Raw genomic sequence first — 72,089 nt, forward strand, 5'->3', positions numbered from 1 at the left:
GTGTGGCATGTGCATGTAAAGGAAAGAAGAAAAAAAATAAAGGAGAAGAAGAAAATAAACAATTAAAAAAGGCAGCAGCATGCTAGGGGAAGTGAGACTATGGAATGGTATAAAAAAATAAATAAATAAAATAAAGACTATGGAATGGTGGTATATCAATCGTGACTGCCCATCTAGTTTCCCCTACCATGGATGGAAAACAGTTCAAAATAAACATGCATCCGAGGATCCCATCCATACGATCAGTAGTCTTCAAAGATGCGGTTGTAAATAAAATTTAAAAATACTCAATGGTCAAGTGAACCAAAGTGATAGATAGGATTCCATGATATCTGTGATCTTCTAAATATAGGCCATCAATGATAACTCTCACTAGATGGACGGTTTGGATCGATGCATTGTTGCGCCCACATGGAGAGAGAACTCTACCATGTCATTGGTTGTTCGAGCTCTACCATGTAGTCTCCCTAGATACAAATCACATTTAGTCCAATTGCAATTGGGTTGGCTTGAAAATGAAGGATGACCAAACATCTCTTTTTCTAGAAAATTCAGTGTCTCTATCAAAATCCTGTTAATATGCATGCTGCAGCGTGTGTTCCAATGTGCCACACGTGTGGGAGATCGTAGTCACTCATGGAGAGCCGAACGTGAACATGCACCCTCTATAAAAATTACGCCACCATACATCAGGTGGGCCACACACGTGTACCTTTAAACTGGATGCAGATTAGGTGCGGCCCCAACCTCACCCAAGACGGTACGGCCCTTACCGTGGGGCCCACCTCGATGTATTTATTCTATATCCACGCCGTCAATCGGTAATGGAAGTAGATTAGCTAGGTGCATCCCGGCCTCACCCAAGACGGTGCTGCCCTGACTGTGGGGCCCACCTTGATGTATTTATTCTATATTCACGCCATCCAGATGAACCGCAAAAATATAGAATGCATACATCAAAGTGGGTCCATGGTAAGGACCGCACCTAATCCGCTCTCCTTTAAAATAGAAAACAGTCCGTTGGTTTTTTCTTTTCTTTAATAGCCGAATTCTCTCGTACACGTGCGGCCTACTTTTATGAATGGGATGCATCTATGACGCAGGGATGAATGTGAGGAGGTCGATCACCGTCTTCCTCGAGGATAACTACTTCGAATTCACGGAGCTTATCCACAGTGAAAAAATAAAAAATATATAAATAATATTCTAGAAAATTCATAAATTGATTGATGAATGAAATAAAAGAGTTTACAACCCTTTAAATATGAATACCAAGCCTTGCAATAAGTTTCGGAATTAAACTACAACTAAAACTCTTTAAAATTTGTAACTTACTATAAACAGTAAATTTATTATTTATGGTATTCTATATGGCTTAACCACGTTATTCTCCTAACTTTTCTAAACACTTTTCATGTTGGATGCAACTCCTAAAACCCAACAAATGAAGAGTTACATTCAAACCAAAACTTACTAAAATGGTAAAAATAAAAATACACATAGAATTCAACTGTCGATATAATGGAATCTCTCAAATTCGGCATTGGTAACCCAGCATGGCTGGGTTGGTTGGCTAAAGTAGCTCATCCTACCCCAAAATTATATGTGGTACGTCGAGTAACTCATTTCGATTTGTGAGATATGTCCGTTTTAAGGTTCTAATAGTCTTGATAACTTCCGCCTCTATGTGGCTTTCTCTGGTCTATCTTGGACATAAAAGTGTCTGTAACCTGCTTTATATCAGTCATGTCCACTTCAAAAGAACTCGTCCTCGAGTTCTTGTCTTGCTTCAATTCTTAATACTCGATTAGGTGCGTCGTAACGATACCTGGATCAAAAGTTATGATCAATTTACAATCTACCTTCTTTTAGTCCAACAATGCTAAGAATGTATTTGTGATACATTTTACATCAGATCCCTCCACTTGAAAACAACTCGCCCTCGAGTTAATCAATAGACTTACTTCATGATTCTCAGATAACTTTTTATGCCGGTATTTATTAGTCAATTTCTTGTACTTGGCAGTAGGCCCTTGAGCAAACACAATACATGATCTCCTTGACTTAGCTAGCATGGATCAATTCATTTACTTGGGCTTGCGAAATTTCACATTCTTCCTAATAATGTGGGCAATTATATAAACAAACTTGCCCCTGAGACAAGATCAAAGTGGTTTTCTATATCTTGTATGGGAGGCAATTTATTATAAAGTTCATTGAGCACAGTCGTCCTGAACTCTTACAACACTGTTTTCAAATCATCTAAGATGTTCACAAGCTCCATATATTTTTAATTTTCAACTAATGCATCTATATCTCCTATTTCCTCATATTTATTAATGAAATCATGTTTGGGTACGAGAGATTGTTCCTTAACTTTAAAAGTCTTGGGTTAGTTCTCTTTCCCATAGGGACGAGGTCAATCTTTCTACCATCTTTAATAAATATAAGTAATTATCTTGACCTCTATATGTAACATCAATATTATTTTGTCATGGTCAACTAACATATAACAAGTTTACATGTCGACTACTTGACAAAGTACTTAATCCTTATAATTTTTATTACTTGAAAATGAGACAGTGCATTATTCGATTACTTCTATTTTGTTGACCTCCTTGATCCATCCAATCGCGTATGGAGATGGGTGCCTTTCTGTTTTCAGTTGCAACTTTTTTACTATTTTTTGGACATGAGATTCTCACTGCTCCTGACATCGATAATCATATTACAAACTTTTTGGTTTATAGTGCACCTTATTCAAAAGATGTTGTGCCGCTATAAATCTAACTCTACCTTTAGCATGTATAACGGATTCTTCACAATCAAAGTGGTGTCCTGCAATTCACCATCATTGGGTGGTGATCTATGGAAATAGATGTTATGTCGTACAGCGACCATGGGCAGTTGAGCATCACCATGGGCTTAGGGCAGAATTAGCGCATTCGCAATACGATTAAGGATTGTCTGCAACCCTTGCATGGTTAATTGACTTTTCCCATGGAAAGCTTCCATTATTTTTGAAAGATAACGAATCTCTATATCACCGTCCATAAGATTTTAGTCCATATCTTCATTGTTTACCATCAACCTGAGGGGAGTCATCTCTCTGATACCAATTGAAGTAGAGATGAACATGATGAGGTCGATCACCATCTTCCTCAAGGATAAATACTTTGAATCCACAAAGCTTCTCTAGACTACTCACAATGACTTCTCGAATCCACGAGGAAAAATCAAGAAAATAGAAATAATATTATAGAAAATTCGTAAATTTATTGATAAAGGAAATGAACTAGTTTATAACCCTTTAAATAGGGATGCCAAGTCTTGGAATAAGTTTCAAAATTAAACTACAACTAAACTCCCTAAAATTCGTAACTTACTACTATTTATAGTAAGTGTCCTATGTTGCTTAACCACATTATTCTTATAATTTTTCTAAACGTTTTTCATGTTAGACATAACTCTTAAAGCCCAACGGATGAAGAGTTACAATTAAACTAAAACTTATTAAAAATAGTAAAAATGAAAATAAATATGGAATTCGACCATCGATTTGATGGAATCTCACAAATTCTACGTGCGTCCTACCCCAAAATCACATATAGAACGTCGAGTAACTTATTCCGGTTTGTGAGATATACTTGGTTCAAAGTTCCGATGGTCTTGATGACTTCCACCTCCGATTGAGCCTTCTCTGGTCCATCTTGAGCATGAAAGCGTCCGCGACCCGCTCTACGTCAATCTAACACATGTGGGTTATGTAGTCACGTGCCATAGACCACAGCTTCTTTCTAATCTGTTCACTAGCGTGTCCTTTACTAGTTGGGAGATTTCAAGATTCCAACCAATCATGACACCTAACCAAAGTTATAAAGTAAAAAGTTGTTGGAAAAGTACTTTTAAAAAAATTAATCTTTGGTCAGGAAAGTAAAGAAAATTTTCAAAGATGAAATGGAAAATAAAAAGAACCCTACGTCACAGCTTCCGTCATTCCTTCTAGATTATTCTAGTTAGTCTTCAAAGACCATTTCGGCATTCAAAGGTCAAGCATGACGAAAATGGTACTGGAAAAGTTTGAATTTAATTTGGTTTTGATAATTTAAAAATGGTCTAAATTGTGATAAAGGAAAAGAAAAATTCAAAGGCAAAATGAAGAATGACAAGAACTCTGGCAGCTTCCTTCATTTCTTCTATTTTGATCACTAGTGAGTCTTCAAAGACCATTCGGCGTTCAAAAGTCAAGCAAGACTCTTACCCATAATTATAAAGTTCTGAGAATGGTAACAGAAAAGTTTGGATTTAATTCGATTTTGATACTTTAAAAATGGTTTAAAGAAAAAAGGAAAAGAAAATTTTTAAAGATGAAATGGAGAATAATAAGGATCATCATAGCCTTTTTCATTCCTTCTAGTTTATTCAATTGCAGGCCCAATGACTTGTCAGTCAAGCAAGACTCCTGACCATAATTGGGCCCCTGGGCAGGGCTCAATGGTTGCCATGTCAACATGGGTTAGAGTGTTAAGGTCCCTCAATATACATTGATAAGTCATTCTCTTAACCGCCTGAGCTTTTAGAGAAACTCAAAACTTTCTTTAAAAGCTCGAGCAGTGTATATTGAACTCAAAACTTTCTTTAAAAGCACGAGCAGTGTATTTTGAGGAACCTTAACACTCTAACAGTATGTTTCTACAATGAAGTCATGTGTTTGAGTGCCTACGTGGTGGTGTGTGTGGGTGTGTTAAAAAAAGATTAGTAGTCATAATTATAGAATTAATAAAATGGTTGGGGAAGTTTAGGTTTAATTTAGTTTTGATTCTTTAAAAATGGTTTAAAATGTGATAAAAGGAAGAGACAATTATCAAAGACAAAATAGAAAATAATAAGAATAGCAGCCACTTCCATCTTTCTTTCTATGTGTTTATTGTGTTAGGGGCCATTGCATAAAATCTTAAGATCTAGCCTCCCAAATATGACAGAATTATGGAATAATAAAGCAATGAAATAAATCAAAGCATAAATCACATGACACAAGATATTTTTATGTAGAAAACTCTCAAAGAGGGAAAAACCACGGAACCTCGTCCAAAGCAACAATTCACTATAAAGTAGAATATTACAACCAATCACAAGCACACACCACTTAGATCAAACCTTCTTCGCTCACACAGGAGTCGATAAACAATAAGAGAATAAAGAAAACAGAGAGATCTCACCGATCACAAGGACGTAAAAGCATTGAGATGTCGACTGTGAAGTAGATCACCTCTACGAGCAAAACCCTCTATTCCACAAGCTTCCTCTCTCTTTTTTTTTTTCTTTCTCTCTCACCTTTGATAACCCTAAAACCCTTTAGATAGCTTTAGGAAACCCTCTTGTCTTACCCTAAAATAACCCTAGGATCCCTATTTATAGTTTAGGCAACTCCCTTTTGTACTTCTTGCGAAACCGTCTCAAATTTACGCAATCCACACCAAATTCGAACACCACGGAATTTCAAAACCAATTGCTCACTGGACTTTGAGTCGAGCGCCACTCAACTGGTCGAGCACCGCGGAAAAACATCCGTTTTTTCAACGAGTTGCACTCGCTCTCCTCTAAACTGAGGAAGAAAACCCCATCACATTGGTGGATCTAGGTTAGCCCAGGTACCCAGTTACTATTGGACCCGACTGAATTTGTCTGTTGATGGGCCTACCGAATGTACTAGCTTTTCAGTCTGCAATTGCAGCCCACAGTTTAGTGACCTAGTCCATTGGTCTGATAGGCATCATAAATAATGAACCATCTAGCCCCAAAAACCCTTTGGACCATAGGATATTTGACCTTTTAACGGTTGAATGGGAATGTTGCTGTACTTTCTTTCTTAACCATTTGTTTTTTAGCCACATATTGAAAGGCTTAGGATTTTATTTATTTTTATCTTACTTAAGATAAGCTACTTATTTCACTAGTAGCTTAATATGTATATTTGGCAAACAACCTATGTATCACCTTCTCCTCTCTTTCATCTCTACTAATGCCTCTCAGCAACTTATAAAAATAGAAAAACTAAATGAATTAACTGAAGTGATTATGTACTTATAAGTATAAAAAAACTTACTTATAACTAATCAAAAATTAAACTCACTTATCTACTGCTGGTAAGTAGAAAAAGTAACTTGTTTGGTGGTATCCAAACGGGCCCTAAGAGATTTTTGTTACACGCACAGGCACAGTATGGCCCATAATGTCGACGTTTGGGATCTCCCTCTCAAAAAAGAGAACAATCAGTGCCATACAATCTCTCAGCATGGGTAAACTACAATACCCAAGGTCAAGAAATTTCAGTATCATCATTTTCAGTTTGCTTGGGGAATCTTCGATTACTATATCAGCCCAATTAAAACCGGCCAAAATAGCACATGGGCTGTAATTCCCTATGCCTATCTGGATTTTGGACCGCCAATCTAGTTTCCCCTACCATGGATAGATAACAGTTCAACAATAAACATGCATCAGACAATCCCATCCATTCATCAGCGGCCTTTGAAGAGGCAATCCTAAATAAAATTCAAAAATACACAATGATCAATTAAAGCATATTTTTATCTAAAATGACAGAAATACCCACCAAAGAGCCTTTAATCATATGGGATTGCATATAGGGTGCACCATGTGCCCTACTTTGATGTATGTGTTTAATCCACACCATCCATCTAATTTGCCAGATCATTTCAGGGCATGAGCCCAAAACTAATACAGAACTAAATCTCAGGTGGACCATACCGCAGCAAACAGTGATGATGAACGCCCACCATTAAAAACTTCCAATGGGCTACAAAAGTTTTGGGTCAAGCTGATATTTGCCTTTTCCATTCATCTAGGTATGTGTCCTTGTCTATAAGTTGGATGGTTAATAAACATTATGGTGGGCCCAGGAAATTTTTAATGGTGGGTGTTATATCAGCACCGTTTCCTAAGGTATGGTCCAGATGAGATTTAGATCTGCTTAATTTTTGAGTTCATGCCCTAAAATAAGCTGGAAAAGCAAATGGACGGCATCGATATACAATAAATACATCAAGGTGGGCCCAAGTTAGGGCTGCACCGTGTTGGGAAAAGCATACCGTTTATCTGAGTGCTAATAACCTTATGGACGGTTTGGATAGCCTATAAACATCATGGTCGGCTCCAGGAAGGTTACAATGGTGGATATTTCCGTTTCCAATGTTTAATATGGTGTGGCCCACATGGGTTTTGGATTTACCTGATCTTTAGATTCCTGTCTTATCGTGGCCTTTCAAAACTGATGGACGTAGCGGATCTGTGACTGGAATGATTGTGGACCCCACACCGTTTCCGATTACAATTAACTTTGTTTGTGCATTCCACGTCCGGCAAAGACACCAAGTGCCTTTAACCTGGATTGCATGCAGGGGTTTAAAACTGTATTGAGCCTCACTTGTAGAAAGAGAACAGCTGGTGCAATACAATCTCTCAGACTGGGCAATCTACGATACGTGGGGTCGAGAAATTTCCATACCTTCATTTTCAGTTCACTTGGGGAATCTTCTATTAGTCACTCAGCCCAATTAAAACCAGCCAAAATAGCACATAGGCCTCAATCCGGTAGGTCTATCTGTGGCAATGGGCCAGACTGGCCCATTGGATTTTGGACCCAGCCCAATAGGTTGGGTTTGGGCCTGCAATAGAGGCCAGGCTTGATTTGATTAATAAATGAGTCAGGCCCAGTCACAGTTTTTTTTTTTTTTTTTCCTTTCTTTTTGGGTTCAATCGGTTAGCCGTTTTCGAGCAATCCCCTATCCAACGGCTAGTCCCGATATATTCGAGCGAACCTCTTCTAATATACACGGAATTATAAACATTGAAGCAATTACGCCAGAGTTCAAAACTGAGTTTTTCTGTGGATTCAACATAGGCCACCTGATTCTGGTCTGACACACCCCTTCCCTATATCCTGTAGACAGTGGGGCCCACCAAACAAACAATCCCATCGGCCACCTACTTGCCCTCTTAATTCCCCGCTCTGTCCAGAAAGATAACCAGTTTTCAGGAATTCTCAACCTTACTGGCAACGACATCCCCATGCAGAACGGATCAAAAAAAAAAGTATTATACGCTGCAAGAGCGAGAGATCGAATGTACTGTTTGGGATTTCAGTTTTTATGTAGGACCCACTTTTCACTACAAAACCGTCGATATTTCGGGGCACTTCTGTAAGTAGGTCATGCACCAAAGAATTTCTCATCCAATCATGGTGATTTTAAGTATATGTGCCATCCCCTAAAATTCCCATGGAATCAACATATTTGAATTATTGAGCAAGTGCCCAATTAGTATAACCGAAAGCCCAGATATACTGTGTAGGAGCATTTTATGATGTCTCCACAGAAGGGGCCCAAGAGCATAGCAGACCACCTGCTAGTAATCCTCAAAAGTCCCCGAGAAGAGCAGTCAGGGTGTGGACCCTTCGGGTATAACCATATAATCCGGCCACAGCTGGCTACCTTATCGTCAGACGGTTAGGATCTGATACATGTTATGCATATGGGATAGAATGACAGATATCCGGTGAAGGAAATGTAACAAACATGCACTCCTCCATCCTTCTCCAGTTATTGTAAATCATATGCTATCATTAGTGCTAACCCTTAACTATTTCCCCCCTGCAGCAGAACCTTCCCCAAGTGCTGCAAGACGGCATTCAAACTCACAATATATGATCGAGAAACAGACAGCCAAGAAAACACATATTGATTGGCATAGAAAGCCCACTTTCCATCAAGTGCCGATACTTAAAAGGCAGTCAGTTTTTTTTTTTTTTTTTTTTAATCTTAACCTCTCATGGTGTGCAAAAACATTGAATTGCCCTTCCAAAAATTTCTTCTTTTTCACCAATTTCTGAAAAGGGAAAAAGGAGGAAACAGGAAAATGGTTTACCGTCGTTTTGTTGAAGGAAGCAAGCAGTCATAGACTCGTTCCATGCGTGACGTTATGGCCAGTTTGTATTGAGTGTTCAGTCCAGGCTTCCCGAGATCCATAATGTCCTGTCTCAAACTGCAGATAAATGTTGATTAGCTTCTTTTGTTCTCTGTTTGGACATCATGTTGCATACACGTTGGGATGTATGAGATCAGGACCACTCTTTTAGTGGGCCCCCATGGATGGGTCATAGCACAATGTTCACACTGAGAGTTAGTACAGTAGGCTCAGGTCTTCAGTCTGTACAAGAGGGGCCAATGTTCTAGACTTCTAGTGATCCGAGTCTCTAAAATTGGAACATATGGTCTAATGATACAAGCTGATATAAGATGGGCCTCACCACCGATGACCATGCACGAAAAAACACCAGATTGGGAGATCCTGGCCATCAAATATTTGGCCCTTTTTTTGGCTGTGTGTGGACTGTTGCTGTATATTCTTTCTTAACTGTCTATATGCTGGTCAACTATTGAAGGATTAGGATTTTCTGGGACATTTTTTGGTGCATGTGCAATTCATGGTGAGGCCCATAGTATGAACGGTGTCAATCACTGAACCATGGGCCCCACTGGTAAAAAATGAAAACCTAAGCATGCTCTACAAACTCTTAACCTGAGCATAGTATAATACCTCAAGCCCAAGTATCAGACCAAGCATACAATCCTAACCACTTGATCAGAACATTGCCCAAAAGTGGCAGCACTCAGTTTCTTTTTTTACTCGATTCATACGGTTAAGATTCATCCTATTGACTAAATTTTGGGCTATGGCCTGTTCACAGTGGCACCCTCCAAAGAAGTTTGCATAAATACAATGCGGCCCAACAAGCAATCCATGCAAAGTGTATGTAAGCCATGTCAATCTGTATTCCTTGAGTTCAAAGAGACCCATGATTTCCTACTAACCTTAGCCATTCGCCAGTTTGCTTGGCATGCCTTTCAACAGCTTTGTACAGGCGATCGAGACTGTAAAGCACCAACCCAAACATGCACTGAGCATCTCCATCCTGTAACAGCACAGGATTAGATGGGACCCAATAATGATGTATCCACAAGTTTTCTTTTAGGAGCAATAAAATGTATTCGCCACTGTATATTGTTGCCTAGTTGCTCTTGCAATATCCATAATTTCAATAAGAAACTGGTACATAAAGATGCAATATTTGGGAAGTATTTAGTTCAAGAAAGAAATTTCCCATTCTATGTATCCCGTTGAGTATCGAATCATGGAGTGAAGGGCTAGACTAACATGTCTGTTAACCACCATTTTTGGTGACTCACACTAAATGCGCCATCAGCCATCCAAATAATGGGCTCTATTATTGATCTGTTTGGACAAACCTTGAAAATCTGAGATCAACCATAGGCTTCGGACCATTTACCATTTTTCATTTTAGCCAATTCATTCAATAACCACTTTGAATGGTTAGGACTCTCCAATGGACCCCACAATATGGAGCAGTTTGGATTGATATATGCATGTCTGTCAGATCACATGTATAGTGATGTCACCACCATTAAATCACATGGTAGAGTAGCCCATATGGGAAATAATGGAAAGAATGTTTTGACTGAATGAAACCATTATGGTGGAAAGATAAACAAAGCTATCACAAAGAAGCTGCACTAATGGTTTGGAAATTTTACCAGGCCTTGGTCCACGCAAATCTGATAGTGCATGATCCTTTTCTCAACCTCCACTATGAGAAGCCTCCTTTGCAGCCGAGCAATCCTTCCTTTACCTTCTGCGCCTTTATCCTGGCTAGGTATAATAGTACATGAGATGATGCTAAAATGATTCAAACCATTGAAAAATCTTTCAACATTTTATTCATCCAACCACCCAGTCCTTGATGTGTGTGTGTGTGTGTGTGTGTGTGTGTGTGTGTGTGTGTGTGTGAGAGAGAGAGAGAGAGAGAGATCATTAGTGTAGCACTCCAAGAACCTGCTATTTACTATGGTTGGACCTGATCATTAGGCCAAACTTGTCTCATGAACGGACAAATAGACGAACTTTGTTGTCAATAGATGAGATAAACCGGTAGCCAGCTATGATACTTGGATCCTTAAGAAGTACTCAGATCCTTTGAAAAACTGGAATATCCTGGTTGAATATTTGGGAGGGGAAAGGGATAAGAGATCTCCCTTTCCAAGGCTTGAAATCCAGAGTTATTGGGATTTTGAACTCAAGTCATCAGTAATTTAGAATTTGTAGTGAATCGTGTCAACTGGGCAAAATTCAACTCGTAATTTTGTGAGGGAAGTATTTTATTTTATTTTTTTGAAAGGTAATGGGAACTTTCATTAAAAGCGCTGAGGTAGCGCAATAGGCAAAAGCAAAAAAGCAAAAAGAGAGAAGAAAACAGAGAAACAGCTAATCCAGCCACCCCTTACACCCAGCCCACTCCACAACACTATACCAAGCATGAGAGGCTACCCCCTCGACATCTCGACACATATTGCGAAAGCACCGCCCATTCCTCTCAACTCATATACCCCAAAGACCTGCAAGGAGATAGACGCCACACCACCCCATGCTTGTTGCAAAGAGAAACCCCGTGCCACTCAACTACCTAGTCACCAATATCCCATGGCATGACCCACGCAACATTGAATTTGACAAAGGAGGCCCAAATGCAACTAGAGTAGGAGCAATGAATAAAAAGTTGGTTGACCGATTCAGCATTGAACATGTAGAGGAGGCAAACATTTGGGATGATCATAGAACGCTTTTGAAGGTTATCAATCGTCAACACTCTATTCCTTCCCACTAACCACCCTTTGCTCCGATCTTTGGGGGAGCATCGTAGTGCCACACATGAATCGTCTTTCCAAGTTTCCTCCCCTTAGACCGAAGCATGATATAAAAAGGTGTAATCGAGAAATGTCCCCACTTTTCCATGGGCCAAACCAAGCTATCCTTTTCATCCATCTAGGGCCAACAAAGATGGAGACACTCTAGAAGCACAATATATTCCTCTATCTCATCATCATGAAGAGCCCGGCGACATGGCAGAGACCACACAGCTATACCACCACAGATCTCAACGATTGATCATGACATGCCAATCCGGAGAAAGGTGGGCAATAGCCAGGAAAGAGGCACATCACCCCTCCAAACATCTTCCCAAAATCGAATGCTCTCCATTCCCCAAAGAGAAGGCCACACCTTTCATGAAGTTTAATCTTGTACTCCAAATACATTTCCAAACTATCGACGCTATGTAGATGGTACACTCTTTTGTCCACCACCCACCAACAGAGCAACCATATTTGCTAGCAATGATCTGTCTCCAAAGAGCATCTCTTTCAGAATTAAGTTTACACCACCTTCCTCATATGGCTTACGGACTTCATCCCATTCGAACAAGTGGAAATTCTTGTTCTCCGCCAAATCACCCCACATAAAATCACGCCTAAGCTTCTAAAGGTGATCAAGGACCAATCTCAGGCATCTAAAGAACGACAGAAAGTAAATCGGCAAATTAGATAACCCGCTTTAATGAGAGTGATCTACCCACCAATCAACATGAATCGCCCTCTCCAACCTGCAAGTTTCCACTCGAACCTTTCAATCACCTTGTCCCACAAGTGCCTAGCTAGCTTACCAATACAAGGGGAAGCCCCAAATACAATGTAGGGAAAGATCCCGCCATGCACCCATAGCGCTCGTTAAGGCGATCTAATTAGCAACTTTCTAAGTGGATACCAAGCAACTTGCACATAGCACTCGTTAAGGCGATCTAGTTTGCCACTTTTAAATTTAACTTTGTCTGCCTTGCAAAACAGGAGTATATCATCCACATGCTGAATGTGAGAGATTAGGGAGGGCAACAGACCCACTTGCAAGCAGTTGAAAAAGCCGACCTCTTGACCTTTAGATAGCATCCTACCCAAAGCTTCTGGTATGACAACGAAAAGGAGCAAAGACAGCATATCACCTTGCCTTAAGCCCCTAGAACTTTTGAAGAAGCCTTTAGGGGAGCCGTTCACCAATACGAAGAATCTGGCAGAGCTAATAAATTATTTAGTCTATCGTCTCTATGTACACCCACACACAATCCTATCAAGCATGTAGTCCTGAAACGCTCAATCGACATGATCATAGGCTTTTTCTATATCCAACTTCTAAACCACCTCTTTCAACCCTCCCTTATAGCAAGAATCAATACATTCATGCGTAGTGAGAGCATTGTTCGAGGTTTGTCTTCCCTCAATAGAAGCACCTTAATGATGAGAAATGACTTTACCGAGGACCCAGCAAAATCTAGAGGCAAGGATTTTAGCAAGAATTTTATAAGGCCCGCCAATAAGATTGATTGGCCTGAAGTCCTTAAGCCTATCCGCACCTGGGATCTTTGGAATAATCGCAATAAAAGACACCCATTTCCAAGGAGAGACATCCTCTAGCAAAGAATTCACGCAAGTAGTTCAATAAATATTTTTTGATCATGGCCTTAAAAACCTGGGAAAAAAAAAAAGGGCAATCGGAAAACCATCGGTGCCTGGGGCTTTATCCCTACCCAATGAGAACACTGCTTCTTTAACCTCTTCCTCCGAGAAAGGGTGCTTAAGAGAAGAGGAATCATCAGTGGAGAGACTATCAAAAGGAAGGATATCCAAAGTGGGCCTTTCCATTCTTCCTTGCACAGTAGACTTCGGCAAAACTTGACCACCTCCACACAAATTCTATCTTTATCCACTACCCTTTCACCCTCAACCACAATGTCAATAACCTTATTGTTTCTAGCCCAAGCATTAGCAATGTTATGGAAAAACCTTGTTTTTTGTCCCCTTCTTTGAGTCAAGTGACACAAGATCTCTACTTCCATTTAATCTCCTCCAACATAGGCAGTAGCTACATCAGCCCGCAAAGCTCTCTGCTCCTCTGACAACACCTCCCTTCAGCTTTAAGATCAAGCACTTGAATGTTGCTTTAGAATAGCATCCATTTCCATCTAACGTTGCCCCAACACCTCCTTTTTCCAAAGGAGGATCTCCTCCTTAAGGAGGCTCAATTTACGTCATAAGATAAAAACTAGCATAGCCATGCACTTGAAACGAGTCCCATCATTCTATGATCAACGAGGAGAAGCCTTCAATCTCAGGCAAAAATAATTCAAACCTAAATGGTTTTGGGCCCCAATTCTCCTCTTCAACATCAAGCAAAATGGGACAATGACCTAACACGGGCCTCAATAAGGGACATTGAGATACCAAAGGCATGTTTTCAACCCATTCCGGGGAGAGGAGAAATCTGTCCAACCTACAAAAGATAGCAATTTGCTAACCATTCGACCATGTGAACCTTCCACCCCGCATCGGCAAGTCCACCAACTGATGCAAAGCCACCCAAGAAGAGAATGCCTTCATACTAGTAGTAATTCTTCCTCCCGAAGATTTTTCGTCAAAAATCCTAGTTACATTGAAATCACACTCGACACACCACGGCCCCTAAACTTCAAGCGCACCTCCAACAAATCCTTTTTAAAAATCAGCTCTCCTGGCTAGCGAGTTAAGCCCATAAACCGCCGAAAATATCCAGCGAAAACCATTCATAGCACTAACCAACACCATAGACACACTGAATTCCCCGATAAATTCCACTTCACCCACAAATATGAGTTCCACGCCACCAGAATCCCTCCATCTATACGTACAACATTCAGACAACACCACAGTCTTGCCTTGGTGCCTGATACAGAATCGAAGATCGTCCTATCAACCAAACTCAGCTTCGTCACCTACAAGGAAATGATCTAAGCACGAGATCTATTGCAAATATCTTTAACCTGAGATCTCTTGCAACTATACCACAAACCTCTGATATTCTATGATAAGATCTTCATTTTGGCATCGAACTGCCTTGGTGACCCTTTCGCTAGCACGCCACAAACCTCGGACCATTAAGGACATTGAAATCCAGACTTGCACACTCTTGTCTCCTTTTCAGAGTTTGTTGCACCTTCCTCAGCAAATCAGACTGTTGTAATTATCTACCATGCTCTTTAATGAAATGGAGAAGCGCGTAATAATCTTCATCCTTGCCTCCAAAAGTCATCCCAATTCGTCTGCCACGTGACGCAGCATCCCCGATCCGTCGTTTGCCTTTGAGAATCTCCACCTTTTTATATATATTGCAGCTGACTAGGCTTTAAGACAGTTCAGGATGAGCTTTAGTGACATCAAGATCCAAATTTGAAGATGCTTTTGATCGAAGGGGAGAGCAACCTCCAAGATCTCTTTAAAACCTTTTGATGCAGTTTTAGGAGTCTACAAAGTAAGTTCGTGAGAGGGGCCCTCCCTCCAGAACCCATCGTCCGTGGGCAACAACACCGGTGACCGCTCCTCCCCGAAATCATCAGAGAAGGACACTGAAGAGGAGCACTCGAAAGCATAACCGTTTCTGAAGTAAGAACTCTAACAAAATGATTAGCGATTGGGCGACGAGAGTTCCTGCCAACTTAACGAACAATAACACATTATCATATGAGAGCGGAAAGAGATTTGGTCACATGCAAGTTGGATAAGTGTTAACCACATGTGCATCTAGGAGGTTAAATACCATATGGGCCGCATGAACCAAAGAGAAATCCCTGAAAAGAGCCTTCATGGAACCATCCTCAATTGGCACCAAATCAAAGCAATGTGGCCTAATATCGTCCACTTCGGAAATGGCCTCGAAGTCCCAAGCCTGAAAAGAAGATCCGGACCGAAACTGAAGCATCCGACGTTCCAAACCTCAAGCTCACATCATCCAAGCCTACTACAAAAGCCTTCTTCTAGCACGGGGAAAGAGCACCCTCAGCACGCATCTCATCAAGACACAAGAGCCTACCACGTGGAGGTAGAATAGCACTTTCCTCGCACCATGTTTCCCTACTGTCAACCGGAGTGTCGCAAGAGCATTGAAATTGTTCTGTCTTCCTTCGAAACCTTTGCACCTTCTGGCACCCTCGGGTTGCCCTCATCAATCTTGGAGCCAAGATCCACTTTCCACCTTCCATTCAAATCAACCTTCATCTTCACCAGGGAGACAGAGACTCTCACATCGCCCACCGCCATGGATATAACCTTCAGAGCTACAACTCCTTTCTTCCTTTCGATGCAAATCATCGTCGAGCATCACACTGCATCCCTAGTCTCTGGTGGGTCAAGATCTATCGCAACGACCTCCCCCACACATGAGCCCACCATAGCAAAAGCTTCCATGAACTAAGTCTCCATTAACGTAACATGAATAGAAAACCATTCCTCCATCCTGTCAAACGAAGTCCAATCAACCCACCTGCATATGTTTATCAAAATCAAAAACGTATTTGAATCTTGATGATTTGGATTTGGAGGATCTACCAAACCCAATCCTTGTCGTACTCATGTAACATAGGTAGCCAATTTTGCTTTCTTCTTCTTTTCATCATTCCCCACCAAAAAAATAAAATAAAGGATTCGTTTTTCCAAATTGGCCAACGCATGTCAGGCTCGAGCTCTACAAATGGATTCCATCAACTCAAGCTTACCATCACCTCCACTGGCCTTGAACTAGAGATTTCATTGGATACTACCCACACTTGATTTGATGCAGTGCGAATGTAGCCTATTTCCACCCTAACAGAGTCTTAATCACTATGGTTATCGTAATTAGTCTAAAAGGTTGGAGAACTTTACCACCACAATCATGGAATTTTTGAAGAGTACAAGAGAACAAAAATGGGACTATTAAAATTGTTGATGGTTCCAGCCAATAGCTTAATGGTAGATGGCAAAATTCAGGTCTTGAGTTCGAACCTAGTGTACCTATAAAAAATGTTAAGGAGACTACTTTCCAAAAATCTCACTTCATAGCATGCACCTCATCATCATCATCTTCTAAACCTTATCCCAATTAATTGGGGTCAGCTACATGAATCTTGTTCCACCATTCCACTCTATCAAGGGCTAGACCCTAAGACCATAAGTCATCAAGTCTTTTCCTCTTGCATCCACATCCTTTTGGGTATTTACCTTGCCCTTAAAGCCTGTTTGATAGCCTGTAAATCCCAGCAGATGGTGGTAAAAGTGTAATAATTACACTTTTACAGGTATTTTGACCGGCACCATTTGTAACAAGAGTTGAAATATGATTGTTTTATATGCATTTCTTCCCTACAAAGTAATGTCATCCTCAACATTTTATAAATGTAATCATCTCTCATGATTTCATCATCTAGATAGTTGGTAATATGGACCCCCAGGGAATATATCATGCCCTAAATTTATTCCATTTTACAAGGCTTTCTTCAAGTTGAATTAACGGACCATCCTCGTATTAGTTCATTAACCATTTTTTTTTTGTTTCATCAAGAAAATATTGAGGTCGGTGGTTCATCTGTGGTGTGACTCTGAGATGAACGATACGGATCAATAAATCAAGATTCCGATCGTGTAAAATAAAGACCTAAGGATAGTATACATATCCTCTAGTTGAGGATTATTAAATTCACCAATTACCCCGATGGAGGTGTCGGGAAATTGCCATCGAAAATACATCTCTTTTCAAACACTAAGAGAAAGTAATAATTGTGAGTATACTACCATTTATGGGGAATTCCATCCTACCAGTGTCGCCAAAATCCTACTATTTACGATTTAAGTCGAATCTTAAGCAAAACGATTTGAATCCCTTTTTATATGAATCCAACGATTTAATATTTAAATCCCGATTTACAATTCAAATTATATTTGTTTTCTTCTATTTTAAGCTTCACTTGGCTTTCATTTTATCTTTTTAAATTGGTGGGGGCTTTAAGAATCATTTAGAAAAAACCTTTCAAAAAAAAAGTATCGAGATTGAGTGATATATCTTCTCTTCAACGTTAAATCATAAAGCTTATTATTATTATTTCTTACTTCTTAATTGATCGAAAAACCAAATTGATTTATAACTTATCTAGAATGTTTTTTTATGGATGGTTACAATCATGTTGACTTCTATATCTTGTGGAATGATGGTAAGAAACCAGAATATCCTTTTTTTGTCAGTCTACATAATCAAATGCCGCTTTTCCAATGTGATTTTAGATTCAAGAAAGGTAACAAGAACATAAATTATAAAAGGATACTTGTATGTTTTTTAAGGAAAATTACTTGAAAGAAAGGGGGAAAAAAAGGGAAAGATAAGAATCCTTGAACAATATCATGACATTGTATTACTTGCATGTTGATGGCAAAAGGATGATTGCTAAGTTTTCAATTTTTTCTGATTATTTATATTTTTCTTATTTTTAAGAAAATCACAACAAAAACAACAACAACAACAACAACAAAAAAAAAAAAAAAATCTTACGATTTGCGATTCGATACGATTCAGCCCCTATTACAATTGATACACAATAATGATTTTGACAACGTTGCATCCTACCAAACAGGCCCTTAGAGCCTTCAACTTGTACCAACTCACTAGAGCGTGTACCTCCAGTCTGTCTATTTAAACATTTGCTTAATGGTAATGAAAAAAATACAAAAACTACCATAACATTTCCTGCTGAAAGCCATGGAGAAAAGAAATTGAAGCATTCTGGTTTCAATCTGGAGAGGGAAAGAAAGGGACCAGCATGTGTATCTCACCTCTTTAACCCAGGCACGTACTAACATGAGCAAAAGAAGCGAAAGAAAGAAGGCTGGCAAAGCGGCAAGAATCGCAAAGTTGATTTCATTGGCCCGAAGAATCTGGTTCAGTTCTAGCATTGCCCTGTACAGCAGCAAAGCTTTCAGCAAAGTTCCAAAACTAAAAGAAACTTTGTGCAAGATGATACTTGCAGAGTGCACCTGCACACCAATCACATGCACCCCACACATGCCAATATGGCTGACATGTGTGAGACTACAGTAAATGGGTCTGCTAATCAGGTTGTATGTGGTTTTTTTTTTTTTTGTAAAGGATAAATGGCCTACTACATTCAGCATACTTGTGTGGCCCACCCGATGAGTGGACCAGCCTGATTTTTCGTTAGGGCATATTCACCAAGTTGCCCACCTAATGAATGGGAACAGATCTCACAAACGTGTGCCACATGGATGCGTGTGGGGCGCTTGTGTTTAGAATATGCTGATGCACGTCTGTGAATAGAATTCCTCTTCTAGTAAGGATTCTTGACATTAACATAACTAGGATAGCAAATGAATCAACTTACGTCTCAAGATCCAGTTTTAGCTTCTGAATCTGCAATTGCACAAACCCAAAGTTGAATAAAATGAAATTCACGTTACTGATAACATCAAAATAGTTCGGAATACCTGAATGAGCAAAGCACGAGCCAGCTCTCCCCCAAGAAGATTTTGAAGAGGATGCATGACTTCCTTCTCATACCTGCATCAGACAAATGGACAAAAACTGGTTTCTTCATATTACCAAAAAGGCTTCTGAATGCACTAAAGAAGTCATACAGCCCACAACAGGTTAGAGATGAAGGCATTTGAAATAAAACATCTTTGTAGATGCAATGACAGAGATGTTCAATAAAAGTTTCAAATGATATTAATATAACAGTAAATCAAGTAGATGCAAAGATCTTGTTCGAAAACAAGAGTTTTTGGACCAATTTAAACAAGAGCTTCTTTTCATTACTCTTCTTGATAGGCATGGTGGGCACAAACCTGACACCTCAATGCTGAAACACAGTATGTCTCCCATCAAGCTATGGGCTTGAACCCATAAACAGGAGTTATATTACAGAAGCAACTTATAGCAACCAAAAGGCAGTGCTAATAAAGAGGTCAACCTCAGATCAGAAAATAAATGAATCATGCACAGAATTGAATCCAGAAATTTATTAGACAGTAAAAATCCTGATATGAAAATAAGTAGAAACTTTAAAAAAAAAAAAAAAAAAAAAAAAAAAGAAGAAGAAGAAGAAGAAGAAGAAAGTTGAAGCTTATCAACATGAGAGAAAACCTTCAACAAAAGGACGAAAAATAAAGTGTGCCATAAGTGGTATGGAATTCGAATAAGATCACAATCATGGTGTGCCGTAAAGGCCGTTAAGTAAAGGTAACATTGGCAACCGTTACATGTTACAGGGTCGTAAAGGCATGAAAAAAAATAAAAATAAAAATTTGAAAGGCAACATAAAGGCTTTCTTTGAAAAAGGCGCTCAGATAGCGCCAGAGAAACAACAAAAAGGGAAAAACTAATCAAGAGTTGGCAAAGTAATGGCCATTACAGGAAAAAATTAAAAAATAAATTAAAAAGACACCGTACAGGCCATTACAAGGAGCACTGCATGACTGGAGCAAGAAGATTTCACCTGGCCATAACTATTTCCAGCAGTTCCTGATCCGATGCATTCTCTGGAAGCTTTTCACCTTTTGTTTGCTCACTGAAAGCCAACAACATTCTGCAAATCCAAATACGGCACGTAAGACAGACTTTTAGTATTCAACTTCCAGTTACAACATGCATTACAAAAAAGTCCCCATCAAATTTACAGAATAAGAAACCATTTATCCTTTAGTCCCCAACACTGTATAAAAAGCAGCTTTTCAAATGAGACAAGCTATAAAACAGCAGATGGCACATGCATCAAACTCACAGTTGTTTATGTCCAGAAATATAAGCAATATGAAAAGGAAGAAATCACTGCCAATTTACAACTGTCAAGACAGAAGTGCTGAAACTAAATAGCCTACTCCAAATTAAACATCAAAAAGGAAATTTCAGAAAATCAATGCATAACATGAAACTGCGGGGTGGTAACAAACCTAGCCAAGTGCGATGCCAAGATCATCCATCTTAGCAGGATGAAACACCCATCATCCAATGCATGTATTATTAAACAGAATTTGTTCCATGCAAAAGGCCGTTGGGAAGTCTCGCAGTACCTTGACCCACTTTGAATAGTCAGTTGTAAGAGATGTGTAGTTGAGATGTCTTCTACTTCATCTTTTCAGTGTAAACATTATGAAACCTAACATAAATAATGCTTTGTGAAGATCAGCCTTTGTTTCTATGGTCAACTTGCAGTAATTTCTAACACTGCTTGCAAAAGCACGATTTCAGATCCTATTCTCACCCACACACCAACATGTTTGCAGTTCCTGGTTGCTCAACAAGTATACCATGCACTAACTGTCTATTTTACGTTGACCAAAAAACAGGCCAGTCCAATCATCAGAGGGGTAACATTTTCATAGAGAATGAGGATCATTGATCATCCCTTCCAACTGTCCATTTCTTCCACACTCATGTCACTCACCTGGTTACAGGACTAGCCTGATTTTTAGGCCACAGGCACAACCTGATGAATAAATCAGACTTGAACACACAAGCCATATCAGCATATGTAGGGAGAGAAGGATCCAAAATCCTACCTCGCAAGTAGCATGTGTTACACTTATGTCAAACGTCATACAGTTTGTTTTCATTTCCACAATCTTCATCACATCCTCCATATATGAACTTCCATCTAGTCACCGGCACCAGCAGCACGATCAGCATCCTGTGTATACTGAAAAGTGCCTCTAGCCAACTTTGTTTCAGATCCCGTATATCCTGAAAAAGTTATGGTGTATATGCATCCTCGAGAGGAAAACGCGTGCCTTTTTTACGCTTGGAGCAATAATGAGAAAAAAATGGACTGATTATTAAAAATCAAGTGTGATCCATCATTGACTGCATATGAAGCCAACTGTATGCCAACTGCCAACTACAAGCTGCAGTCCAAGAACAATTTTTTATGCAGTGGCTGGGATTGGGACTGCAATTTCAAGGTTGTAACATACAGCACCACCCAACTGACATGCAGCTTCAACCGCCATATCCGCAATACTCAAACTCAGCAGAAAAATATGTGAAGAATAGCTTTGAATATTAGGAAATACTGATAAAATAAAAGCTGCATCCTTCGATATTTTTGAATTAAAGACAACATTTGGTAATAGGAAAAGAAAACCATAAACAACATGAGAAATACACAAAAATAAAAACACAGTAAAGAGATTTGATACAGCTACTAACCGGAACACGTGGAATTATTACGAGGCAAAGAGTAATATAATCTTGCAAAATCAAGGTCAAGTACCGGTTTCCCATACCGCGTATTGATGATATGTTAGACATGATGGCAGTTGCCACAATCTTTTCGAAGATTAACCTCTAAAGAGGGTATCGCCAAATATGTATACGCCTAGAAAATGAGTGGAAGACAGCCTTCAAGATGAAGGATGGATTATACGAGTGGCTAGTCATGCCCATTGGCTTGACTAATACCCCAAGCACATTTATGAGAGTGATAGCCCAGGTGTTAAGACCCTTTATGGGTAAGTTCCTTGTGGTGTATTTTGATGACATTCTTATATATAGCACCTCAAAGGAACAACATCACCATTTGAGGCAAGTTTGCGGGGTACTCAAAATAGAAAAGTTGTATGCCAACCTTAAGAAGTGCACGTTTATGTCAAAAAGCGTTATTTTCTTAGGGTTCATCGTATCATCTGAAGGCATGAGGGTGGACCCCGAGAAAGTCCGGGCCATAGTTGAATGGCTTCAATTCCGCAATATTCACGAAGTGTGAAGCTTTCATGGCTCAGCAACTTTTTATAGATGGTTCATCAGAGGATTTAGCTCCATCATGACTCCGATCATGTATTGCATTAAGAAAGGAGAGTTTGTATAGACTAAAGCAGCCTCTAAAGCATTTCAGGAAATTAAGGGCAAGATGAAAGAAGCCCCCGTCATGCACCTTTCAGACTTTTCTAAAGTCTTTGAAGTCGTCGCGTGTGATGCATTTGGGGTAGGTATAAGTGGCGTGCTTAGTCAAGAAAAGCACCACGTTGCTTATTTTAATGAGAAGTTGAATGAGTCAAAGCAACTGTATTCCACCTATGACAAAGAATTCTATGCGATTGTCCAATCCTTGAGCCATTGGCGGCATTATTTGTTACCATAAGAATTTGTCTTGTTCTCTAACCACGAGGCCTTACGTTACCTCAGTTCCCAGAAGAAACTAAACCCTAGGCATGCCAAATGGGTCCAATTTCTTCAGGAATATTCTTTCGTTCTGAAACATAAGGATGGGGTCGAGAACAAACCTGTTGACACCCTTAGTAGTCGTGTAGCGCTACTCCAAAGTATGAGAGTGGAAATGACTAAGTTTGATCGGCTAAGAGAAGAGTATCCTATATGCCTAAACTTTGGTGATTTGTATGCGTCACTACGAGATGGTCAGTGGACCAACAGTCGTGAGTTTTTCATCATCGATGAGTTCCTATTAAAAGGTAATAAATTATGTGTTCCCCATACCTCCCTCCATGATTTCCTAGTTTGGGAACTTCATGCAGGAGGGGTAGCCAGTCATTTGGGGAGGGGCAAGACCATTGCCCTTGTGGAGGATAAATTTTATTGGCCAAGTCTCAAGCAAGATGTAGCCAAGATTGTTGGGTAGTGCGGGACTTGTCAATTGGCGAAGCAGAGGAAGCAAAGTACAGGATTGTGCACGCCTTTGTCAGTACCTCATGCGTCGTGGCAAGACATAAGTATGGATTTCGTGTTGGGTTTACCAAAAACTATCAAGAAACACGATTTTGTATGTGATTGTGGACTATTTTTCCAAAATGGCCCATTTCATTCCTTGCTAAAAAACCTCAGATACCTCCAATGTCGCCAAGCTTTTCTTTTAGGAGGTAGTGCGTTTACATGGTCTACCTAAGACCATAGTGTCTGATCGTGACTATTTTTGGAAGACACTATAGCACATGATGGGGACAAGGTGTTAATTTTCATCTGTCTATCACCCTCAAACAGACGGTCAGACTACGGTTATCAATAGGAGTCTGGGAAATATGCTTAGATGCCATGTGAGTGATCACATCCGAACTTGGGATACTGTTTTGCCTATAGCTGAGTTAGTATACAACAGTTCCATTAGTAGGTCCATAGGCATGAGTCCATTTGAGGTTATGCATGGGTACAAACCTAAGAAACCTATAGATCTCATACCTATGTCCGTGTCCCATATGCTATCTAAGTCAGCATATAAGTTTGCACGTCACATACATGAGTTGCATAGTGAGATCAGGAAGTGAATTAACGTAAGTAATGAAAAATATAAAGCGTTTGCTGATTCTCATCGCAAGTTTCATGAATTCTAAGTAAGAGATTATGTCATGGTTCGTATGAGGCCTAAACGGTTCCCACATGGGGCCGTTAAAAAGTTACAAGTGCGTAGCACAGGAACATACAAAATACTGCAGAAACTGGGTCTTAATGCATATGTAGTAGACCTTCCACCTACCATGGGAATTAAATCTACTTTTAATATGGAAGATCTAGTACAATATGAGGGTCTTACTACTTCACCTGTTGATCTATCCAAAGACCGTGACCTAATCCCAAACCCATGGCCCCTACCTGACCAATCATCCGAGCCTTTACCACCTTTACCCTCCTTGCCTACTCGAAACGAATAAATTGAAGACATACTGGATGCACAAGCAGTTTCCACTCGCCATGGGGGATTTCAGAAATTCATTGTCAAGTGGAAGCACATGCCGATTTCAAAGAGTACTTGGATTATAGAGGACGAGCTACAACATTTGGATCAAAACATTTTAGAGCGCTACAGGAGTTTTAATCCACCAGAGGCGAACTCTTCTCAATCGAGAAGAGTTGATGACGACATCACTTCACGTACACATTTGCATATGTATCAGAGGAAGAGGCGGGCCGCACCGATTTCCATGTGACTAGGCGAGTACCCATGATCGTGTTGAAGACCCCATGTGCATGTGCGAGCATCTGGAAGACCCGACACTGGGAAGATGCACATGGGCTGCTATATGGAATGATCTAAATTGTTTGATTGGAGGGACGTGACGATCGGGTCGTTAGATCTCATGGATCACATGATCGGGCCATTGATCATGGATCGTCCACATCAATTTTTTAGACTTTATCATATTTTAGGATTTAGTTTGATTATTTTATGTTTGGACATACCTTTATGAGTGATTTTAGTAGATTCTCTTTAGACTAGGGTCATTTTTATTAAAATTTCATAAGATATGATGTTTTTGGAATTTTGAAACTTCTTGAAGTTATAAAAGAATGGGGGCGTGTAACATCTCCCCATCGGATTTTGTGGAAAAAAAAAGGCTTTCGCTTTTTTCTTTTCTTCTTCCATCTTCATGAGATTTGAAGATACTTCCATGTGATTTGGAATGAAGATTGGTGTGATCCTAATCTTCATCAACGGAGGTGCGGGCTCCATCTATCCCCACATCATCACCCTTTTAATATCCATTAATGTATTTTCTTCAAAGTTCTTCGATTTTCCAATCCCAGATCTTCATCTTCTTTTAAACCTAACTTTCTCATACCCATAAACCATCCAAACCTTAAAGGACCTAAACCCCATCCAACCTAGCCACACGTGTGACCGCACAGCCACACATGTGAACCCTATGGGTTGGCCGTATGGCCACACCCTATCCTTTTTGGTTTCCCATCGCCCTAGAATTAATACCCTCTTCTCTATTGTCCCAAACCCTACCCTAAACCTAGAAATCCCCAACTTTCCTATTTTTCCAAACTACCAAACCCTAACTTCTCCCATTCTTCAATTCACCCAAAATCCTTACACCCTTTCTACCCAAAACCCTAATTCTCATATCCTAACCTCTAAACCCTTTAGCCCCTTCATCCAATTTGATCCCATAAACCCTAAATCCTAGATTTCTCCAATTTCCCTACCCTTAATTTTACCCTAGGTAGTATTAGGTCTTTTACTTTGAAATATGCCTTACCCTATGCTAATTGGATGTCCTTACATCCATTAGATCCTAGTTTCCTTTATTTAATGATCTTGTGCTACAATTTTGGTAACCTAGGCTACGATTGTGCATGATATTCATATGGTTTACTCGGTATCAGTGATCATAATGACAGGTTTTATGTTCTTTTGTTGATTACCTTAATTTTGCTACTTGATCTCACATAATACTTGGTTCATGCATCGGTCCTGCATCATGTGTATTGAGGGCTTTGTAATGAATGGTTCACTTTAGTGCTTGGGTGTTCCAATTGGCGGATGCGAGCGCGATGTGGGGTTGGATGACGAGTTATGAGGAAATTAATTAGACGGTCAAAAGCCTAATCATACCTACAAGCTAATGTATGGTCATGTTCATGGATAGGTAAAAATAAAGTGGGTTTTGAGATGGGTCAGTCCAATGGTTCATCGAATGAACATTTGGCCTAGGATCAATGATGAAATTGGAGGATTTGTACACATCAGTTTAGTGTAAGAATTGAGGGATTGGTCTATCTACCCAATTGGGAGGTTTTGGACGGTTTTAGATACGTGGTGGTTTTGACATATCACATATGGATCGAAGGGTCATGATCGAGTAGGTTTAGGATATGTTCTATATGGTTAGATTTGCGTGGATGTGTGGATGTATACTTAAATGAAGGCAAGTGAACGCGCATGCATGTGTATGCACGCACACCAAAATCCTGGGTCATTACATGTGCAATGGAGACCAAGAACTGCACCACTAAGAAGGAAAAGTACAAGTTGAAGACTCTAAAAGGGCAAGGGGAAGGCCCAAAGGACATGGGTGGAGGTGGTAAGAAAAGACTTGATCTGTCATATAACTGAAGCTATGGCCCTTGATAGAGTGGAATGGCGGAATAGGATTCATGTAGCCAACCCCAATTGTTGGGATATGACTTAGATCATGATGATGATGATAATTGAGGAATATTCCGCTTGATATCTGTTAGTTCCTGCCTGAAGGATTGAAGTACCTTATGGAAATCTATGATTTTACATCTCCAGAAAGAATTGAACTTCCAAATGGTTTTGCACAAGAAACAAAGAAAATAACAGTTTGACATTACTAATACTATGGAATGAAAAGGTTTGCAGGAAGGAGGAAAAAAACATAAGAAGCAGAAGAGAAAAACAGTTTAACATCATTACTATTAATATGGCATAACAGTGTTTGTGCAAAAGATTACTTTGACTCAAGCATTATATGGCAGTTGATTCAGTGATTGAATGGAAAAACAAGAAAAATAAAATTTTATATATATATATATATATATATATATATATATATATATAGAAGTCAACCTGTGGAGAGAATTTGCCGTTAACTGCACTTCTTCAAGCTCCATTACACCTTTGTGTCTCCTCTTGAATGTCTCAAAAAGTTCATCTCTGATAGACAGAAGCTGAAGATGGCAAACATGGGTCAGGATATACAATTATTGAAGTGTACAGGGAGTTCGAACACATGGTTTAGCAGTATATACATGTAGTATTTAGTAGTGAAAGGCAGTTTGGTCTCCATGATTCAGTCCTATAGGAAGAGGATCAGCTGATGAAAGTAGGATTGACTAACAACTCTGCTATGCTGTAGACCTCTCTCTTTCTCTCTTCTTTTATTTCTTCTCTTTTTCCACAGCTTCAGTACCTTAATTTCACTATATAGTATCAGAGTGGCTCTTATCCTACTGTTACAACTACATATCTTTTCTTCTCTTCTTGTTTTTCTTCTTTGTAGTCAAGAAACCTAAGGAACTGCAGGTTTGAACCATGACAACTTTCAGAGGGCCATACAGCTGATGTCATCAGCTGTACAGTTGGTACAGCTGCATCTTGGTTCAGGTCAACCCGAACCCTATTAACCCAACCTGAGTTCAGGTCAGGTCGGGTTGTCAAGGTCCTCAGGTTGGGGTTCGGGTTGGAAACGCCAAACCAATTTGAATTCGGGTTGGGTTTGGGTTGAGCAAATCCAGGTCAGGTTATGTCAGGTTGGGAACAATCACATGAATTTGTGTTGGGTTGGGTTGGGTATGGTCGGGTTGGGCCGAGTATAGAGGATTCGGGTTATGTTCAGGTTGGGAACCGTGGGTTGGAATTTGGGTTGGGTCAGGTTATGGTTTGGGTCTTCTTGAGGTTGGCTCATGTTGACCCTCAACCCCAACCCTAACCGTGGGCAATCCATCTGAGACATGAGATGTTGTAGATAGTGCATGGGTGCTCATATTGATGGATCTCAGCTTTTTATCAGGATATTGCATTCTATTATCAGGCAGACTGCCAGACTCTTCTTCCATAGTGTTATGAGTTAGCAACCAGCCAATTTCTTGGATTTCCCAACTTTCCACAGATTATGTTTCTGTGTCTGTACAGAATGGTTTGCTAATCAGTTTTTGCACTTTGAATTGTCACCACTGATATAGGGTCATATCACACATGTATCGGGCTGTCTCAGGCAATACAGCCGTATCATTCATGGACAATACCAGTACGTATCGGGCAATACATACTGGTATCAGACAATATCAAACCTTGCTATACAATGGTAGCAACTTGCACTGGATTGGAGTGTTTGCCCGAACAGAGTCTGTCTGTATCGGCTGTTGTGGTTAGAGCTGGGCATTGAGTTGAGTTGGACCGAGTTAGGGCTGACTCAACTCGATCCAGTTTGGAAATAGGCATGACCTGAACTCGATCCGAGTTCGGTCTGGCCTGGACTGATCCGGACCGAGTCCGATCCAGTCAGAAGTACCAAGTCGGGTTGAGTTGGCACCAAGTCGGATTGAGAGATGAGGGAGGGAGGGTGTGGAGAGGAGAGAGGGGAGGAGGGTGATGGAGGTGGGTGGTTGCCAGGCTTGGAAGAGGAAGAGGAGGTTGAGGGAGGGAGAGAGAGAGAGGTTGGGATCGGGTCGGCGTAGAGTTAGAGAGTCGGGTCGAGTCGGGTTTCGGATCGAGTTGAGTCTAACTGGATTGAGTTTCAGGTCAAGTCAGATTAAGTTACTGGGTAACTCGAACACGACTCGATTTGAGTTCAGAGTGGGCGAAGCTTACTCGGTTCAGACCGACCCACCCATTCGGTTCGGGTCGAGTCGGATCGGATCGAGTCGGACAAGTCAAGTTAGCCGGATCGGGTCATCATGTGCCCACCTCTAGTTGTGGTGATTCTGAGTACCAACAATAGGCTGATTATCAAGTGTAGCTGCACTATCCGTTGTTTAGTAATATGCTAATAGTATAATAGGCTGTAACTGGAAAATGGATACCTCTCATCCTTTTTAACTGGGGTATTGCAGAAATTTTGAATATTCAAATCACTACCAATAAACTAAATTGCAGAAATTGCAGAGGACCCTATCAGTGAAGTTATTCTATGGGTAGAAGGGATAAGCTTCATTGTGTCTACAAGGATGCACCATCAGAACTTGAATAATCCAAGTTTTGAATGAAGGAAATATATCAGGTGATGTGCTGGTTGCTGAATAGTACGAAATCAGAGGTGAATCATAGTTTACTTTTCCTCAGGACTTTTTTTTTTGCTATACCAGCATGTATAGCAAAGAAGAGCTTCATCATGTCTACAAGGATACACTCATAGGGGTGAATCATAGTTTACCTTTCCTCAGGACTTCTAAAGAGATTTGGGACATCGTGAGAGATGTGTAATTGGAAGAGAGCAATTTTTCTAGCATGTAAACTGTCACTAGATATTTCTCAAGAAATGAACAAAGAGTTTTGAGTGAAAGCTATGCTGCAGTGATAAGACAAGTGGAATGAATTCAATGTGCATCAGCCAAATCCTTTCCACTGTAAAGAAGATTGAATTAGTGAGAAAGAAAAGATACGGTACTAAGTCTTTGTACTAATTGTGGTGGGATAAATCATATGGTGACAGATGTGGTGAAATTATTGGGCCACCAACTGCACCCCAGGCCAATGCTGCATCAGATGAGCCAATGGACCTTCATTGGCAGATATTCAGCGACTCAGTTTGTGTCTAATTCAGGTGACTTCATCTCCATCTCTCATGAGGAACATAATGCCTTCTCACATTCTATATACTGAAGAGTGAAGAATACCCAGTCAGATTCCTCTACCGTTTTTCTTCATGTGTTGTATGAATCCTCTCCTTGGGTTATTGCTTGGCAACATATCTAAGCATATGACTGGCAAGTTAAATTCCTTTCATTCAGTCCCCTGAGCAACCACAACCTAACAGTTTAGTAACCTAGTCTTATGGAACCATCTCGTGGCTCATAAAGGTTCTGTTCAAGCATTTAAATCTTTTTCCTTGTCAACTGTTCCACAGTTTCTGTCAGCCACATTACAAAGTCACCATCTACCTTTCTTAACGTGCATTTCAATATCTCCAGATGAAGAAGACAATTGGAGGACTCGAGTAAAGAGCACTCTACTTCTCAGACAATGAAATCGGTGTTATCATGTCTTTCAGTAGTCATATGGTGTATGCATCACAATTGCACTGTCGTCTATGACATCAATCTCTCTAGTTAAAAATTAAAAATTAATGATTTCATTCATTTCAGAGCTAATTTGAGTTATGTAATGTAGCTACTCTGAACATCATCATACTGTTTTTCCTTCGAGCAGAAACACCCAAACTGCTGCTCCTTTTGAACTGGTTTATACCGATGAGGGAAAGTTGACTTAGATGGTTCTCTCATGTGCAATGGAGAGCAAGAACTTCACCAGTTAGGTTGGTATGACAAGTTGAAGGCTCTACAAGGGCATGGAGAAGGCCTAAAAGGACATGGGTGGAGGTAATAAGAAAAGTCTTGATAACCAATGGTCTAATTTAAGTCATGGCCCTTGATGGAGTGGAAAGGTGGAAAAAGATTTTTTTTTTTTTTTTTTTTTGTTCCGGTCATCTTCCATGCCTTCAATTGCATTCCAAGCACACTTAGCCTGGTTGCATACATACTCGTGAACTTCTTAGTAAGAACATCCATCAATTCTTTTGCAATTGCATTTTCTCCAATGACCTGATTAGGGCATTTCACATGGCAATGAGAATGGCCTACCATGCAAGAGTGTCTTGTTTATATATATATGCCATTTCTCATAGGCTTCTATTGCTTGTGCAATCAAACCATGAACCAGTTTTTTCCTAATATAGTGATGTAGGACATGGCAAATACATTCCTAGCATGGCTGGACCTAAATAAGGCCAAATGGAAGTGGAAGTAATCAGTCAGATCCAGGCCTAGTACTACATAGTGCATGACGTAATTGGGCCCCAAGCACCTCCTGTTCGAAAAAATTCAATCTGGATAGGGAGAAATTGCCGTTTGAAGTGAGAACTGTAAATCGGCCATAACTTTTGATCCAGCTATCGTTAGGGGACATACAACCTATCAATCCTTACTGTAATGCACCATCTGGGGTCAATTGAATCACATAGTGGGTCGCACCTGTCCGTTTCGTGAGAAAAAACATGCTTCAAGTTCAAAATTGGAATTTTAGGGAAATTTTACTACTTTCAGTATTTCCAATTTTTGTTGTGTTTCCTTATTTTTAGAGTTTTAGTTTCCATTTTTTTTTTGAAATTACTTGTAACCATGCTAGGACTCCTCCAATAAGGTTTATCTGTACTTTTTATTTTTGGCAAAGTAGGCTTTAGATGAGTTATACTATTTTGGGTAACTTTTATTAGGGTTAGAATTTTGCTATTTTGGGTAATTTTGAATTAGGGTTTTTTTTTTTTCTTTCTTTATTAGCGGTGTAATCGAGAAATCATACACCTTAGACATTATTCAATAAAATATTTGAGTTTTTTTCTCTTATTATTTCTTGTGTATTCAAGGTTTTGACTACTTGAGAAAAGACGGTGATCTTTTTATTCTCTTCACGCTCTCCCCTACGTCATATAGACTAGTACGTGATGTACATCTTGCTCAATGTAAAATGACATCTTACCTTTCTAGGAATTAAAGTTCACATTATCAAGTTTTCCCTTGTCCAAGTCCTTGATCACATCTTGGAGGTCTTGATGCAAGCTGAACAAGATAAAGGCATGATTAATGGACTTGACTGCTTGGAGTCATGATAACATTTATGCAAAAGACTTAATCAAAGTCTTCAAAGGTTGTAAAACTGCCAAGAAGATGATAGAGATGTCACTAAAAAAGTATGAAACAATTTTTGAAATGCATCAGAACTCCTCTTGAACAAGTATATCATGACAATAAAAGAAGGTGATGTTGTGGTTGAACACATCCATAAAATGTTAGTAATGATTGAGGATTTAGGAGTCATGTGGTAATTGGGTAAATGTGCAAACTCGATATTAGGATAAATGATAAATCTGTTCAGAGGATAGGCATTGGTTTCTAAGTAGTAGCTCATGTGGGAATGGAACATGCTTGATCTAGTACAAGGTATGCAAAAATGGTGAAAGATTACGCCCATTATGTAATGGCAAGCAACATTACGTGTGATGTGGTCGTAATGCGCCGATATAGTTTTTTTTCAAAAAAAAAAGGCAACAACAGCCATTACAGTTAACCAACAGATTAAATATCATATTAGTGAATAAATTAGTATCGGCCCTAATGGCCAAGTGGGAGATGTAAAGATGTGTCAGTTTGGGACACTTATGGCCATATAGTGTTATCCAAAAATGTTCGGAAGAAAGAGTCTCACTCTCCTCATAACTATAGTGAGAGGAGGTCGATTAAATCAATTGTACGAGCGACTGATGATATTGTTATTCAGTTTCTCTAGCCAGCAAATGTGGTCCCACAAATGATCAAAAGAAATGGATATTCTAACCATTGACAACCTATGCAAACGCGGAATGGTTATTCCTAATATGTGCCTTTTGTGTTATCCCAACGTGAAGTATATTGATCACATTTTCCTCCATTGTTTGTTCACGGCTTTCCTTTGGGCTAAGTTCCTTAGAATGGCCTCAGTTTCTTCAATCATGCCTAGATCCATGGATGATCTCTTTTTAGTATGGCGTGCAGTGGATGGAGGGAAGCTAGGAAGGAAAAGATGTAGACTTGACCTCTTGGCTCTATTATGGTCAATTTGGGGAGAAAGGAATGATTGATGCTTTCATAACAAAAGCGTTGTTAGTGTGGGACTTCTCAACAGAGTGGGTATGTTATTTAAGGATCGGGCACCTTCCTTAAAGGAGCATGCTTGGGTTGCAGTTGGGAGCTATTTTGTTGTTGTATTTTAGTTTAGGCTTTTTGTTGGTTTTTTCTAGGTTGTTGTTGCTCTTAGTTTAGGTTTCTTAAAGGCTTTTCCTGGGTTTTTTGGCTTTTTCTAGTTTGTTGTCTTTCTTTTTCCTCTGTTCTCTTTTGATTTTTTTTTATTAAAGTATCATCTTTCAAAAAAAAAAAATATGGCTATAAATAGAATAGCCATGAATGTGCAAATACATTGAAAAACAAGAAAAAGAAAAAGTACATATAGAAAGTTGTTAGAAAATAACATTTTGGGGCGATCTATTATTACTGGTGATCCAATGCCTAACGATGCCCTTCAGCTTCATTTATTTCTCCACATTGTGTTTTTGCATCACTCCTTCAGGCAGTCCTTCATCAAATGTGTTTCATCTATATGAGTATCATCCGATATGAACCAACGCAATCCAAGATCCAAAAATCCAACAAACTCCTGAAACGATTCGAAGTAAAGAAATCCAGAGCCGAAAATCAACATCCAAACACATTTTTTTTTTTAAGTCTAAAAATACATCCAAACGCGTGCAACCTCAAAAAATTAGAGAAAAACAAAAACATCAACTAAATGTAGCACATCCAAACGGTCGCATATCAAGCCCAATCGAATTGTCTAGCCCATTTGAAACAAAAGAAAGCTATGAAAGCAAGCGTTATTCACCTCATCAGCATTAATTTCATTCTTGCCGATCTTGTGATGAATCAAGGGCATGCCAACGGACCGTGGCCCAAGAAGTTGAACGAATATTAGCTAGTGATGTGCATCGGAAAGTTGATTGAGCTACAACCACTCATCAAGAAGGCGACAAGAAGAAGAGATTTAAAGGGATGTGCGGTGGAGAGGCTTAACGAAGCAGAGCCACAGTCCATTGGGATGGCCTTGATTCATCACAAGATCGGTGAGAAAAGAATTGATGTTGATGAGGTGAAGAAGGCCTGCTTTCATAGTTTTCTTTCATTTTAGATGGGCTAAAAGGTTCTATCAGGCCAATATGTGAGCGTTTGGAAGTGTTGCTTTCGGTTGATTTTTTGTTTTTACCTATTTTTTTGGGTTGCATGCATTCAGATGTAGTTTTAAATGTTCTTTCCAAGTTTTTTGTTTTTCAGATCATGTTTGGATGTTAATTTTCAGCTCTGGATGGTTCGTATTGTTTCAGAAATTTATTCAATTTCTTGTATCATCTAGCGTCATATCAGGTGAACGGATGATGCACATGTGCCTGTAATATTTGTAGGATTTTCAGCTCTTAAATCACTTTGATTCCTATCGCTTTAGTTCAAATAAGATGATACGCATGTACATCAAACGCACCTGAGGAAGGACCACTTGGAGTCAATGAAAAAAGGGAACGTGGAGAAATAGATGAAGTCGAAGAACACCTTTAAGCAATGGATAACAGCCGGCAATAACAGGTTGCCCTAAAAGGTTATTTTCTGACAACTTTTTATATCTGGTTTTCATTTTTTTACCAATACAATAGCATATTTATGACTATTCTATCTATAACCATATCTTTTGACCACACCTGCTAGCTAGAGAAACCGAATAACAATATAATCGATCGCTCTTACAACTAATTCAATTGGCCCGCTCTCCCTACAGTTATGGGGAGAGTGGGACTCTTTCTTCCTATTTTTTTGGATAAGGCCATATGGTCATAAGCGTCGCAAACTAACACGTGTTTACATCTCTCACTTAGCCGTTATGGCAAATACTTATTTATTCAATAATATAATATTTAATCTATCGGATAATTTATCTAAACAGCATGGTGTGTCGTAAAGGCTGTTACGTAAAGGTAACGGTGGCAACCGTTATACGTTACGGGGTCATAACGGCCATAACAGCCATTATGGAAAAAAAAAAATGACCCGTAATTGTCGTTAAAGGCACGTTACATCCTCTATAAAGGCCATAATGGCACCGTAATGGTCTATTACGGGACATATATAGGTTTTTCATACTTTTTAATCAACATTATGAGGCAGATACAGGTTTTTCAAGGGGTTATTCAATAAATTTAACAAAAAAAAATTTTTTTAAAAAGATAGACCGTAACGGCCATTATGGGGTCATAACAGCCGTTATGCCTCATATCGTAAAGGTAACGGTGGTGACCATTATAGTCACCATTACCGTTACGGAACACCTTGCTAAACAGACACAATATTTGTCATTTTGACATTCACAAAACAAAGGTAATTCACTTCGCATTTTGGGAGATCCAACAAGTTCTCGGTCTGCTCCCTTGACAAGGATTTATCTCGATTCGAGTTTGGAGGAGTTCGTCATCCTGTTAACCTCTTAACGCCTCCTCATTCCCTGTAAGGCTTGCACACTTCTCCTCAATCCAACAAATGAAACTTGCGGTTCTCTACAGCTCTCAGCCAAAGTGAAATCCCTCCTTAATTTTTCCAACTGATCCAACACAAACTTCGGCCATCCAAACATCGACATGAAATAAAGAGACAAGTTTTACAATTCAGCTTTGATGAACGTAATCCTGTCACCCAACAAGAGATGTCTAATCTTCCATCTCAATAGCTACCTCTCCATTCTTTCCATAACTTGATCCACAAATGCTTTACGGGTTTGCCCACACAAGATGGTAGTCCAAGATATGTCAACAGAAAGGACCTAACCCAACACCCAAAGACCACAACAAACCTCTCCACCTCCTTAAACATTCGGATCCTCAAAAGTTCACTTTTTAAGATAATAACTTTCAATCCCATAACCACTTCAAAGAACCTCGTGATCTTTCACAAGGTGTCCACCATAACTTCCTGCACCTCGCAGAAAATGATGGCATCCTTAGGGAACTGGAGTGGAGAGATTTGAAGCTTGTGTTTTCCCCCTTCAACCCACTATGAGACCCACAGCCTGACCCTTGTCCAACATTTTTGCTGAGGGCTTCCACAACCACTACAAACAAAGAAGGGAGGAAAACAATCCCCCTGCCAAAGGCCCCTCGAGGCCTTGAAAAATCCTCTCTGGGACTGTCAATCAGCACGGAGAACTTAGCCGACCGAATGCAAGCTTGGATCCATCGCCTCCATCTTTGCCCACAACCGAACTGATCCAACATGTAGTCTAAAAAGGCCTAATCCATATGATCGTAATCTTTCTCAATATCCAGCTTGGAAATGATGCCCTTTCTGCCAGCCTATTGCCATGAGTCAATATATTCATGCGCAAACACCACACTATCCAGGGTCTATCTACCAGCAAAATATTACATTGTAGCATGGTCTGATGCAAAAGCAAAATATTGGGCTATGGCACATTCTACTGATGAACTAATCTGTCTCTAAATGATGTTACAGCCTTAAAGGAGATTGGTCTCCCTCCTGACACTATCTTGCAACTCTATCATGGTAATCAGGTAGTGATCCTGTCGACTATAAGCGCACCAAATTTGTTGATGTTGACTGTCACTTTGTGAGGAAGAAAGTAGGGAACAAAGAAATTGTGATTCCATGTATCCATACACATGACTAACTAGCAGATGTGTTCACCAAATCTCTCCAACATGATCAGAGACTTAAGGGGGAATATTGAGGTCTGTAGGGAGTTTAAAAACATGGTTTAGAAGTATATGCACATGCCAATTAGCAATGTTTAGTGAGGGCAACATGATCATTTTGTAATCATTAGTGAGAGGTAGTTTGGTCTTTCAGTAGTTAGTTGTATAATGAAAGGACTAGTACCTTTCAAAAAAAAAAAAAAAAAAATAAGTTCCATAGCTTCTGCACCTTAATCTCACCACAATAATCATACAAGTAATTCACAATTGAGGAATAATAAGATCCTTGACCCATGGTAATGTAGTATACACATGTTTCTTAGCATAAATTTAAATAAAACTTCGGTGTGCAACTTGCCTAGAGACTGAAACCAGTACGACATGCCCCAACTTGTTATGTTTTGGCCTGTTCCAGTTGGTTTCAGTCCAGCGTAATATCAGAAAATATTTTGAACCATAGTTCTTACTTCGTACATGATGCAGGCCATTGATCGGGGGAGGATCACAACGGATGAACCATGCCAGAAAAAGTTCTCCAACAAGACACCCCTATACCCTCAATTGGTAGCCTGCAAATGAGCTGTTAAGATAAGTGTGTGTGCATGCACCAGTCTACAATCAATAGAAGAGAAGCCAACAATTGAAGGTTTAGGATTTGGGAGATTTTAGGGCACGATAAACCCACATTGGGGCCCATCAGATCAACAATCTGGATTGCCGTACTTGTACAAAATGAAGGCCTCATGACAGTACCATATAAAGCCTCAAGTCTGATGATGGTATCTACTGCAAATATGATTGGTACAGAGAAGTATAAAATATCCAACTCCTCCAACTACCAAAAAAGATCTCAAAAATACAGAAAATAACCCTGCACCTTATTCCAGTGGCATGCACAAGCAAATTAGAAAACTCAAAAGTATCATATAGACACAAATCATACCGGCTGCTCTACATGATCTTTCCAAAAGCCAACAGTTGATGCCTTTGCATCGCTGATCCAGTTATCAATGTCAGAACTTCCCATCAAACTGCTATGGCGCAAGAGCCACACTGAACATACTGAGAGGCCAACTGCTCCACACGTATACCGTAACCAATACAAAGTCATTCTCCTTGGTTTTCGGTATCTTGAAACCTTAATGAGATGAGAAAAAATGTATCAAGAATAAGAACTTAATGCATTTAGCATCAAATCAGACAAACAAGAGTACAATGAGAATAAGATAGCTGTGTTGAGGAATGTAGGGTAGTCAGGAAGGCAAATGCATAGTTTGATAAGGTGCAGAATTCTGTACATGTGCAGCACGTGGTTCTGTGGTCTAGAATGTTGATCTGACAGCCTACCTGAACAAGGGATGCCCTAAAGATCTCCTAGACTGGAAGATCTGAACTCTGCTATCATTGGCCTATTTGCAGCTGAATGTGGACTGTTGCTGTATGTTTCTTTTCTTAACTGTCTATTTGTCAGCCAAAGATTGAAGGTTCGGGAAATCAGGATCTTAAAATATGGGAGATTTCAAGGCCATCCCAATTGATGAGTGGGGCGTCGGACTCGGGACAACTATCTGGATTCATCATCACTCTCGGCTCCAACATTTTAAAGATAGAGATGAAACTTACTGGACACCCTTAAAGTTCTATAGTGTGTACAAGTGAAAAGCTGAAAATCCCAAAATGACATTGTGAGCCTCCCAATGCATAGTTTTTGCAATTGCAGTGAAAGCATAAACAATTAAATCATCCTTCATGAAAAGAAATGAATATTCCTAAGCCTCCTTGGAAATGGATACCTGCTCAAATCCTACATCTTCATTGAGCATGTGGCACATGTCCAGTATCTGGTGGACCCCATGTCAACAAGGCACATCCCAAAAATGACGGTGATTTGATGCAGACATCACACCACCACTCCTTACATATTAGAGACGTAGGTGTCGACAGGCTACATCGGCACTTTCACTTTGGCTAGGCGAGTGATGGTGATCACCAGTGGCCATCGGCGAGCATTAAAAAAGCATGGATAGTATGGATCATATTTGGAGACCATCACACCGTTGATCATGGTCTACATGATCGTCCATCTATTGGATCATCTTGTGTCCCATCATGGGCCATCCGATGGTTGGATTATGTTGGACCCTTTTGTTAGTTAGTTCTTTTATGTTATTTGATGATTTGGACATTTTAGTTTGTGATTGGACAATGGACATCTATTTGTTAGGGCAGATTAGACTTTTTTTCCTTTTAAGACATAATGGGTATTTTGCTTTTGTTACTAAAGGGGCAAAATTGTCGTTTCAATAACTTTTAGAATAATATAAAGCAAGTGGGGTGTGGACATCCATCCCTAATGTGAGTTTGGAGAAAATCTCGAGGAGGCTTTGTAGGAGTCCTCTTCTTCTTCCTTCATTGTTGTGAAGGCTAGATTTTTGAATAGAAGCCTAGATGGTAGGAAGTCACTCCATCCTTCGTCCCTAAGATCATTCCTCTTCTACTTCATGCTTGATGAATCGTAGGTGGTAGGTCTCTTTGAATCTTCAATCCTAAGGTAAGATCTTTTTGTTGTTTTCACTTGGATCTGATTTTACTTGATCCTACGGGCCACCTAAACCCATCTTCCATTATTAACGGACACTACCTGTGCGTGGACCACACGATCAACCCACACATGTGACCGTACGGCCACCCATTTGACTGTCACACATACGTGTGGGGCCCGCTTGATCTGATTTTGAGTCAGTTGTGTTCCTTTGTCCACAATAGGCAACTCAGTTTTGGCCGTTTGTGTTTAATATTCCTAGATCTCAAGATTTTTGCTTTGGAACTACCTTAGTCCAACCCAAGAAACATCAAACTTTCACCTATTGAACCCAGATTACTCTATGCTAGTAGGAAGATCTTTATCTTCCTTGGGCCCAATTCTCTGAGTGTTTTTTTCAGTCAAATGGCTAATGACTATGATTTGGCCTCGAATCATACCTGTCATCTCTTGGGCTTCATGTTGTTTGTATGTACATCACACTTTAGTTTGATAATTTTATTTATTCCTTTGATTTTAAGTTAAATCTCGGTCACATAGTTGGTTTTGCATCATCCTACATCATGATTCCAATTGGTGTAATTCTTTTACCATTTTATATGGACCACTGCTCATTCTTTTGCTATAAGTCTCCTTAACCACCCACTTTCAGGCTGCTAATGTGACAGCTAAGATAGTCTCGTGTTCCCAGATCAATTGTTCTGATTATTCTAAATGTGAAGCACATGTACAGTGGAGATATTGAAAACAAGCAAGCCCTCACCTCCAACAGTGAGCTTCCCTATCAAAACATAAATGATACCATATAATATTATGAGATAAAGACAATTTATAACTGGAACGATGGAGCACTTAAACTAGAATAAAAGGGGATGCATATGCAAGTATAGGCCCCTTTTTTATGTGTGAAGCTAACGTAGATTGAAAGAACTTTACGTAAGAAATACAGAGGTCCTGCTGCTTATGGTCCAGATATTTTCGGCAAACTTTGACATAAAGTGAAAAAAAAAAAAACAATGTTGTCAATTAGCATAAGCGATTGCATGCGACCCAAGGGGGCCATGTGCATATGTGATTGCACAATCGCATATGCCATCACACAGCCCCCAAAATATATATATATATATATATATATTATCACATAAGCAATGGCATAATTGCATATGCAATCTCATAATCGCATAATGCCCAATGTTAATAAAATCGCATATGCCACTATGGCATATGCGGTATATGCTCCCAGAATGGCATATGCGATCGCATATGACCACACAGGAAAAAAGTAACAAAAAAGACAAAGTGGTCCTACTAACACTTTCGCTTATTTTCTTACAAAGAAAAACGTTTCATAGAGCAAATAAAATGAGAAAAAGTAACAGATATCAAAATGTAAACGTTGTTCCCAACTTTGTAAAACTGAAAAAGAAATCCAGACAACATAAAACTGAAAACTTCACCTACAAGTAGTGACAGGTAAGAGTCAAAACTGTTGAGATTTTGATAAATCAAATTGATGGCATCTCTTATTTCACAATCTGTCCACTGTGACCTTTCCTGGTCAATCTCTGGCAGTTTCTCAAACTGAAGCGAGAATGTGTTGTTCCCATCCACAAAAGCAGAATAATCACTCTGCACAGCCACTAAATAGAGAAGATCATCTATTGCAATAGAGAAGAAATAAAACAAATGACAAGAAGAAAATATAGCAGGACATGATGTTATTTTGCATAGTTAGGTTGCATTTGGCAGTACAGCAAATAGGGATGGCAATGTGCTAATAATAGGCCAGCTAATACGGGTCTCAAAATCAAGCCTGGACCTCGCCTGTTTATTAATCAGCCTAAAACATTAAGGGCATGTTTGATTTCCGATTTACACCGTAAATAGCATGTAAATGGATTTAAATGGGCATTTATTACTTACCTTTGGACATTGTTTGAATTATCCCTAATATTATCGAAATATCTCCGATATTATCTTTATCTCTAGCTCGATGATACCGATAACACTGGTAATGATACCAATAACACCGGTAGTATTAAAAAATTCCAGGTATCAACAATATATCGCTAAGTATCGCCAACGTATCGATATAGCTAATCTAATCACCAATATTTTCAATTGTGTAAATTCCAATTGTCACTTGTATTGCTAATGCATCAATATCGCCCATGTATCGCCAATATTTTCGACTGTGTAAATTCTAGGCGACACTTGTATCACAAGTCTATCAACGATATTTCAAAAATACCGCCAACGTATCGATATCACCAAAATTTTGTTTATTTAAAAATTTTCATTTCAAATTTTTTTTATGGCCACATGGTTTATGCAGTGTTCAATTTGTCATTGATAATATCGATAATATCTCGATATTATCGTTATCGCGAGATGAGCAATATCGAGACCACAATCTTTCATTTCCTTTCTAGTTGTTGATGATTTCATGGTAAAACATCGTGTTATCGATATTCTACAATATCAATGGATGTTTAGATGGAAGGTTGGATGGATGGTTGGATGGTTAGATGAGATGGATGGGATGGTTAGATTGATTTGTTATGACGGCACATGCTTTTAGGTCCCCATTAAATGGAAACCAATTATGTATGCATTCTTTTTACAATTTTTTTATTCCTAAGTATGCAAATATGTGTATTTTAGCATCTCCTGAAGTTCCAATAAAAATTCAATTGTTTTTCCCATATTTCCCCACATTTCTAATTATCAGCAATATTATTGGCAATATCGATATTCTTTCCGTATCCCTAGCCAACGAAACTTGTAGCGATACCAATACTTCGAACACTGCCTTTGGATATACAGTTGTATCGTGATTTGACGTGATGTTGAGAGCAAACTTGCTCAGAAAGTTACTGTTGGAAACAGAGAAAACAAGATTTTCATCTACTAATTATCCATGAGGCCCACTATCATGTATACGTTTGATCCATGCCATCCATCTGTTTTTCCCACTCATTCTAGGGCAGACCCAAAAAATGAGGCAGATCCAATGCTCAAGTGGACCATTTTATAGGAATCAAGAGGAATTGAATGCTTACTATTCAATTCTTCTTGTGGACCACAGAAGTTTTGGATGAAGCTGATATTTATGATTTCCCTTCATATATGTCTGTGTGAAGTGATGAACAGGTTGGATGATAGGTACACATATCTGTGGGGCCCTAGGCTCATTTTAACCAACAATGGTAGGCATTCAATTCTCCATTTTTTCCTGTGGTGTGGTCTGCTTGAACTTTTAGATCTTCTTCATTTTTTGGATCATGCCATAAAATAAGCACTAGAATAGATGGACGATGTCGATTAGACATATACATAATGGTGGGCCCCACAGATTTTACAAGTACAATTCCATCCAATTTCCATGTATTTTACACAGTTTTCAAGGCCCAATTACAGCATAAATCCTTCTCTTCCGATCACATGTAAAAAGTAATAATTATTGATTTACAATCCATTTACTACGTAAATTGAAAATCAAACAGGCCCTAGGTCGTAAACAGGCTTGGACCCAGGCTCCAAATGCAATCAGCCCAACACTGCATCTCAAATCAAAGAGGTGGGCCCCACAAGTGAGCAGATCACATTTGTGGGCCACACAGCCACAAGTGATCGGAACAGATGGGTGGCTCCTACAGGTAGTCCAATCAGGTTATGGACCACAAAAGAGTGCATTGTTAATCCGTGAACTATTCACATGTGTGCCCTGTTCATGCACATGCACACATGGGTTGGATGGTTAGTTGGTTACAAATAATTGCTATTTTTACTTAGCTATCTAGCACAATCAAACTGGTAGTAAGCTTCAGTTTTTAGTCTTTAAACTTGTTTAGGAACAAAACTAATTAGTGGAATAGTTAGATTTGGAAATTTATTCTAGAAAGGCTATAAATATGAGGATATGCTCATTGAATAGACATGTCTCAACAGAATTCAGAAATTTCTGCTTCCAGTGATTGGAATATGTGAGGAGGGTGATTCTTCCTTTTTCCTTCTAGTGGTGTGACTCCTTAGAAAACTGCTAGAGTCCTTCAAATGGTCCTTAATCTGTTTTCAATTTTTTGCAAATTACATCTTACAATGGTAAATGTTTGTAAATGGGTAACAATTATTTACTCTTGTAATTGTGTGATGACATCACTTACATTTGACTGCAATGATGATTTTGCTACATTGTTTGTTTCACTCAAAAACCCTTATAAAAACCGGTAGTTTTAGTGCGAAAATGTGGTGATTACAATTTACTTTACCAATTTTCTTTTCTTTTCTTTTCTTCTTCTTCTTCTTCTTCTTCTTTTTTGAGGATTAACAAATCAATTTATTGAGAAGGCACCAAGAAGCGCAAAGAATTACAACTTGGGCAAGAAAGAGAAATTACAATCTTGTACTGAACCTGTACAAGATGTCCACTCGAAAACAAGATTCTTGACCCTGAAAATAACTTTTGCTTCCTCACAAGTATCATTTCAGAAGCACCTGCCATTCCATTCCCCCCAAATGACCCAAAGGACGGCCAACAAAACCATATGCCACATGGACCAAGATTTTCTCTCAAGGTGGACACCATGCCAAGCAAGAAGAAGCTCCTTCACTGATTCCAGCATGACCCAAGATGAACCAAAAAGGCCAATGATATTGTTCCAAACCCGTGTAACATACAGGCAATGTATGAAAAGATGGTTGATAGACTCTGCACCACCATACACATAGCTCAAACATTCGGGAGGATCATAGCCCTCTTTCGAAGATTATCACTAGCTAGGACTTTCCCTTAACCGACAAGCCAACCAAACAGCGACCTTAGGGGGAGCTCCGTAATGCCAAACAAAAGCCGTGTGACCGCAAGAAGCATTCCTATCATTGCGCAATAGGACTTCATAAAAGGACTGCACCGAAAACCTCCCCGGTTTATCCTTCCTCCATACAATACTCTCTTTCATCTTTAAGTGGCATATGATTTTGGAGACACTCAAAAAGACTTGCAAACTCTTCAACCTCACCCTCAAGCATAGTACTGCAGCATGGAGGATTCCGCAGCACTTGAGATCCAACTATAGCATAGCAATCAGTTACAAGTGTATTTTACTCTCAATTTACAAGCCATAATTCCTGTTTAAACGAACACCGGGAAATGATATGATGGCTCATTTACTTCGCATTTCAAAGGAAATCGGAAAACCAAACAGGCCCCTAGAGTTTTGGATAAACTTCGGATTCCAAAATTCAGTGCGTGCAATCTATCATTCCTCACCTATTTCAATTCCAGGTCCAAATGTCTCTTTGTACCACATCAATTTTGGTATCAGAACTTCAACAGGTATTGTCCTGAGTCACTCGGAGTGGACCTCAACATAGAATGTTCTCCATCGTTGGTGTGGCAAAGAGAAGCTCCTTGGGTGGCAATGTTTGTTTGGGCAGTGATTCAAGACAAGATCCCAACAGAAGATCATCTTCAACATAGAGGTCTCCAATGGCCAAATAGATGAGTCATGTGCAAATGCAACGAAGAATCTATCCGACATTTGTTTCTTCATTGTCCAGCAGGCAGCCATGGCTCTTTGGACTCACTTGTTTGCATTATTTGGTGTTAATGTGTGTTAAGGGGCAGCCTGAGTGAATCGATTTCAAGTTGGAACAGTGGTCCCTTTCACTGATCAGTAAGGCGACCAAAGGAGATGGAAGCAAAGACTACCTTTTATTATGGTAACTCGACAGCCAGGAAAGATAGATAAAAATATTTTTAGATGAAGTGAGCTTTGATTGGTAAGCATAAAGATTCATTCCATTGAAACTCAACCTGGAGACAGGTTTAGACGCATTAGCAGCTGAGAGACCAGCTATTCAATTATATTCTATTACCCATTCTGCCTAGCAGAGGGATTAATGATGGTTTCATGTTCCTGAATCCACCGGAGGAGAGCATATTACTTGAAATTTTTCCATCCCCTCTACCAATGGATCTTCCCATTCTAATCTCAACCACAATTTATCAATGGTGCATACATGAATCTACCCTTATTAATATATTAAACAGTAGAGTTAAGAATAATAAAAGGTCTTTTTTTTCATCAATGAAGAAGAAAGCAACATTGCAAACAGATAATACCTTAAAAATCTCATATGGATGGCCAATTGATGCTTCCAATTTTGAAAATAAGTCATTGATGGTCATCAATAGTGATGGCAATGACTTGTGAGGATCCTTATCCAAAACTTCCCCGAATTTGTGAACCTCCATATAAACCTACAAGAATAACTAGTTATTAATTGAATTTGCAGAACTAGAAGAAAAATGTCAACTAATTTGCATGTATATATATGAACACATACTGGAAGAATACGTCACTGAAGTTGCTGAATTATTTGAGACAAATTATAGGGTCCTGATGCATCAGGACATGTATGGTGCCGTAATGAACCCAGTCAATACTCGGTACATGTGGCCTGTCGGGATGATGGTTTAGTGTTCTGGACAGTGGCCCCACCATGGATGGGGAATGTCCCTTAAACTGCCACACATTTCACAATCCTAATACTCCTATCAATGGCCTACAGATAGATGGTTAGAAGAAATATAGCAACAGATCAGGAAAAAGAGAGAGAAAAAAAAAAAAAAAGAACAGACAAGGATTGGATGTCTAGGATATTCCAATATGGAGGACTCTTGGGGATCCTCCATCCACGGTGGGCTCATCAGATCAACAGTCTAGTTCACCAAACAATGTACCCCACTTGTAAGAAATGGGCACATTAAGATACTACGCTTCTCCTTGTTCTTCTTCTTCTGAGTGACCCCCAATCTATATCTATCGGCCTGAATTTCTTCCATCAAGTTCGCAAGCCTCCATCAGGATACTACACATCTTTATGCACCAAGGCCCTATATTCCTCACAACTAACGGGTATACAAGAATTTTGAAAAAGAAATATATTTCATAAAATTTTATAGCAAACACAACTGATCCCGCAGGAGAAGCATTACACAGATCATGGAAAAAACAAAGACAAGATTGAAGAATTGTCGAATAAAAAGTGACTGTTTAATAATCAAAATAAAGTGAATTGCATTGTGATTTGTTTCATCAATTTATTCTTTATTTTTTCAATGTTGTAAACAATTATTACTTTTGTTGATTTATTTTTTATTTTTTTTAGAAGTGATCCATATTATTCAAAAAGCCCTACAGCAAAAAGAAAAAGAGGAATACAAGCCGCAGGCTACAACAAAGAAAACGAAAGACAAGAAAGAAAAACAGCCGAACAGGCCAAACCTTAAGGAGCCCATTCTTTTATATACATAGCTACCCTACTATTGACAACCGAAACAGAAGAAGACTGATTCCTGAAGACGCAATCATTCCTTTCAGCCCAAATGGCCCAGCATGTTGCAAGATGGGCCAGATACCACCTTGACTTGGACAACTTAGCTGGGGATCTGTCATGCCGCATTGGAACACTTGGCATATCCCACTGAGCGCCGAAGGCTTCCAGAATGGCTGACCAGATTTTCCATGAGAAAGATCAGTGAATGAATAGGTGGTTCATATCTTCAGCTTGAGCCATATAAAGACGGCAAATGTTCAGAAGCTGGATTCCCCTTTTAAAAAGGTTGTCAATGGTTAGAACCCTTTACCTGCCAACTAACCATCCAAAAGCAGCAAATTTAGGAGGTGAACCATAATTCCATATTCGGCCCGTGATGGCTTGACTAGCATCCGAGTGGTGCCGGCTAACCATGAAGAATAAGGATTTTACCAAGAAGGATCCAAATTTGTTGAGCTTCTAAATCATTAAGCCTATAGCATCAAGCGATGGGCAAATACCTTGCAGCCGATCAAGCAGACGCAGGAGCTCATTCACCTCCTCGTCTGATAGGTTGGGCCTACACAGAGGATTCCAAGACCCTCTATCACCCATCCCAGAAAAACATTGGGCTATTGTCAAATCTGAAGAGGGAGCCAGGGTAGCCAGTCTAGGAAAATCCAATATAAGAGGAGAGGCTCCTAACCAAACGTCATCCCAAAGCCTTATATGAGAACCATCCCCCAAGGAGAAGCCAATACCTTAAAAAACTCTGGCAAAGAGTTTAGCGATCTCTTTCTATATGTGAGAGGATCTGTAGAGAAATGAAGCTTTGGTACTCCAGCCCAAACCATCTAGGCTATATTTCCTGGCGATAATGACTTTCCACATGCTGTCCTCTTCATTTCCAAAAGCGTTGTATTAAAGTTGTCAAGCCATCTAATACCCATGCCACCTTCCCCAATCGGTTTGCAAACTTCCAATTGAGAAGATGAAACTTGCCATTATCAGTTGCGCCTTGCCAAAGAAAATTGCATCTCATCTTTTCAATTTTTGTGAGAACCGAAGCAGAGCATTTGAAGATAGACATGAGTTATAATGGAAAATTGGAGAGAACTAATTTGATTAACATCATCCTTCCTCCTAGAATAAGATGCCTAACAATTTCCACTCCATTCTCTCAACAACTTTATCCCATAAATGAAGAGAAGGTTTGCCGACACAAAGTGGAGGACCAAGATACGACGCAGGAAGAGAGCCCAACCAGCAGCCAAAAGACTCGGCCAAACTCATAGCTTCCTCCTCCAGCAAGTGTATCCCATTGATAACACTTTTGTAGATATTAACCATAGGCCCCGAAGCAGCCTCAAAACAGGGGATAATTTCCCAAAGGTTGTCGACCATAGTAGCATTTGCATCACAAAAAATAAGGGTGTCATCAGCAAACTGAAGGTGGTCACCTTAAAATGAATATTTACCACCTTAAAGATTCAACCAGATTGACCTCCTGGCCCATTTTAAGCATTCTACTTCAAGCCTCTGCAATGATAACAAACAGAAACGGAGATAGGAGGTCACCCTTCTAAATCCCTCTTGAGCTCCAAAAGAAACCAAATGAGGACCCATTAAGCATAACGGAAAATTTTGTGGAAGAGAAACATGCCTGGATCCATTTCCTCCACTAAATCCCAAAACCCAAATGATGGACCATGTAATCGAGGAACTTCCAATCAACATAATCTTAAGCTTTTTCGAGATCAAGTTTGCACACAAGACCTTTCTTGCCGACACAGTAGTAAAAATCGAGGCATTCGTGAGCAACCAATGCACCATCCAATATTTGTCTACCAGCTACAAATGTTATGGCTATGATATGACTTTAGGCAGAAACAACTGTAGCCTCAGAGCTAGAATTTTCAATAATACTTTGTATGGGCTGCTATAAGATTGATAGACCTGAAATCTTTCAAGCTTTCGGCCCCCTCCACCTTTGGGATGATGGTTATAAAGGTGTGACCCATTTCCGAGGGAAGGCAATCAAAAGAGAAGAATTCCCATATAATGTTGATCAAATCAGGCTTTCACCATCTCCCAGAAAACCTAGAAGAAGGTTAACGGAAACCGTCAGGGCCTGGGGCCTTGTGTTGATTTTAGGAAAAATAGTGCATTCATTCTGGAAATAATAATTATTTCAATGAAAGATTTCATAAAACAAGGTCAGTACATATTAATCGGGCACTTCTTCTTTTTGATATATGCAAAAGGATCCTATGCCAAATTTGGACACATGTGGTACAAACATATGGGATCTGGGCCATTGAACTAAAATAGGCCATACTTTGGTTATTCCTACTTCACATGGTGGATTGGATATGCTCCATGCAAAGGCATCAATTTTCCTCCAGCAAGGACGTGAAAGGATACCAGCCATTTTGAATACTATGGCAGAGTGTGATTGTTGCTTGTCAAAGCAATCGGAAAGAGTATACATAGTGCACACATCCAGCTCAAATCAAACCCCAAAGAGTGGGCCGGACTTTAGATAGGTCATAAGATAAACATGATTGAAGAATAATCAAAAGATTAAAATTAATTCAACAAAAATCTACAAGAAAGAAGTAATAGTCTAAAAAAGTAGAATAAGAAGAATGAAGATGAAGAAGATTAGAAGGTCCAACCATGCATGTTTGCAAGACAAGCCAAAAAGGAAACTCTAAGATGCCCATGATAAAAGACAAAGCTCCATCACATACCACATCTGCCATCTACAAGATAGATTCAAGCAAACCTGCGCAAGAAAAGTAGCCAGGCACTTTTGTAGACGTGTTAAGATGGCAATTCTTTCAGTTATCGTAGCAGCTGCAGAATGACTGAGATGTTCCATGGTAGAGTCCTCTGTAGAATATCCACGTATCAGCTGAACTGTTCCATTGATAAAAGCCCTTGGCCCTCTTTCAAAGACCATGAAGTATAGCTTTTGGGCATCTGTTCCCTGACAATAGACGACAGTGGATTTGAATTGACCTCAATTTATCAAAGGAAACTATTTACTCTGATAGAGTATGATATTAAGCAAGGGTGACAAGAACCTCCGCCCGTGACTGCCAAAAAAGTAGACTCTTCTGGATACCATGCAGACTTGACAGGATGTGCTCCAAAATATCCTCTAAAGTATCAAAAATCATGGATGCTTCAGTCATACCCCTGCAAATACACAAGGGTCTCAAGTAAAGAGTGGCAGTCTAGCAATAGAAAAAGGACCTATGAGAAACCATACCATACTCTGGCAGAGTATGGTACATAAGGCATCCAGCACTTATGAAAATACATGTACTTCAATCGAGACCATTGTTTGAATTATCTCCGATATTGTCATTATCTCCAGCTTGGCGATACCAATAACACCGGTGATATTAGAAATTCCAGGCATCAGCAATGTATCGCTAAGTATCACCAACGTATCAATATCGCCAATATTTTCAATTATGTAAATTCCAGGCGTTGCTTGTATTGCCAATGTATCGATATCACCAATCTATCGCCAATATTTTTTACTATGTAAATTATAGGTGACACTTGTATCACAAGTGTATCGGAGATATTTCAATAATATCGCCAATGTAGAGATATCATGAAAAGTTTGTTTATAAAAAAAACAAAAAAATATATATATTTCAAATTTTTTTTATGAGCACATTGTTGAGTGCAGTTTTCACTTTGTCGTTGCTAATATTGATAATATTTCAATATTATCGTTATCACAACATGCTCAATATCAAGACTACAATCTTTCGTTTCATTTCCAATTGTCAATTATTTCTTGACAAAATATTGTGAGTCATCGATATTCTACAATATCGATGGATGTTTGGATGGTAGGTTGCATGGATGATTGGATGGTTAGATGGGATGGATGGGATGGTTCAGCCAACGAAACTTGTAGCGATACCGATACTTCGAACACTGATCGAGACTACCTATTGAAGGCTCCATAGTGGACGAGGTGTGGACCAAAGTTAAAATGATTGGGCGATCGAAGCCGTCTAATTTTGCCCACTAAACTAGGAGAATTAATGATTTCCTTAACCACAGCTAGGATCATCCAATCATTGAAATTTTTGGAACAAACCTATCTATAGTGGTACGCAGATTGCGTCTAAGAGGTGCCAGCATGCACCCCGCCAATTAAAAAGTGCCACTTGTACATGCTAAGCATGGGCCCACAATGAAAAGAGCAAAATCCCCATTTCATGTGGGGGAATCTTTACTTTTCATTGTGGAACTCGTTGCCTAACATGCTTGCATGGCACTTTTTTCAATGGCACTGGACGGGGTGTGAGCTGGCCCTTGTTGGACGCAATCTACATCCTCTATGGTGGACCGTTAGAAGACCCCTTTATGTTGTGTTCGTATTTAATAATTCCTTGGTATGGTGTATATTAGGGAGTACATTCATTCTGTTATATCCATAATTTAAGGAGGGTGGTAGGTCCAGCCTACTTAGGAGCGAATTTATGCTAGGTGTTTAGATCACTAGATCAGGCATGAACCTGGATTTTCAAGCCCAATCACCAGTCAAACTTAGTTTAGGTCTCACATGACAAAGCCCAAAGGTCATCCAGACCCCGTGGATTACTCCCCAGAGTCATGGCTAGGGAGAAAAAACATTTATCTGAGATTATAATCAGGATTTCTCCTCCACAAAATGGCTAAAGTGCCACCTAGAGAAGGGCACAAGTGGAAATTTTGTGTTTTTTAATGGTGCCCACTTTCTTCGAAAAGAGCGTTCGTCTGGAAAGTGTAGAAACCCCACTCCAGATTGAGTCAAATGGGGAAAGTCCATCAAACCGACACAAGATAGCAAGTGGGTTCTTTCTTCAAGTGGGTTCTTTCTTCAAAGGCTAAAATGAGCGCAACGTCCATTTATGCCAAATCCAATGGCAACTCTGCTCAGTGCAAATTTAGTAACATTCAAACCCCAAAAAAACTTAACTACATTGCCGGGAATGATGATGTGGTGCGCCTAGATGGACAGAAACGACGCCCTGTGGTGTTCCTAACGAAACAAGAGGTGTACCCCACTGTAATTATGTGAATGGACCATAGACCCAAAAGCACACTGATCAGATGATCATAACTGTATTGCTGGGAATGATGATTTGATGCACCTGGGTAAACAGAAACCACGCCCTATGGTGTTCCTAATGAAACTGGAGGAAGGTACGTCCCACTGTGATTATGTGAATGGGCCATAGACAACACGGCATGCTGATTAGATGATTGTAAGTACCTAAATTTATTGTGCACAAATGGGCACTAAGAGGCAAATGCTTGCAGCAGTTCACATTCAATCAGGAAAAGCTCATAGATCAGACGATTAGGGTCATCTGATCAAGGCGATCTTTCATCAGCGGTCAATCCTTTATGGAACCAATGTTAGTTTTTTTTTTTTTTTTTTTTTTTTAATAAATAATAATAATAATAATAATAATAATAATAAAACCTAGTCTACCTTGTTTTTTTTTTTCCTTTTTGTTTTCTGAGTTGACTGATTCTTTTGGGTTTGGGAAGCACGTTGGTGAAACAGTATAGTGACCGTTCACATGACAACTCTTTGTAACGTTGGCAGACACCAGACACCTAAGCGTCAAGTGTCTGCCATGTAGGTGGTATGGGTTTGCTATAAATACTCTTTATTAAGCGATATGTTTGAAATCTACAAAGCAGAAGTAGAAAATCAACTCAGTCGTAAGATTAAAATACTCGACATACACTTTTCTCGTATTTAACCATTGAAACCATTTCAGAACAACCATCCAATTGATTTGATGCCCACCAATACAATTACTTAGAACCACCAATGACAAGAATACCAGCAATTTGGACGGTTTGGATTGAGCTTCAGGCTTACAAAGTGCACAGTGCCCATGTGCGTGTGTATCGATCCTAGAACTCTGCCACCATACCAAACAATACTATGTTTAACCTCTTTCGGAAAATTACATTGACACCCCTTTTTTGATAGATACAGACACATTTCAATGAATGATATGACCTAACCAAAAGAGAAATGTATGTGTGTATATCAAAAATGTGTAAATATCATCTAATGGAAGAACTTACGCAGAAGAAGATTTGAGAGACGTTCTCGAAAGCAATGGAAGAGGTAGACCCGGTTTCCTCCTCCGAGATCGGACGGCCGGGATGCGACGGAGGTAGCAGAGGTTCCAGATCCTGGTTAGAAGGTTCGAATCTGACGGTTGAGGAAGGAAGCTGAGGAATCTTCTCCAGACTCGATCTGTGTACAGAGAGATGGATAATTTTCCGTCCGCCGCGTCGGGTGGAAGGGTTTCAGATGAAGAAGAAGCCGCCATGGATTTTGATTTTTGAGTCCTTAGCAAATGGAGCTCTCCGTATACTTAATTTACTAACGGAGAGACTACAGTGATAGATGCCTGGACGCGGTTTGGCTAGTGACGCTGCCACCAGCCATGTGACTAGTAGTCGATGCTATGTGGACCCCACCATGATGTATGTGTTTTATCCGCTCCGTCCATCCATTTTGAAAGATAATTTTAGCTTTAATCACAGAAATTAGTTAAATATAAATCTCAGGTGGACCACACCATGGGAAAACAGTAGTCATTGAATTTCCACCATTAAAAACGTCCCGGGGCCGACTGTAATGGTTATTCCGTTAATTAGGTAAAACATACTTTGATGGAGGGAAACTATATATATCAGCTTTATCCGAAACTTTTGTGGCTCTCAGGAAGTTTTAGTGGTGGACGGCATGGATGAAACACATATCATGGTGGGCCCCACAAAACACCGACCACTGGCCAGACACCACAATGGCTGATGGTCGGTGCTACGTGGGCCTAACATGATGTACGTATTTCATCCATTCCATCCATCTATTTTTACGAATCATTCCACGTTATAAGTCCAAAATGAGGTATATCCAAATCTAAAGTGGACCACATTACCGGAAACATTATTAAATGAGGGTCAACTATTAAAAACATTTTGGGGCAATAAAAGTTTTGGATTAAGCTTATCTTTGTTTTTTCTCTTCATGTGTGACCTGATCAACAGATTAGATGTCAAAGAAACAGTATAGTGGGCCTTATGAGGATTTTAACGGTGGATATCCAATCACTATTGTTTCCATGTGGTGTGGTCCACTTGAGATTTATATAACTCTTATTTTTGGGATCAAGCCATAAAATGATCTGTCTATAAAAATGGATGAATGGAATGGACGAAACACATATATCATGGTGGGCCCCACATAGCACCGACCACCAGCCATGGTGCCGGGGGAAGTGGCCAATCCGTTTCCGTAGTTGCCTCCAATTAAAAATAATAATAATAATGGTGACTCGTATACCGTACACGTGGAACTGTTTTAAGGAAATGTAGACCGTCCAAATAACTGATCCGATTGTGGATGGAGGACTTGCTGAAATTAAAACTGATTCGATAATATTACTATCGTATTTTTCTCTTTAATTTGGATCACTTATTTTTCCACTGATTGGATGGTTATTGTTTTTGGTCCGTGTGATTTTCGAGCTTTGATCCATTCAGATTGCGAATCAATAATTTGAACGGTTTAGATTACCGCAGATGTGACACTTTGAACTGGCTACACGGATCGACAGCATGGATAAAAACACATGCATCGCGGTGGGCACCACAAAGTCCTGACATGACATACCACACACCAGCGATCTAGCTGAGGTGTTGACGCCAGCAATGATCCCATCATGAGGTATCTATTATATCCAAACCGTTCATCCATTTGGAACGCTCGTCTTAAGTCTTGAAATGAAAAATAAGAAAGTTCTAAAGATCAAGTGGACCACACTGCAAACACCAGTGGAGATTTGAACGCCTACCATTGAAACCCTTCCGGGGTTAAAGAAGTTTTGGATCAATATTATATTTCTCTTGGGCCCCGTTTGTTAAGTCTGCATTCTAAAGCCTGAATCTGAAATCTGAAGCTGAATTTGAAATCTGAAGTCAAAAAATTTGTTTGGTAATTATGGCTGAAGTCTGAAAATTAAGTACTGAATTTGAAATAATTTGTTTGTTAACAAACATCTGAAATGTCTAAAATATGTTAATTTGACACATTTGCCCCTATCTCTTGTTTCGAAATGTTTTACATTATAAAGATATTATTTTTTATTAAATGAAAATACAATTATTCTATTTAATTCAAATAAACTATAAAGTACTTAATAAAAAATTAAAATATCATTATTCACAAAAGTCAAGGTGGGCCCCATATAGGTTTTCGGCACAGTAACTTCCTGCGAAAGGCTTTCCCACGGAATCCACATCCATGGGCTAGTGTACCACACGGAAAATGGATTGGCTACTCCCATTGCCACACAAAACAATGGGGATAATGATTTCCACCGTTGAAACCTTTCTAGGCCCCACAATGCTGTTTATTTGTCATCCAACCTGTTCATTATATCATAAGGGCATGGAGAAAGGGAAAACAAAAATATCGGCCCACTATAACATTTCTGTACCACATACCAACTATATAGTTGGTGTAAATATTTGTCGTGCACGCTTCTCCATGTCCGAGTTGTGCGAACGGTTCAAAGGAGATCAAAGTTACATGGCCCTACAATAATGTATTTATTATATCCACACTTTTCATCAATTTTTTTAGATCATTTTAGAGCATTATCCAAAAAATGAATCATATCCAAAACTCAAATGGACCACACCAAAAATAGCAACGGGATAATGTTTTTCACCGTTCAAAAATTCATAGGCCCACTATAACGTTTATTTTCCATCTAATCTATTCATAAGGTCAAAAAATATCTGGATGAAGAGGAAAAAAAAATTCATATTGATCCGAAACTTCTATGACCCTAAAAGGGTTTCAATAATAGACGTTCAATCCCCCGCTGCCTTTCGCAGTGTGGTCCAGTTTATCTTTAAATCTGTCTTATTTTTCGGCTCATGCCTTATGACGAGCTCGCAAAATGGATGGACGGTTTGGATATAACAAATACATCACGACAGGACCCACAAAACTTGCTGACGTCAATACATGCCAATCCGCTTCCCAATCGGAAAAGGATTGGCTACTCCCCTGCCCCAGCCCCGTGGCTGATGGTCGGTGTTCTGTGCGCCCCACCATAATGTATGTGTTTCATCCATTCCATTCATCCATTTTTAAGATCATTTTAGAACTACTACCAAAATTGAGAGGGGTATAAATCTCAGGTGGACCACACCATAGGAAAACAATAGTGATTGGATATCCACCATTAAAATCCTCTTCTGGCCCACTGTACTGTTTATTTGACATCTAATCTGTTAATTAGGTCATAAAGGCACAGATGAAGGGAAAAAACAAATATCAGATTGATCCAAAACTTTTATGGCCCCCAAAAGGTTTTTAATGGTCGATGCTCATTCGACACTGTTTCCTGTAATGTGGGCCAATTGAGATTTATATATACCTCGGTTTTGGTCTCCTATCATAAAATGATATGGAAAAATAGATGGACGGAATGGATGAAGCACAAAATTCATGTTGGGTCCACAGAGCCATTGGCTGGTGGTAGGGGGAGTAGCCAATCCGCGTCCTTCCCAATCCGGCGCCAACGGACGCGGATTTCCTGCCGAAGCCTTCCGCAGGAAGATCCTGCGCTGAGAACTCAAATGGGGCCCACTGTGATGTTTGTGAGAAATCCTCCCCTTCCATCAGTTTTTTGAGATCATTTCAGGGCATGATACCAAAAATGAACTGTATCCAAAGCTCATGCGGGTCGTGCTAAAGGAGAATGTAGTTTGAGAAATTCCTACCATTGAAACCTGTTTGGGTTCGATAGTGATGTTTACATGCAATCGATACCGTTAATAACTTCATTCTTATTGGGATGAACTGAAATCACAAATATTAGCATGATTCAAAACTTATGTGGCCCACGAATATTTCAACTGTGGACATTCAATTAGCACGTTTTCGGCCCACTTGAGATTTGGAAACAGTTCGTTTTTGGCATCATGTCCTAAAATAAACTCACAAAACATATGGACGGGTAGGATTTCTCACAAACATCACAGTGGGTCCCACCTAGGTTCCAAGTGCAGGAAATCCGCGTCCGTCCCCATCCCATCCGCTTCGAACGCGGATTGCGTCCTACCCTGCCCGGACGGATTACCGTCGGGTCAGGGCTCTGTGGGGCCCACCGTGATATAAGTATTTTATCTAAGCCGTTCATCATTTTTCTTATATTATTTTAATATATGATATAAAAGAGTCCATAGCTTCAGTGAGCCACACCAAAGGATGCTGCGGTGATAATGACAGCCTTCGTTGAAACCTTTCTAAGGGCCACTGTGATGTTTTTTTACCATCCAACCTATTCATTAGGTCATGTAGACGTGGATGAAGTGAAAACACAAGTATCAGCTTGATAAGAAACTTCTCCAGCTCTCAAGAAGCTTTTAACGGTGGACGTTCAATCCCCACCTTGTGGTCCAATTAATCATTGGACCTGCTTCTTTTATTGGATCACACCTTAAATTATCTGAAAAAGTTGATGGACGGTGTAGATCAAACACATAAATCATGTTGGGGCAAAAAGAAGTTTCATAGGTTAAAGGTTGATTTTGTATTGCGCAAACAACTTAAAAGAAAAAATTGCCGTCGTAGCTTGGAAAGGGATACTTTTGGAAGCAAAAACTTTTTATTTAATGAAAAATCACAGAGCGCATTCCGCGTTCACCATTAAGCGAGACTCCTATCACGAAAAGAATTCAGTGAAAAGCCACTTAGCGTATTCCGTCTTCCGCGCTAACAATGCATTAACAAACACCACTGAACACGGAAAATTTTCCTAATTCTGTGTTAAGTGCAAAAATTCAGCGTTAACAAACACAGCCTTCCTCTTCCTCTTCCTCTTCCGCCAGTTTTCTACGACCTTATGAATAGATGGGATGGAAAATAAATATCATAATAGGCCCTACAAATTTCTTATGAATAGCTTGGATGGAAAATAAATATCATAATAGGCCCTCCAAATATTTTAAAGGTGAAAATCATTATCCCAATGTCATTTGTAACGTGGTTCAATTAAGTTTTGGATATGATTATTTTTTAGCCCATGCTATAGAATAATCTTGAAAAAATGGATGAAGAGTTTAAAGATGATAAATATATCATTTTAGAGCTCGTGTAACTTTGATATCCTTTGAACCGTTCGTACAACTGGAATACCGATGAGCATCACCGCTCGTCTTCGCACGACACGTATCCACATCAGCTATATACTGGTGTGTGATACACTAGCCAATCCAATTCTCACGATGCAATCCGCGCCGCTATAATTTTTCAGGATAGGATGCTCCTCGAGCTCGGCATTGCAAAGTTATGTGGCCCCATAATGATGTATTTATCATATCTACACCGTTCATTCATTTGCCGGTATCATTTTACATTTTGATCCAAAAATGAGTCATAACCAAAGTTTAAGTGGACTACACCACAAATAGCAGTGAGACAATGATTTTCACTGTTAAAACATTCCTAGAGCCTTTGTAATGTTTATTTTCCATCCAATCAATTCATAATGTCACACCACCTGTGTGAAGAAGGAAAAAATATATATCATATTGATCCAAAATTTTTGTGACCCCAAAAGGGTTTCAGTGGTAGATGTTCAATTCTCCATTTGATTTTTGGATGTGTTATTTTTTAGGCTCAACCTTTACGATGAGCTTGCCAAGTGGATGGATGATTTGGATATAACTCATACCTTATGATGAGACTCACGGAACGTGGTGACGTCAACACACCAGTCAAGTTAGTGGTGCGCCGTACACCAGCCAGTCTGCTTCAGATTTTTGAGTTAGTCCAAGGGTGGGAGTGGGCACGGGTTCAGCCAGCAGGGTGGGCCGAACCCTTCCCAACACTACACAACCATGGCTCAAACCTGGGATGGCATGGCCGCATCACGGTAAGCCCATGCTCAAGCCCAAAAATAACTGGGCTCATGCCCAACTCAACCCATCACAAAATAAGTGATCAAATCCCTATTTCTGAAGGTGAATGCTGCTAAGCCATCTTCTGATTAAGTGGGTCACACATGGATAAAGAAATGAGTGTTAGAAGAATGAAAACCAGAAGACTAGACGCATTGCCAAACCGTTGACTGCAACAGACGGTTGTTGGATACGACTAGGGGTGTATATTGAGTCGAACCGAGTCAAGCTGGCCTCAGCTCGACTCGGCTTGGCCACTAGTTGACCTCAGCTCAAACTTGGCTTAGCTCGGTCCTCGAGCCTAACTAGCCAGCTCGGCTTGGTTTGGTCAGCAACTCGAGCTAGCTCGGGTCGAGTTCGAGCCAAGATCGAGCCGAGTTCGCCATTGAGGCATTTTTACAAACACCTGGACTGCAACTTCAAAATCCCACTGCATGTAAGACAGAAGCAATGGTTGTACAAGTATTTTATCAAACACCTTCTAAGCAACATAAAAACTAAGAAAAAAAGGATATTTGTTTCATGTACATGCCTTCCTTGCCACCAATCACACTTTTTGAGTCATTTCATCAAACACTTAGTGAGCAACATCAATAACAAAGTAACCGAGTCACCGAACTAGTTCAATCCGAGTTTGATTCGAGCTAGATTCGATCCGAGTTGAATTGAGCTAGGGCCAGCTCGAACTCATTTTCGAGCTCAAAAAATCAACTTGACTCGGCTCAAACTCAGCTTCAAACCGAGTTGAATCGAGCTTTTTCAAGTCGAGTCGTGTCGAGCTTGCTAACCAAGCTAGCTCGGTTCGTGTACACCTCTAGATACGACCCATCTGCAAATTAAGTTGGGCCAGGAATGACTACAATGACCTGGACCCAAGTCCTGGCTTGGAAATTCTTTGGGTTATATAGGACATCCAAGCTGGACCCACGTGCCTTGCTAATAGGTTTAAGACCTGTCCAATAGAGATCCCAGCTAGCCGAGCCCATCCCAAAGATGCGGGGCCCACAATGGGCCAGATGAACAAGCCCGCCATGATAATTATGTGTTGGGTTTTTTCAAAATAACTTTGTTCTATAAAAGAGAATTTAAAGGAAGGATTGTGGCTTTTGCAAGCCGAGATCTACATTTCTATGATCTCGGAGAAATTGTTTCCTGAATGCGAATTTGTTGTAACATGTTTGCAAATTGGTTTAATCACTTATAGGTATGAATATCACCTTAAAAATAGTGATATTGCGTGCCTTGAGCTTATCCCTAGATGATTAATTTTCTAATTTTTCGCCTCAAACCTAACATTATATATGATCATTTGTCCACCTTCTTTTGGGCAAGATCTGAGCTATTCATGAGATGTGTCCAACCATTTATGATATTGACAAGAATACCCTTGAAACCTTAAACGGGCCAGGCCGGGCCGGGCTGACACCCTCTTATGCAGAGACCAAGTATTTCAGCCCAAGACTGGCCTGAACCGGGCCAAGAGCACAATCCCCTCAGCCCAGCTGGGCCCATTGACAGCCCTAGATCAATGTCAGGCCAGGCTCACCAAGGCCACCGGCCGTTGCCACATTTACGTTTGGGGCTTGAACTTACATGCTTCTTGGATTTTGCACACATGTGCCATGGAATATTAAGGATACTCCCTAGGTTTACACGGACATGAGTTTCGCAGAACTTGTTAACAAGATCCAGGCCATTCATCTGTCTAGACCTGGCCCAGCAATTAGATTGGTCCACTCATCAGTCTGGCCACACTTCTTGTACTGGTAAACGGACGGCTGGAAAAATATTCACCAGTGGTCCATATTCAATTACACGTGGTTACCAAGTACGCTTGTCAATGGAAAAACATTCCTAGACCCATCGTCCAATCTATTCATAATGTCACACAAACCCGGATGAAAAGAAATAATAAATATCATATTGATCTAAAATTTTTGTGACCCCAAAAAGGTTTCAGTAGTAGACGTTCATTTCTCCATTTGATTTTTGGATCTGTGTTATTTTTTTAGGCTCGACTATTACGCTAAGTTGCCAAGTGGATGGATGGTTTGGATATAACTCATACCTCGTGATGAGACTCATAGAATTTGGTGACGTCAACACATCAGCTAGGTCAGTGGTGTGTCGTACATCAGCCAGTCCGCTTCCGATTTTTCAGTTAGTCCAAGGGTGGAAGTGGGCACGGGTTTTGCCAGCAAGGTGGGCCAAACCCTTCCCAACACTACACAACCATGGCTCGAACCCAGGATGGCATGGGCGCAGCACAGTAAGCCCAAGCTCAAGCCCAAAAATAATTGGGCTCATGCCCAACCCAGCCCATCACAAAACAAATGATCAAATCCCTATATTTCCGAAGGTGAATGCTAGTAAGCTATCTGCTGATTAGGTGGGCCACACATGCATAAAGAAATGAGTGTTAGAAGAATGAAAAACAACAAACTAGACGAATTGCTAAACCGTTGACTGCAACAGATGGTTGTTGGATACGACAAGAGGTGTACATTGAGTTGAACCGAGTCGAGCTGGCCTCAGCTCGACTCGGCTCGGCCACTAGCTGACCTCAACTCGAACTTGGCTCAGCTCGGTCCTGGAGCCTGACTAGCTAGCTCAACTCGGTTTGGTCAGCAACTCGAGCCAGCTTGGGTCGAGTTCGAGCCAAGATAAAGCCGAATTCGCCATTAAGGCATTTTCACAAACACCTGGACTGCAACTTCAAAATCCCACTGTATGTAAGAAAGAAGCAATGGTTGTACAAGTATTTTATCAAACACCTTCTAAGCAACATAAAAACCAAGAAAAAAAAAAGGGTATTTGTTTCATGTACATACCTTCCTTGCCACCAGCCACACTTTTTGAATTATTTCATCAAACACTTGGTGAGCAACATCAATATCAAAGGAACCGAGTCACCAAACTAGTTCGATCCGAGTTTGATTCGAGCTGGATTCGATTTGAGTCGAATCAAGCTGGGGCCAGCTCGAACTCATTTTTGGGCTCAAAAAATCAGCTTAACTCGGCTAAAACTCAACCTCGAATCAAGTCGAATCGAGCTTTTTCGAGTCGAGCTTGCTAACCAGGCTAGCTCAATTCGTGTACACCCCTAGATACGACCCATCTGCGAATTAAGTTGGGCTAGGAACGACTACAATGACCTGGACCCAAGTCCTGGCCTGGAAATTGATTAGGCTATACAAGACATCCAAGCTGGACCCACGTGCCTTGCTAATAGGTTCAAGACCTGTCCAATAGAGATCCCAGCTAGCCGAGCCCACCCCACATATGCAGGGCCCACAATGGGCCAAACGAACAAGCTCGAGCTCTGCCATGATAATTATGTGTTGGGTTTTTTTCAAAATAATTTTGTTTTATAAAAGAGAATTTAAAAGAAGGATTGTGGCTTTTGCAAGCCGAAATCCATAATTTTATGATCTCGAAAAAATTGTATCCTAAATGCAGATTTGTTATAACCTTTTTGCAAATTGGTTTAATCACTAATAGGTATGAATATCACCTGACAAATAGTGATATTGTAACGTGCCTTGAGCTTATCTTTAGGTGATTAATTTTCTATTTTTTCGTCTCAAACCTAACATTATGTATGATCATTTGTCCACCTTCTTTTGGGCAAGATCTGAGCTATTCATGAGATGGGTCCAATCATTTATGATATTGACAAGAATACCCTTGAAACCTTAAACGGGCCAGGCCAGGCCGGGCTGACACCCTCTTATGCAGAGACCTAGTATTTCAGCCCAAGATACTGGCCTGAACCGGGCCAAGATCACAAACCCCACAGCCCACCCTGGCCCATTGACAACCCTAGATCAATGTCAGGCCAGGCTCACCAAGGCCACCGGCCGTTGCCACATTTACGTGTGGGGCTTGAACTTACATGCTTCTTGGATTTTGCACACGTGTGTCATAGAATATTAAGGATACTCTGTAGGTTTACACGGACAGGAGTTTCGCAGAACTTGTTAACAAGATCCAGGCCATTCATCGGTCTAGACCTGGCCCAGCAATTATGTGGATTTGCTAGTCAATGGGTTGACTTAGATATTTGATGCTTTAATTTAGAGTCATCACTAATTATGTTTAGTTGAAATTTAAATTGATAATTGAAGTGTTTAATTCCGAGTCACCATTAGCCAATTTTAGTTGGAATTTTATAGTTGGCTAGTCCTTGTAAAATCACAAGGATCAAGAAATGTAAAGCATCTTTAATGCAGAATGACTCTTGCTATTGATCTACAAACTAGAAATTTCAAAGGACTTTAGTGATGGAGAGGGAAGAGAGTAGGCATTCTTCTCTATCGGCACAAAAGTACGTTATCTACTTTATGAGATCTACAGGATTTTAGAAGATTAAAAGAGCTCTAAAGTAGTTTTCTTATCTGACAGGTTTGCTCCAAAGCCAACTGGGTCTGGGGCTACGTTTGCTCACATGAATTAGTACCAATGATTTACTTTTATTAAAAGGGAAAAAAAAAAGAAGAAGAAGTAAAGAACATGCAGTCCTAGATTTTTTTATATGACAGGACTCGAGGAACTCGGCCAGAGCATAGAAAATCAGAGGGTATAAGAGAGAAGATGTTGTGAATTATTATAAGCGGAGTTTAAAAAGTGGTAAATGGTTCCATGTAATCAGATGACTTATAGATAGAAATGTGGGAAAGGGAAGAAGAGACTCAACACTCTTGGTAAAAAAGATGGTTGGATATCTTTAATCTCGACACTCTACTGCACAAGATTTAGACAAATGAGATGACTTGTATTAATTGGATGATGACTTTGGATGGATTTAATTAGCTTAAATGACATCTAAGATTCGGATGAGTAGCTTGAATGAATGTGATAGATGGATTAAGTAGATTAGGTTAGATTAGATAAGTTGGATGAGTGGCTAGAATTGGCTAAAGTGGGTTGGATGGGTTTGATAAGTTAAATGGCTTGGGTAGATTGGGTTGGATGATTTTAATGGTTTGGATAGGTAGATTAGGGTGGGTTTGATAGTTTGGATGGATGGTTCTAAGGGCCAGCTTGGTGTTGTTAAAAGATGTCTTAAATCTTCTGCTTACCGCGTTGCTTGACCAGTCGAGGGGCTTGCTCGACTGGTCAAGGGTCTACTCGACCGGTCGAGGCCCGCTTGACTCGAAGTTCAGCGAGCTATGCTTTTGGAGGTTCAGGCCACTTAACCAGTCGATAGTCAAGCTCGATGGGTTGAAGGGGTCCTTCGACCAATCGAAGCCCTGGCTCGACTAGTCGAGGGTTACGCAGCCCACCCGTGGACTACGTAAATTTAATACAGTTTTTGAAAATTTCAAAAGTAGGTGTGTAAGTGGAGTTTCCTAAACTATAAATAGGAGTCCCTAGGGTTATTCTAAAGTATTCTAAGGCTTCGTAAAGGTTTTCTAAGGGTTTCTAAAAGGGTTCTAGGGTTATCAAAGGGTGTAGCAAGGGTGAGATTCGAGGTTGTTCGAATCAGGTAAGTCTTCTCTCTTGTAATTTCTATTTTCATAGTGGATTTCTATCGCTTTGTGCCGTGATTTTTTCCTGCAAGGGTTTCCACATTAAATTTTTGTGTTCTCTTGTGATTACTTATTGCTCTTAGATTGCTATCCTATATCTAGATCTGTGTGATTCCGCAACACAAATCCTTGACAAGTGGTATTAGATCAATCATTGGGGCATAAATCCGAGTCTGTAGGATTAGTAATAATGAAAAGCACTAGGTATGATATTGAGAAGTACTCAAGGAAAAATAATTTTGAGTTATGGAAGATCAAGATGATCAATTCTTTAATCAAGCAAGGTGAAGATGGTGTTCTTGAGGAGCGAAAGTCTACTATGACTAATGATGATTGGAATACTCTTGATAAGAAGGCCTTATCATTGATCTGTTTCTGTCTCACAGATGAGGTTCTCTATAATGTCATGAGAGAGAAAACTGCGACAAAGTTATGGGCGAAGTTAGAGGATGTCTATGCGAAAAAATTCTTTAAAAATCGCCTACACTTGAAGCGGTAGTGGTCTAACTTCAAGATGATAGAGGGTGGAGATCTGGAGGCTCACATCAGCAACTTTAATAAATTAGTATGCAAATTGCTGGATATGGAGGAAGTGATGAAATATGAAGAACAAGCATGTATGTTGCTAAATTCTTTTCCGGCGTCGTATGAGTCATTTAGGGACACGATGTGCACCGTAAATAAAACCCTAAGTGTCGACACCGTTATCTCAGCCCTTCAAGGGAAGACTATGAGAAAGTTAAATGACGACATAGGGGCATCTTCCGATGCACTGATTACGAGGGGCAGAGATTCTGAGCGAGGTACAGGATCTTCAAAACCTATATCCAAATCCAAGGGTAAGGGCAAAAGAAAATTTAAGTTTTGGAACTGTGGGATGTTTGGACACATGAATAAGGACTGTAAAAATCCTAAAGGGAAGACAGAAAATTCAGCTGCTTCTTCCAAGGAGGCCAATGTTGTCACATCTGATGAAGAAACAAGTGGTGGTAATATTGTCTATTTCCATGATTGGTCACTTACACGATAATTATAAAGATGAGTGAATACTTGACACAGGGGTATCATATCAGATGACTCCTCATCGAAGTTGGTTCGTCAGTTATAAGGAATGCGATGGTGGACAGGTTTTTATGGGTAATGACAATGCCTGTAATGTTATAGCTATTGGTACATTGAGCATCAAGATGTTTGATAGGATGAAGCATACCTTAACTGATGTTAGGTACGTTCCTGATTTGAAGAAGAATCTGATTTCTCTTAGTGTACTTGAGGCAATGGACTGTAAGTTCACAGGTATTGATGGTGCTCTTAAGGTATCTAAAGGGGCACGAGTAATCATGAAAGCGCAACCACTCGGTAACATGTACAAGTTGATCGGGAGCACTTCAAAAGGTGGAGCTGTAATGGTAGTAACGAATTCCACCTCTGCACGTGTGTGACATGTTAGGCATGGCCACATGAACGGGCATGGCTTGAAGGCTGATATGCGCAGACAGAGATACAGAGCAGGTGGAGCAGCCACTTGTATAAAGAATCACGCAACATAATCGTAAGATATCAACAAGGTATATACAAGACTCTAATATCGTAGGGGATTTGTCTTCTATTCAGATGGTTCTAAGTGAGCTTGGTGTTGAGAAGTGGAAGGTAACTATGGGCGATGTGATGGACTCGTTGTACTAGATCGACACATAAGAGCTGGTGGAGCTTCTAGTGGGCCGGGAAGTGGTTGGATGCAGGTAGATCTTCAGGAGAATATAACATAAATTCAGAGCAAGATTGGTAGCAAAGGGTTATTCTCAGAGAGAAGGGATTGACTTCTCAGAGATATTCGCATTGACGGTATAGCAGATGTCTATTAGATCCGTGATTGGCGCTAGTTGGCCAATGCGATCTTAAGCTGGAAGGATGGATGTGAAGTTTGTACTTCTGTACGAAAAATTGGAAGAGTAGATCCGCATGAAGCAACTAGAGTGGTTCGAGGTTAAAGGGGCTGAGAAAAAGAGTTTGTAGGAAGTCATGGTACGACCTATTGCCTAGGCAGTGGTATAAAGTTTAATTCCTTCGTAGTGGTTCAGGTATTATATGTTGTTGACATGTAGATTGTCAATTATGACATTTATCATATCAATATACTATAGACTCAGTTAAGTGGGGGATGAAGGATCGTGGGGCTGCAAAGATGGTTCTCAGCATTGAGATTGAAAGATGAGTAAGCTTTGGTTATCTCAAGCAGAATACCTTGCGTAGATATTGATCAAGGATGTAATAGACCAGGCAAAGCCGGAGAGCGTTCCGTACGCATCTCTACTCAAGTTTTCTTCAGGATATGTCCCAAAACAGATGAGGAAAAGTAAAATATATCTCATGAGCCTTATTTGAATGCGGTTGGCAATGCATGCCATGGTCTGTATTAGATCAGTTATTTCATAGGCTATCAATATTGTGAGCAAATACCCCAGCAAGCAATATTGGGTAGCAGTGAGATGGTAAGAAAACTACGTCTTTCCTTTTAAGAAGACAGGAGCGAAAGTGGTTGGGCACGTGGATTTTGATCCGACAGACATGCTCACCTATAAAATTCCTGCAAAGAAGTTCAAGTTCTGTGCAACTTCTCTAGGCTTGGCGATGGTATAAAAAAAGAGGATGGAGTGTACGCGAGAAGTGTTGATTGAAGCTAGATACGATGTAGAGATAAGAGAAGAGGTCAATAAGCTACATGGTTGAAGATTGAAGACATGGTGGAGATTGTTGTCAGAAAATGTCTTAAATCTTTTACTTACCACGCTGCTCGACCAGTCGAGGGGCTTACTCAACTAGTCAAGGTTCCACTCGACCGATCAAGGCCCACTCGAGTCGAAGTCCAGCGAGCTATATTTTTAGAGTTTCAGGCCACTTGACCAGTCGAGGGTCAGGTTCGACTGGTCGAAGGGGTCCTTCGATCGACCAGTCAAAGCTCTGGCTTGGCTAGTCGAGGGTTACGCAGCCCACACGAGGAATACGTAAATTTGATGCGGTTTCCAAAATTTTCCAAAGTAGGTGCATAAGTGGAGTTTCCTAAACTATAAATAGGGGTCACTATGACTATTGTAAAGTATTTTAAGACTTCCTAAAGATTTTCTAAGGATTTCTGAAAGGGTTCTAGGGTTATCAAAGGGTGTAGCAAGGGCGAGATTCGAGGTTGTTCGAATTGGGTAAGTCTTCTCTCTTGTAATTTCTATTTTCATAGTGGATTTCTGTCATTTTGTACCGTGGTTTTTTCTCCCAAGGGTTTTCCACGTTAAATCTTTGTGTTCTCTTGTGATTGCTTGTTGCTCTTAGATTATTATCCTAGATCTAGATCTGTGTGATTTCGCAACACAAATCCCCAACATTTGGTGCACTGTATTCGATGGTTTTAGATTGGATTGAATTAGAAAAATCACTTTTTCAAACCAAGTTGTTTGATTATTACGTTTGGTGTTCATGGTTTAAGACTTTGGAAACCACGCAGGGTAGAAATTTTGAATTCAAGGAATTCTCTGAATCCCACTAGATTTAATATAGCTAGAGTGAATCTCTCGTGGATTTGAAAGGGAGGAAAAAAAATCAGAAGATGATTGTTGTATGGACGTTACCAAGTTTCATGGGCCCCACCATGATATATATATATATATATATATATATATATATATATATATATATATATATATATATATATATTATATCCATACCGTCCATCCATTTTGAGAGATCATATTAAACCACGAACGCAAAGATGAGATAGATACAAAGCTCAAGTGGACAACACCATAAAAAGTAGTGAGGATAATGATTCCCATCTTGAAACCTTCTTAGGGCCCATCATGATGTTTATTTGTCATCCAAGTTGTTCACGAGGTCACATAGACCCGAGCGAAGGTAAAAAACAAATATCAGTTCGATTCAAAACTTCTATGGCCCCATAAGGGGGCGTTCAGTGTAGGGTATTAAATGGTATTAGGTGGGATAGAATTGCATTTGATCCCGTGCAAATTCCAGTATTTAGGGAGGATGGAAAAGGTTGGGCTTAGGTGGGATGGAATTGCATTTGGTTCCATGGAATTTGGTCTCATGCGGGATTTCCATGGATTTTGAAATCATTACACATGTGGGTCCCACATTGATGCATGCGTTTATCCATGTCGTCCATCCATATACACTATTTACACATGACCTTCTGGTTATATGTGTACAAGTGAATGGTTTCCATTGTAAATTTGGTCCTTTGATTACAATTCCATGGTCCACCAAACAAGATTTTACTTAATCCAGTGTTTTCCCGCAGCAAGAATTTTTTCCCAAACATGGGATTAGATGGGTAAAATACCATGGTATTTCCAGACATGCAATCATTGTGCAATAATGATGTTAATCCCATCTAATACAATTCAATACCATTTTATTCTACGAACCAAACACGCCGTAGAAGTTTTCAATGGTATACGCTAAATCCTTTACTTTTTATAGTGTGGTCTACTTAAATTCGGATATAACTCGTTTTTTGGCCTATGTACTATAATGATCTCGTAAAATGGATAGACCATGTGGATATGATACATACATCATTGTGAGGCCCATAGAATGTGGTGACATAAACACACACACACACACACACACACACGTAGTTTGTCCGTCTTCATCACAACCCACGGTATCTTCACTACCAGCGCTGGTGGGTTTTCACCTTGATATATATATATATATATATAAAGAGAATTTTTACATTTCAAACATGGAATATGATGTGATGTAAAGTTTGAATTCTACCACAATCCTTGATTGCCCATAATGATTATTTTCAAACAATTCCATCTTACTTAATTCCATGCGTCAAATAGGCCCTAACAGTTTAGATGGGTGGTTTTGATGGTTTGATTGGTGACTTTAATAATTTAGATGGTTTAGATGGGTGGTTTTAATGATGTGGATGACTAGAATGGAGGCTAGAGTTTTGATGCTAAGGTAACAAAGGATTGAGGTTATGGTAGAATGTAAAGATGTTTGGGGAATGGAGGATAGGGGTTGGATGGATGGATGCGATGGTGTGGGTGACTAGAATGTAGGTTAGATTTTGGATGGATTGAGATGTGATAATGTGGATGATTAGAATGGGGCTACCGTGTAGATGGAAGCTAGGACGAAGGCTAAGGTTTGGATGGGATGATAGTAGAGAATGGAGGCTATGGTTTGGATGAATAAATGGGTGTAAAGATGATGGAGAAATGTGTGTGATGTTTATAGAGAATGGAAATTAGGGTTTTGAAGGGTTTATGTGGAGATGGTATGGAAATTGGTGTAAGGTTCGCAGAGAATGGAGGCTAGAATTTTATGGGTGGATGTGTGTAGAAATGGTACAGAAATGGGTCTAACGTTTATAAAGAATGGAGGCTATAGTCTTGATAGGTAGACGTGTAATAACTCAAAATTTTTCGCACATGAGGCTAATCCACACATGTACTTCAGTATGCATTTTTAGTAGATAATTTTTTTTTAATTGAATTTAATGGTAAAGATACATAAATATGCACATATATACACATGCTTATATGCACATATACACCATAATAATTATTAGGCACTCATACATCTTAGTATACTCAACTGTCCATCAAATCGACTGTTGAAATAACTATTCATCACTAGATCAAACTATACGATCGTTTATTTCGCTTTTTGGGTCACCTAATCATAGTAAACCAATAACAAGGCCATCATATTCGTTCATATATACATCCATTAGAGATTTTGATCCGTTCACATTGTTCGTGACCTTTGTATACGCTTAACCTACTGTCGAAATCATGATCGAAGGACCTTATTTGCACGTATTTATACATATACACACTTTTATACATATTGAGCTTATACATCGTAACACACTTGATCATACACTTATCTAGTCATTGAGAAGACTTTCAATAAATAGATTAAGTTATCTAGTTATCTATTTTTAATCTATACCATCATATCATCATGAAATATACAAAGAATCTATCAAAGTTGTCACTATGCCAAAACTGTGAAAAAAGGACGGTCCAAAATCGTCTCAAATGACCAAAAAGGACGGTCATGGACCGTCGCAAGGGCCGTCAAATTTTGACGTGTCGTATTACTTAAAGGACGGTTGAAAACCGTCATTTTTATTGACGAAAAAAAGACGGTCATGGACCGTCCTAAAAAAGGATGGTCTCGAGCAGTCTCTTATGAGCCTTTAAAGGACCTTAAAAAAGACTGTCGTAGACCGTCACCGTCCTTTAAAAGGACGGCCATAGACCGTCCTTTAAAAGGACGGTAATAGACCATCCTTAAAAAGGACTGTCATGGTCCGTCTCTTATGGGCCTTCAAAGGACGGCCACAGACCGTCCTTTAAAAGGATGGTCATGGACCGTCCTTAAAAAGGACTGTCATGGTCCGTCTCTTATGGGCCTTCAAAGGACGGCCACAGACCGTCTTTTAAAAGGATGGTCATGAACCGTCCTTAAAAAGGACTGTCATGGACCGTCCCTTATAAGGGGGTCAATATACACCTGTTACATCATATTCTTCCTGATATACACCTGTTATATAATATATTTCATCATATTCACATTCACATCCATCTAAACCTAAACTACGTAAATCCAGCATAAACTACATTCATCCAAACATAAACTACATCCATCTAAACCCAAACTACGTAAATCCAACATAAACTACATTCATCCAAACATAAACTACATCCATCCAAACACAAGCAATCTTATCCACATTACATTCATCCACACATAAATACATATAAGTTTAACATCATAAATTAAAAAAGAAAAAAAATCAGCAACAATTTTTTTTTTGTCTTTCACCTGAAAAAAAAAATTTAAACTAACAAAACATTATAATTTAGAATCATGAAGATCATGAAGAATTGCATAAACTTCTTCCAAAAAAGTGAGCACTTTTTAAAAATAAAACTGATCATTAAAATAGGTTTAGGTTTAGGTTTTAGGTTTTAGGTTTTAGGTGTTAGGTTTTAGGTTTAGGTTTAGGTTTAGGATTAGGTTTTACGTCATAGGTTATAAGTTTAGGTTATAGGTTATAGGTTAAGGTTTAGGTTATAGGTTTTGGTTTAGGTTTAGGTTAAGGTTTAGGCTTAGGTTATAGGTTTAGGTTAAGGTTTAGGTTTTAGTTATAAGTTATAGTATATAGGTTATAGCTTTAGGGAATTGAGAATAGGTTTAGGTTTAGGAAATCGGGTCCGAGTTCGGGATCGGGCTTAAGTTTGGGTTATCAAGTTTACGTTTAAGTTTAGGTTAGGGAGTTGAGATCAAGATTAGGTGTAGGTTTAGGTTCAAGGATTTGAACATACATTTCAATTTTAGGTTTAGGTTTAGGTTTTAGGCTTATGTTTAGGTTATAGGTTTAGGTTATAAGTGCAGGTAATAGGTTTAGGTTTATGTTAGGTTAAAGGTTAAGGTTTAGGTTTAGGAAATTGGGTTCGGGTTCGGGATCGGGTTGAGGTTTGGATTAGGGAGTTGAGATTAAGATTAGGTGTAGGTTTAGGTTTAGGTTAAGGTTTAGGTTTAGGTTTAGGTTTAGCTTATAAGCAATAGGTTTTAGGTTTAGGTTTAAGTTATAGGTTACAGGTTTAGGTATAGCTTTAGGCTTAGGTTTAGGTTACAAGATAAATGTTTAGGGAATTGAGAATAGGTTTAGGTTTAGGAAATCGGGTTCGGGTTCGAGATCGGGTTTAGGTTTCGGTTTTCAAGTTTAGGTTTAGGTTTAGGTTAGGGAGTTGAGATTAGGATTAGGTGTAGGTTTAGGTTTAAGGATTTGAGAATACATTTAGGTTTTATGTTTAGGTTTAGGTTTAGGTTTAGGTTATAAGCTATAGGTTTAGGAAATTGAGAATAGGTTAAGGTTTAGGTTTAGGAAATCGGGTTCGGGTTCGGGATCGGGTTTAGGTTTTGGTTTTCAAGTTTAGGTTTAGGTTTAGGTTAGGGAGTTGCGATTAGGATTAGGTGTAGGTTTAGGTTTAGGGATTTGAGAATACATTAAGGTTTAGGTTTAGGAAATCGGGTTCGGGTTCGGGATCAGGTTTAAGTTTGAGTTTTTAAGTTTAGGTTTAGGTTAGGGAGTTG

The 72,089-nt window shown here is 39.6% G+C and overlaps 1 protein-coding gene across 2 annotated transcripts; it reads right to left on the reverse strand.

Annotated features, from left to right (window-relative positions):
* Positions 1 to 8,741: 8,741 nt before the first annotated feature.
* On the reverse strand, positions 8,742 to 52,831 carry LOC131250949 (protein DGS1, mitochondrial). Of its 2 annotated transcripts, XM_058251372.1 has the most exons (14): positions 52,516 to 52,823; positions 49,482 to 49,596; positions 49,181 to 49,384; positions 45,197 to 45,334; positions 40,531 to 40,698; positions 37,471 to 37,665; positions 27,101 to 27,201; positions 20,273 to 20,362; positions 19,263 to 19,335; positions 19,160 to 19,188; positions 18,594 to 18,717; positions 10,635 to 10,745; positions 9,894 to 9,994; positions 8,742 to 9,063 (listed from the first exon to the last, which is right to left on the reverse strand). In XM_058251372.1, the coding sequence occupies exons 1-14, from the start codon at positions 52,764 to 52,766 to the stop codon at positions 8,943 to 8,945; spliced, it is 1,821 nt and encodes a 606-aa protein (XP_058107355.1). In that variant the 5' UTR covers positions 52,767 to 52,823; the 3' UTR covers positions 8,742 to 8,942. The 2 variants fall into 2 exon arrangements, with proteins under 2 accessions (XP_058107355.1, XP_058107357.1); XM_058251374.1 differs by lacking the exons at positions 8,742 to 9,063; positions 9,894 to 9,994 and having other exon boundaries at positions 10,635 to 10,749; positions 52,516 to 52,831.
* Between the last annotated feature and the right edge of the window lie 19,258 nt (positions 52,832 to 72,089).

This window comes from Magnolia sinica, chromosome 7 (assembly GCF_029962835.1).
Source record: "Magnolia sinica isolate HGM2019 chromosome 7, MsV1, whole genome shotgun sequence".
Classification (NCBI taxonomy): Eukaryota; Viridiplantae; Streptophyta; class Magnoliopsida; order Magnoliales; family Magnoliaceae; genus Magnolia; species Magnolia sinica.

Excerpts from the sequence above, each read along its gene's own strand:
- LOC131250949 (XM_058251372.1), bottom strand. The coding sequence starts at position 52,766 with ATGGCGGCTTCTTCTTCATCTGAAACCCTTCCACCCGACGCGGCGGAC. Across the intron at positions 37,666-40,530 it reads ACTCTTACCTGTCACTACTT|GTTTCAAGATACCGAAAACC; the intron begins GTAGGTGAAGTT and ends CATCTCATTAAG. Across the intron at positions 9,995-10,634 it reads TTTGCGTGGACCAAGGCCTG|GATGGAGATGCTCAGTGCAT; the intron begins GTAAAATTTCCA and ends GTGCTGTTACAG.